This window comes from Camellia sinensis, chromosome 13 (assembly GCF_055761805.1).
Source record: "Camellia sinensis isolate YWXY chromosome 13, ASM5576180v1, whole genome shotgun sequence".
NCBI classification, from domain to species: Eukaryota; Viridiplantae; Streptophyta; class Magnoliopsida; order Ericales; family Theaceae; genus Camellia; species Camellia sinensis.
The window spans coordinates 119,874,777-119,946,865 of NC_138973.1; the positions used below are offsets into that span (position 1 = coordinate 119,874,777).

A 72,089-nucleotide genomic window follows, 5' to 3' on the forward strand; every position below is an offset into this window, starting at 1 on the left:
ACGACAATACCAGCAGAGAAGTGATGAGGACTGTTAAAATTCAAACCAAGGTTGGTCCAGGACAACACAGCATTGAATTTCATATCTTGGACGTTCCCGCAACCTTTAACCTACTTTTGGGGCGACCGTGGTTGCACCAGGTCAAAGCAGTCTCTTCCACTCTACATCAGATGCTAAAGTACCCTCACGGGAAAAGGGTAGCGATCGTTTTTGGGAATTCATCAATCCATCCGCCGCCGAAAGTGTCCACACCTGTCTTGGAGATCGAGCACGGCACGGAGGATGTGTTTTTATCGGGGTTCGCTTTGGCCGAGGCTCAAGTGGTGCAGAATGTCATGGCTGTGAATGAGGGTATGTACGTCAGTGCTCAATCTATCTACCTCATGAACAAGCTACAACATATCCCCGGGATGGGATTAGGAAGAAGCGGCCAGAAGGGCGTCGCGGTATCGGCCGAAGTGCCACACAACCCTCACACCTTTGGACTGGGTTATCTGCCCACCAAAGAGGATTGGGTGAGGAAAGGGAAAGAAATGGCCGGAAGGGCCAGAGCAAAGAAGGCTGGGAAGCCATTTGAGTTAATGCATAGGCCCATCTGGGGTACCCTAAACGGACGCTTCGTCCGGGAGGGGGAAGACTTTCCATTCTGTGGCTTCCCAGAACCATGGCTGAACGCGGAGAAGAAGCGCGTGCCTGGTTTCGAAATCTTCTTCGATTTATAATTACCTGGGGATGACGTTGCCAAAGCGCAGACAGACCCACCAACTGAGGTTGAGCAGTGTAGAGCAGTGGATCCTGAGAGCACAGAGCTTGAAATGGGGGTAGCACTGGCGAGTCTACTTTTAGATCCTCCGATCGACCAAGAGTGCTTAGGGGATAACTCTTCGGTTTCTATGATTGGGGATGAAATAGCTGCGAGCTTTCCAGCGCCGATCTTGGATGCATCTATCGCACCTTCTCTCATCTGGCAATATGAAGAAGGCTTTTTATCTAGCAGCTCCGGGTCAGGTAGTGAGCCGGAATCTGATTCCACCGAATCTTGTGTGTCGGAATCAGATTCCAGCTCGACTGAGTCTGAGTCCGGTATTCCTGGGGGTGATAACCCGGATGCCACAGTCCTGTCTAGGTCGTCATTTTCATTTTCTTTTGAGTCTGTTGTAACAGAGGAATCTGACGGCTTGGAAATATTTAATGAGAATGATGTGGATGTGGTTTTTGAGTATTTTTCTGTGCCTTTGATTTATTGCTTAAATCAGGATTTTCAAAATTTTGATGAAAACGAGGGAGAAATTCCCCCAGTTTTGCAACGGTTAATTGATCAAGAGCAGGAAAGATTCGTTAAACCTTTAATGGATGAAATCACTACTGTGAATGTTGGTACTGAGAAGGACCCGCGGCTGGTCCAGATCGGGTCCACGTTGTCTTCGGAGGAGCGCGAGCACTTAGTCGCTTTATTAAAAGATTTCAAAGAGGTTTTCGCGTGGTCCTACGAAGACATGCCTGGAATCGATCCTGAGATTGTACAGCACCGGATCCCTCTTGATCCCGAGGCCCGCCCTGTCAAACAGAAACTCAGAAAGGATCCGCCCGGACTGGGCCCTCAAGATTAAGGAAGAAGTCACCAAGCAAATTGACGCAGGGTTCCTGCTGGTATCTGAATACCCAACTTGGTTGGCCAACATTGTTCCGGTGCCAAAGAAGGATGGCAGAATTCGGGTCTGTGTAGACTTCAGAGATTTAAACAGGGCCAGTCCGAAGGACGACTTTCCCTTGCCACACATCGATGAATTGGTGGATTTCACGGCAGGACACGCCTTGCTTTCGTTTATGGATGGTTTCTCAGGCTATAATCAGATAGTAATGGCACCCGAACACCGGGAGAAGACTGCGTTCACTACCCTGTGGGGTACATATTGTTATAGAGTGATGCCATTAGGGTTGAAAAATGCTGGAGCTACTTATCAACGGGCAGCAACTACAATATTGCATGATATGATCCATAAAGAGGTCGAGGTGTATGTGGACGACATGATTGTCAAGTCCAAAGAAAGAGAAGGCCACTACACTGCCTTACAAAAATTCTTTCAAAGGATCAGAGAGTTTTGGCTGCGATTGAATCCCCAGAAGTGCACGTTTGGTGTTACAGCAGGGAAGATGCTAGGGTTTCTGATTACACAAAGGGGCATCGAGGTCGACCCTTCCAAAATCAAGGCCATCTTAGAAATGCCACCACCGAGGACTGAAAAGGAGGTGCGAGGCTTTCTGGGTAAAGTGCAATTCATAAGACGGTTTATTTCTAAATTAACCTTGACTTGTGAACCACTTTTTGGTCTCCTGAAGAAAGGAAAGAAATTCCAATGGGACGACCGATGTCAAGCAGCTTTTGAGCAGATCAAAGAATATCTACAGAATCCGCCCGTGTTGTCACCACCAGAGCCGGGGAGACCGTTGATATTGTACCTTTCGGTAACTGAGACTACCATGGGCTGCATGCTCGCACAGGAGTCAGAAGACAAAGTGGAAAGAGCCGTCTACTATCTGAGCAAAAAGATGCTGGATTACGAGACCCGCTATACACCGCTGGAGAAGGCTTGTTTGGCCTTGGTATGGGCTACCAGGAAGCTGCGGCACTACCTGTTAGCTCACTCTGTAATGTTGGTTTCGCGTTTGGATCCCATCAAATATCTTTTCGAGAAACCAGCACTTACGGGTAGGCTAGCTCGTTGGCTGCTGTTGCTCTCCGAATTTGATTTGAAGTATGTAACACGCAAGTCAGTAAAAGGGAGAGCGGTTGAGGGGGATGAAGCGGTTGAGTACCTATTCCTAGATGAAGCCATTCTGCACATCGAAGATGAAGCTTGGACGATGTACTTTGACGGAGCGTCAAACCAGTATGGGTATGGGATAGGGGTGTTGCTGATAGCGCCTGACGATTCCCATATCCCTTTAGCATTCAAGCTCCAGTTCAAAGTCTCGAACAATGAGGCAGAGTATGAGGCATGTATTGCTGGCCTGGAAGCAGCCCTAGAACTAGGGGCAAGACGGTTGGACGTCATTGGGGACTCAAACCTAGTTGTATCTCAAGCAAAAGGAGATTGGAAAGTCAAGGAGGAAAGGATGATAATTTACCACCAAACCTTGGATTTGTTAATTCCTCGGTTTGAGAAGCTAAATTTCACCCACCTCGTAAGGGAGAACAATAGGTTCGCAGATTCACTAGCAACTCTATCTTCTATGATAGACATCCCGTCCGGAGTCCGGATGCGTCCAGTCATTATTGATCAAAAGTTTGCGCCAGCATATGAGTCGATTTCCGCCATAGATGAGGTTCAAGACGGCAACCCCTGGTATTACGACATCTGGAACTTCTTGGAAAAGGAGACGTATCCACTAGGGGCAAATGCCAAGGATAAGAGGGCCATCAGAAGAATGGCTGCTCAGTTCATTATCTGCGGGGGTAAGCTGTACAAAAGGGGTCATCTGGGAATGCATAAGCTCTGTGTAGAAGCTGAAGAGTCGAAACGCCTGATGGAGGCCATCTATGGAGGGGAGTGCGGTGCACACATGAATGGAGTAATGCTGGCCAGAAAGATCCTCAGACAGGGCTACTACTGGTCAACCATGGAGGAGGATTGTATTAGTTTTGTTCGGCGATGCCACAAGTGTCAAATTCATGCAAACCGCATGAACATCCCGCCGTCAAAGCTCTACAACATGACTTCGCCATGGCCTTTTTCAGTTTGGGGAATTGATGTGATCGGAGCTGTTACCCCGAAGGGGTCAAACGGGCATGAGTTTATCCTGGTAGCGATAGATTATTTCACAAAGTGGGTCGAGGCCCAATCATACGCGGTGTTGAAGGCGTCGCACGTCGCAAAGTTCATCAAAAACAACATCATCTGTCGCTACGGGGTGCCAAACGAGATAATTTCAGATAATGGTTCCCACTTCAAGAAAGAAGTGATAGACTTGTTGGAAAAATACAATGTGGCTTTCCATAAGTCATCTACATACCGGCCGCAGACCAACGGAGCGGTCGAGGCCGCCAACAAGAATATCAAACATATACTGCAGAAGATGGTGGGAACCTATCAGGATTGGCCAGACAAGCTGCCATTTGCTCTGTGGGGCTACAGGACTTCAATCAGAACTTCTACTGGAGCAACTCCATATTCATTGGTCTATGGAATGGAGGCTGTTCTACCCATCGAGATTGAGGTTCCGTCATTACGAGTATTGGCTGAATGCCAAATAGCCGAAGCAGATTGGCAGCAAAGCAGATTCGAAGAACTCATGCTCTTTGATAAAAGAAGACTGAAAGCACTATACCACATCCAAGGCTATCAACGCAGAATTGCCCGGGCTTTCAACAAGAAGGTTAAGTCCAGGAATCTGAAAGAAGGAGATTTGGTACTCAAAGACAACCGAGCTCCCATCCACGACCCAAAGGGCAAGTTCAAACCCAATTGGACTGGTCCTTACATCATCAAAGCTATCTGGTCAGGTGGAGCTGTGGTTCTGATGGATCTAGATGGCTTGGAGTTCTCACAACCGATCAATATGGACAAGTTGAAGAAATATTACCCTTGAGAGGCTCGCTAGGCTGAAAACCCGAAAGGGCGACCTAGGCAAAAGTCAGAGCACAAAAAATTAGAAAATATAAAAACTAAGCTCGCAAGGTTGAAAACCCGCAAAGGGCGGCCTTGGCAAAAGTTAGAGCGCAAAAGGAGAGTGAAAATACTCGAGTGAACCTCGGCCTGAACTACGTAAGGCTTGATTCCCGTCTTTGGGATACGTAGGCAACTTCACCTTGAAGTTCAGCCATAAAATTTCCCCCGATCAACTCTGTCCATTTTGATCATCTCAGTCATCTTTATCCATCAGCATTTATCGCGATCTCCGGTACAGTGCTGTTCAGACTAGGGGCAACTTTCCGTTGCCGCGACGGTGCAAAGTTACTCAGACTAGGGGCAACTTTCCATTGCCATGCAGTGCCGCATTGTTCCTCGGACTAGGGGCAACTTTTCAGTTGCAGGGATCTGGGGTTGTGCATCTCAATGACAGATCTTCGGCGTGTCCAGTTCTGATCCACATCGAAAATAGTTTTGAAAAGTTTTAATAAAAGTTGACTTAGTTCAAATTAATCTTTTTACGACTAAGACCATTTTTGGACCAAAGCGGAAAATTTTCAGTACCATAACCTTCAATTTCATTGATTTCAAAACAGAGTTCTCCTGCTCTTGCATTACAATCAAGGTTGCTTTTTAGTACGTTCATAAAGAAAACTTGGAAATGCTAAATAAGCAATAAATTTGGGTCACAGTTGAATCAAGTATCTCTGCGTCCCCTCCCAGAGCTGGACGAAGCATCTGATGCCAAGCTAGGCCCAACCTGTGCCTCCTGGTTGAGCCAATCCAAGCACTCATCGGACAAAGTGCAACTGAAAGTGGAAGCAGGGGCCAGGAGCTCTCTAGTCCTCCATGCTGTGGCATATCGGGCAAGCTGTGCACCCCGGACCGGGAAAGCAGCTGGGTACTCAATCCCCTCCGGTGGGCAGGTCTGATCATGACCGAACTGGCGCAGGAACCGGAACGAAAAATAGATTACGCAGTGGGTTAGACCAATCAATTGGATCCCAATCAGCCGGGACATACTATAGCTCATTGCCGGGAGGTTGAGCCAAGGACAACGCCAAGCAATGCCGTCTGCGGACAAATTGCATATCCAATCGAACCACCACCTTTCGTCAAGAGCATTGACTAGGCGCTGCCGAAAGAAGTAGCCTCGAGCTGAATAGGCCGGGCAAGAGTCCACAACCTGCAACTTGTCCATTAACCATACCTGGGGGAGGGATGGAAAATGAGAGAATAAAGAACAGAGAGATGTACGATGAGAGAAAAGTAAGACAAGGGTTTTGTGAGAAAAACAGAGCCTGAGGGTCGAGTGATGTGAGCAAATATATATGTAAGGTTGGGTGGGAAACATTACCTGCAGCAGCAGTGGACTCCCAGCAAACCTAGTCGCCTCCCGGCGATAGACAGAATCTAAACCCATCAGCGTCTCGGCTAAGGTCATAGCGACACAGCTCTTTCCCTCTCTCAAGCCTTAGGCGACTTCAATCAGGCGAATGCTAGCCCCGCCGAAGCCCGAGGAAAGCAGAAAGTGAGACAACAAACACAAGTAGAGGGCGTGCTGCCGGAAACCCTGCCAATAATGGTTGCTGCGGTCACCGGCGTCGGAAAAATGATGGATCAAGCCGAGGATGTCCAGTTCCCCACTGCAGATCAGAGATCGAGCGTCATGCGCCGTGAGCCCACACATCCGCCCTAAAGCCTGAGCATGGCCAAAACGGAGCTGGGGCAAGATCACTTCAGAGCATTCAGACTCCATCAAAACCTGAAAATCTTCGAAAGTGGGACACATCTCTTGGCTGCCAAAGCTAAAAACGTGCGTCACTGGGTTCCAGAACCTTGCCGCGGCATGGAGAAAAGGGAGCTGTAGCGAGGTACGGCTCAGCGTGAATAGTGCATTCAAGCCGAAACCCCGGAAGTTCAGCTTTTCCGGGCCATCTAGAGAATAGATCTAAGATGTGAGATTTTCCGCGAGAAACGCCTCCATCTTTGTGTAAAACTAAGATGAAATGAATGTTCCCAAAGTTGAGGCATTTATAGAGGGAAAAACACTATTCACGGGGACACGTGTCAAAAACCAGGTGGCTGCAGGAATAAGTGGCCGGCCGGCCACCTTTTCTGGCTGGCCGGCCATTTACTTTTTACAAAACTGGCCAGCCGGCTCCCTCTCTCCACAAAATTGGCCGGCCGGCTCCCAAAGGTGGCCGGCAATGCTGTAGTGTATCCCCTTGGCCCTGTTTTACCCTTTGAGGGAAAGTTTCAAGCATCTCCATGCAACGGGAGAGTCAAAGGCCTTCATTTCCCTCTGTTTCGGATGCGTTCCGGTGCCCAGATCGTCCGAAGTACACTCTGTTGTTGCCGAGTTTTGTTTATCGAGTTGTTGTTTTGATTATCGAGTTGTTGTTTTGCTTATCGAATTGTTTGTCGAGCGGACGTGTTTCGTATTTTTGAGTCATTGCGCTCTGTTTAAGCAATCTTTGTTTAAGTCTTGTTTATTTGCGTTGTCAACATTATTGCATTTTGTTTATTGAGTTGTAAGCTTCCTAAGGTTCTGATATATCTTAGTAAGTTGAGTTGCTTAGTTTGTTGCGTCGGTTCACTACCTGACTTGGTGATTACACAATGCACATTACCATTCTATTTCATTTTTGTGCAAAATAAAATGATGCGATACGATGCTAAAAGTTTAAAATGCAAACACCTTTTCAAAAGCTGTTTCATTCCATCATGTTTTACAACGAACAAAGGTACAAGTTTTACGAAAAATAAAACTACCTAACAATGTGCAAAGTGCTACAAACTACTAGCAAAAAGAAAAATAAAGCAGGAAACAGCAGCATCAATGTCCTCGGGAGCGGGAATGAGAAGCACTCCTCATCCTCTTCTGCGGGACAACCTCTACACCATCATCATCATCTGAGTCGGAGCTGTCATCCTCAGGATCCCCCTCAGCCTCACCTCTGTTCCCCGAACCAAGACCGGAACCCCCCTCCTCAGCAGATGTCTCTGACTGACGGTCGGTAGCCTCCTCCTCCTCCTCAACATCCTCCTCCTCCTCATCAGGCTCCGCCTCTACAACGTGAGCCCTGCGTCTGTGGACAGGCCCTCCTCGAGCTCCTCGAAAAGGCCTAGATGGCCCGGCTCCTCGGAAAGGCCGGGATGGCCCAGCCCCCTGGAAAGGCCCGGATGACCCAACTTCGTGAAATGGCCCAGATGTCCCAGCTCCCCAAGGAGGCCCAGGTGGCCTGGCCTGCGGCTGACCGGACCATGAAGGTATCTGAAAACAAAAAGTTCAATTCAAATACATCAGTCCAAATATATACATCAGATGCAGATACAAGCAAAGACTACGTGAAGTGGGTGCATGTAAATACAGTGTACAAGTGGGGTGTGTGTCAGATGTGCTCTACACAAGTAGTCTATCGACGCAGTAGAAATCAGCATGTCATCAGAAGTATGATAAATGCCAAAAAACTGAAGGGTACCTGAATGCCCGCGATAGACAACTGTGCCTCCCTCCGTAGGACCATGCCCTCGAGTGTGGCCACCAGTCCAACCACCTCCTCCACGTACCCTCGCGATGGCTGCAAATATGAGCTCATAATCATCAGTGAATGAAAGAGTGTCTAAACGTCTGAATGATGAATGAAAAACAGTGGAGCATACCAGCGGTGAGTCAGGATCAATGGCGTATCGATCACTGGGCATCGGAGGCTCTAGCGGGATCGGAGTCGGAGAGATAGCCCCATACTGCCACGCCATCAACTCAATTGGCATATCTGGCCATCCAGGATGAGGATAAGTCGGAGGAGTCGGAGGAACCGATGTACCCCTACCTCTAGATGTACCAGCCCTACTAGTAGAAGGGGCGTCTGCAGCCCGAGCCCGGGCCTGGCCCGAGGATGACATGCCAGCAGGCCTCGTCATCGGGGTACGAGCTCCCATCAATGGAGGCATCAAATATGTATGGTGGTAAGTGCCGTAATCCCCCTCCTCGAGATATAATAAAGCATCGCTACCCAGCATAGCGCCGACTACCTCCGAGAAAGAGAGCCTGTCAGCAATCTGCATACTGACTGGGGGTGCTGAGGGAGGATCCTGAGAAAGATACCCCCATACCTGACGCAGAAAGCGTTCCCCCAGAAACCATGCTCTACCAACAGGTCCTTCGAGCAGGAACATGTACTGGGAGGTGCCCGATCCTCCGGGATACTGAAATCGGAGACCATCGCCCAAGGGTGCCCATGGCTGCCATGTGATCTGCGGATAACAAATACATAAGTCAATCAGAAATCGGGAATACACAGAGCAAATCGAAGATGAAAATGAAAAGAACTGAAAGTTCTGAAGTACCTCCGATGGGCGCACAGTGTCAAAATACTGTCGCAGATAAATAAGAGTCTCTCGGGGTCTCGGCCGATGCGGGCCCTCGAATACCAATGAATATGGGGTCATGGGAGGCCCTGCCACCTCCAACTCTGGGGCTAATGCTGGGAAGTATACATAGACCCATAGCTGAGAAAAGCAGTGCAGAATGTAAGTACAAAGTGCTGAGAACAGAATACAGACTGTAGAGTGCGCTGTGTGTGTGCAATGTACAAGTAATGAAGAGAAGAAATGTAAATCAAGGGGACAGAAAAGTACCTCCCAGGCTCGCCAGTAACCGCCAAGTAAGTCTCCCCGCCCGCGGGAAGTGGCGCTCATATAAAAGTAAAGGGTAGCCAGGCCGGCGCCACCCCAGTCATATCGACTGACCTGTGATAGGTCAACCAGAGCGCTCAACAGGTATAGCCCGACCGTGTTCCCTCTATCGGCGAACAGGGTAGTCCCGAAGAGGAACATAAGGAAACCACGAGCGTACTGCTCCGTCTCCTCAGGAGTCTCGGGCACCATCTCTGCCCGTCGGAAGTGGGAAGAGAACCAAGTATATCGGACTCTCCCAGAAACCCTGTCAACAGTCGGGCGAGCCCCCAACAGATATGTCCAAGCGGCCTCCCACTCGCCCATGTCCTCGTCATAGGGGATGGGCCAACCTCCTATGTCCAGGCCGGTTAACACAGCGAAGTCTAGAGGGGTCATAGTCATGTCCCCGGTAGCAGAGAAATGAAAGGAGTTGGTGGTGTCCCACCATCTCTCTACCAATGCCGCCATCAGAGTCCTCCTGGCAGAACAACGTGACAACCCAACGCAGAAGGCCCCGAACCCTGCCAAGTCTACTAAATCTCGGACACCCTCCGGGAGCTCAGCGTACCAGTCCCGCGTGGCGGTGGAACCATACCCCCGTACACTACGAGAACCAACCTGCATTCAGAATGAATACATGTGTCAATAATGGAAAGTTTAGGCTGCGTGCCAATGAAGTGAAATAGGCTGCGTGCCGATGAAATGAAATGGGTTGTGTACCGATGAAGTGAAATAAGCTACATGCAAATTCTAATCTGGGCCACGTGTTCAGGAAATTTAAGTTTGGGCTGCGTGTTCAACTTTCAATCAGTGTGGGCTGCGTGTTCACTATTCTAATCTGGGCTGCGTGTTAAGAAAATTTGAAGTTTGGGCTGCGTGTTCAACTTTCAATCAATGTGGGCTGCGTGTTCAACTTTCAATCAGTGTGGGCTGCGTGTTCACTATTCTAATCTGGGCTGCGTGTTCAGAAAATTTGAAGTTTGGGCTGCGTGTTCAACTTTCAATCAGTGTAGGCTGCGTGTTCACTATTCTAATCTGGGCTGCGTGTTCAGGAAATTTAAGTTCGGGCTGCGTGTTCAACTTTCAATCAGTGTGGGCTGCGTGTTCAGAAAATTTGAAGTTTGGGCTGCGTGTTCACTATTCTAATCTGGGCTGCGTGTTCAGGAAATTTAAGTTCGGGCTACGTGTTCAACTTTCAATCAGTGTGGGCTGCGTGTTCACTATTCTAATCTGGGCTGCGTGTTCAGAAAATTTGAAGTTTGGGCTGTGTGTTCAACTTTCAATCAGTGTGGGCTGCGTGTTCACTATTCTAATCTGGGCTGCGTGTTCAGAAAATTTGAAGTTTGGGCTGCGTGTTCAACTTTCAATCAGTGTGGGCTGCGTGTTCACTATTCTAATCTGGGCTACGTGTTCAGAAAATTTGAAGTTTGGGCTGCGTGTTCAACTTTCAATTAGTGTGGGCTGCGTGTTCACTATTCTAATCTGGGCTACGTGTTCAGGAAATTTAAGTTTGGGCTGCGTGTTCAACTTTCAATTAGTGTGGGCTGCGTGTTCACTATTCTAATCTGGGCTGCGTGTTCAGAAAATTTGAAGTTTGGGCTGCGTGTTCACTATTCTAATCTGGGCTGCGTGTTCAGAAAATTTGAAGTTTAGGCTGCGTGTTCAACTTTCAATCAGTGTGGGCTGCGTGTTCACTATTCTAATCTGGGCTGTGTGTTCAGAAAATTTAAAGTGTAGGCTGTGTGTTCACTTTCGAATTCGGGCTGTGTGTTCGACAAATCAGTGTTTGAGCCGTGTGTCCACCTCTTAACTAATGTGTACTGTGCGTTCGCAATTAATTAATGAGCCGAGTGTTCAGAAATTCGAGTGTTTAAACTACATGTTCAGGATGCAAGCAAAGTACTATGTCATAAGCTAAACTGTGTATTCAAGCATGGCAAAGGCGCGAAATGTACGAAAAATGCAGAAAATGAAGTAAATACCTCTCGGGCCTCATAGGAGAGGTGATGCTCTGGCTCTCGGAGAAGCAGATCCCCGGGTGCTCGCTCATCAAAATCAGTGAAATGACGGAAGACGGCACGAGGAAGGACATGTGCTGGCGGATTGTACCTCCCGGGAATAAAAGGGCGGACCCTCGGGGGTAGAGTCATGGGATCAAAATCGTCTCCGGCACCTGGAAAGCCTCCGCCGTGGGGAGAATTACCCGCCATTTTCAAAGAATCTGCAAAAGGAGCAAAAATGAGCGAAAATAAGCCAAAATTGGAAAAAGTCAACAAAAGTCAACTCTCGGGAAATGAAAAAGTCAACAAAAGTCAACTCCTGAGAAAATCTTCCAAATATTGAGACAAACTTACCTCAAGTGGCGAAAATGAGAAAAGAAGCTCCGAAACCGAAATTTAATCGTTTCAAAGTGTTTGAAACTGAATATTTTTGCGAAAACAACTTGCGTGGGGCGTTGGAAAACGCGTATGGAACTCAGATCTGGAGAAGAAAGTGGTGTAGGAGGCAAGAGAAGAGAGGATCTCGGCTGTATTTATAGGCTCCAACTCTTGGGATAAAGGGGCATAAAGAAAGGAGGTGAAAGGTCCAAAATACCCTCGGATTTGGTCATATAGCCGGCCGGCCACCTTTTCCCGCCGGCCGGCCATTTCCTTTTTGGAAAACCGGTCGGCCAGCCATCCACTTTTTGTAAAACCAGCCGGCCACCTCCCCCTTCCCATAAAATTGGCCGGCCATGTCCCTCACAGGCTCACCTAGCTCCCTGCAAATTTTTAGGAAGATCGGAGTTCCCGGGACCTGAAAAAGTTTAAGAAAAGTACACTTCCGGTCGCGAAATTGCTCCGCCGGAACTTCAGCTTCAAGATCTGACATGTGTCTCATCATCATTCATCAAAATCAAAGTGTATCCTTTTTTGAATGAGTTGTAGCCTTTCCAGGAAGTGGATCAGAAGCTGTGATTGAGTCGCCTTCGCCGAAACACGCATTTCCGTACTCGTTATTTCATGACGAACGAGCACCCTGATTTAGGCTCGCTTTGCACTATCATGCACATAACTTGCATTCTCATGCGCATACTTGCATTATTATGCACATTCCTTGATGTTGGCATACCTCTATGCTTGAGCATGCGTTGTCACGCATGTTCCACTCTTGCATTGCGATGCATTCACTCACCGGCGCTGCGTGTGTCAAACTTTCAGAATCACATTAAATATATGTTATTAGCATATTGTGCTTGTTGAATTTCTCTCTCTTTTGCAGGCACGATATTGTATGTACGGTTCAATTGAGGCTGGTGCGACCAGACGAATCGCGCAGGTATCGTATCTTCTCCGTATGAGACGTGGCGGGGATTGAATAATCCTCCGCATTCTTAACTGCATGAAATGTAGTTGTTGCTTTGCATTCTTGCTTAAAACTGTTGCATCTATTTGCGAATACTTGCTTCATTACAGCTTGCTGCATTTGCATGATCATTGAGTTATGTTGGGCTTTTTGCATATGACTTTGCATTTTGCCCCCCCCTGCCTGCGGGTCTGCCTGTGGGCACATCTCTGTTTACTTTGTACGTTTGTCTAAGTCTTCGGCTTTGTCAAAAATGGGTCGTCTCTGGGCTTTGACATTCACTCCCGTCACTTGTGACTTCCGAGTTCTGTCAAAGAGGGGCAACTGTAGACACCCCATTTTTGACCGACCTTAGGACTCAGATGTCACCGATTGAGTGCTTGGTGATGTTGCATAATGTGCTCGTTCAGAAGTTTCAGAGTTGCGGCCGTGAGCCCTGCCTCCGGACTTCCGAACCCTTTTTTGTGCCTTGCCTCGGTTCGCGAACCAGGCTCGGTTTTCTTTGTTTCTTTTCCTGAGGGGAGGGAGAGGTCCCGTAAACCATCTCTCAGTGGCCGTGGGCTACATTTGGTGGCCGTAGGCCATTTTGCCCATTTCGGAGTCCGGTTCCCGGTTTTCGGAGCCGTCAGGCCGTGTGCCTCGGTTCGGGACCGCCTAACCATCTCCGTTTGTTCTGATTTTTGGCATACTTCCTTTCTACTCCCTTTTGGGGGACACTGGGGTCTGAGAAACCCACTTCGTGGCCGAATGCCACTTTCGGTACTTAACAGCCTATTTTCGGGACCCCGAACTGCGCGTTTTGGCCCTCGAACATTCGTTTTGCAACGGTTTTCGTTCATTTTTGGCAGGTACCTCTGTTTTATCACTGGGAAGGTCACTGAAGGGTGGGAGGCCAGTAATTGTTGCAGCAACCAGTTATATATCCTCCGACGCCTTCCGACGCCCGTTTTTCACACTTCCGGGCTAATGTTGAACACCTTCGGCCCACATTCTTGAACTTTGAACCACATACTTGTGATGTACACACATGGGAGGACCCTAAAAGTTGGTGGCCGGCCAGTAATTCCACCTGACCCTTTTGAACCTCTCCTTCCGGGCTAATGTTGAACACCTTGGGCCCACTTTCTTGAACTTTGAACCACATACTTGTGATGTACACACATGGGAGGACCCTAAAAGTTGGTGGCCGGCCAGTAATTCCACCTGACCCTTTTGAACCCCTCTTTCCGAGCTAATGTTGAACACCCTTAAGCCACTTTCTTGGACTTTTAACCACAGGGTTGTACTGTACACACATGGGAGGACACCATCATGTGGTGGCCGGCCACTAAAACAGCTTGACCCTTTTGACCCCTAGCCGGCCGGCTAGGGGATGTGGCCGGCCGGCCACCTGCAACAAAAATACTTGGCCGGCCATGATCCTCACACTGTTCACTTTACAGCTGTATAGCTTTATCCCCCAGAAAATATCTATATCCGGGGGATATTTTGTGGGGGAAAGCTTGCCTCCTTTTCCCCCATCTTTTGCCCCTCTTTTTTGGTCCATATAACAAAAGGCCAGCACTTGTATTAGAGGTTAGAAAAAATTGCTTCCAAGTCTTGCATTGCTTCCCCTCTCCTTCTCTCATTTCTACCCTAAAACATTCAAGTTCCACACTTCATTCCTTCATCACCACCAAGCACCACCATCACCACTTCATTTCCAGCAACAAGGAGGGCTTCTCAAAGGCTAAAGGTGCTGCAACTTGGTCCAAGAAGCAACAAAAGACTTGTCTCCAAGGGTGAGTTGCCATTTCCCCTTTTTTTGAGCTTTTCTTTGCAACATTTCTTATCCATCTATGCTTTTTGCTTTGAGCTCCGGCCATAACTGAAAGTGGCCTTATTTTAAGCTCATTTTCATGTCTCATTAAGGGCTCAGCCCTGTTTGAGCCCTCCATCTTGCACTTGCTTCATTATCCCTCTAAAATGTCATTTTCTTGCATGATATTTTTAGCTTGTGTGTGATTTGTTTTGGAGGATGTTTTAAACTGATAATAGGCTTATTTTGAGCCCCTCTTCAACATTGAAGAAGGGCTCAAAACTTTTTGGGACCTCCATGCTATACTTGCCTTTATACTCCCTTTTTGGTCCCATTTTTGCATGCTTTGGAAGCCTATTGTGCTTTGGTTTTTGGCCATTTTACAGCACTGAAAATAGTCTCATTTTGGTCCATTCTTCATGTTTCATTTAGGCCTTTCATGGTTTGGGACCTCCATATGCCACTTCATGTTATATCTCTCTTTTGGTCCCCATTCTTGCATGTTTTGTTAGCCTATCATGCTTTTGTTTTTGGTCTTTTTACAGGCCTAGAAATAGTCTTATTTTGGCCCATTTTTCATGTTTCATTAAGAGTCTTTGGCTGTTTGTGGAATATTTTGCATACCTCATGTTATAGCCTCTTTTGAGCCTTATTTTGCATTGCATTTCTAGCATGTTTGTATACTGTTTTGGAGTTTTTACAGTTCTGTAAATATGCTTATTTTTGGTCCCTCTTCAGTGTTGTAGAAGGGAATTTTTCAGTTTGGGCTTTGCATATACCACTTGCCTCTTTGGCCACCTTTTGGCCCTTTTTCTTGCATGGGAATGCAGCCATACCTGTGTTTGTTTTTGGGGTTTTTACAGTTCTGGAAAACATCATATTTTGGGCCCCTCTTCAACTTTGTTGAAGGGCCCTAACCTGTTTGAGGACAGCAGCTATGAGTTGCTTCTTAATCCCATGTTTAGGGCCATTTCTTGCCTGCTAGTTTTGCCCTATCTTTGCTTGCTGTTTGGCCATGTTTTGAACTGGAAAAATGCTTATCTTGGGATTGCCTTGCTTTTGTATTTTCACTGCATGTGCCAATTATGCATGTTTGGTATAGCTATAGGCCATTTCGGGTGCCTAATTTTGCATTTCGGGAGAGATTCCATGCATCGGGTGTGTTTTCACCTCATTTCGGGGCTGTTTTCCCCCACATTTCATTGCTGAAAATCCATTAACATGTTTGCATATCATTTTCCATGCATTTGCATTGCATATGCCATTGCCTCGGTTTGCATGCCCGTGTGCACGCATTTCGAGGCACTTCATTTTCATTCACCGGCCTCTTATGTGAGTATGGCTGAGGCTCTCTCATGTTAGTATAAGTCCATGTTGCATTCTATATGCCATTTCCATGCCATTGCATTGCATATGCCATTGCCTCGGTTTGCGTGCCCGTGTGCACGCATTTCGAGGCACTTCATTTTCACCCATCGGCCTCTTATGTGAGTGTGGCTGAGGCTCTCTCATGTTGGTACAAGCCCATATCATATTTCCATGTCATTTGCATCGCATTCTGCCATTGCCTCGGTTTGCGTGCCCGTGTGCACGCATTTCGAGGCATCTCATTTTTACAGCATAGTGCATACTAGGTTGTATCTTAGATCGCATTCTGTCATTTTCTCAGTTTGCGTGCCCGTGTGTACGCATTTTGAGGCATCTCATTTTTACAACATAGTGCATACTAGGTTGTATCTTAGATCGCATTCTGTCATTTTCTCGGTTTACGTGCCCGTGTGCACGCATTTCGAGGCATCTCATTTTTACAACATAGTGCATACTAGATTGTATCTTAGATCGCATTCTGTCATTTTCTCATTTTGCGTGTCCGTGTGCACGCATTTCGAGGCATGTCGTTCCATAGCATTGTGTATGTTAGGATTGTATCTTAGTTGCATTTCATGCATGTCATGCATATTGCATCGTGTTCGGAATAAGAGTTAGCCCGGGCACGGGAAACGAGGTGCATTTCGTACTCCGAGTGACGGAATGTATCTCAATTCCCCAGTCACCGACACTCCGGATCATCCATGATGGAGTTAGGTCTTGTTGTGTTTTCATGTGCATCCATTCTATATTGAGTTGCAATTCGACTCCTCAGCCATCATGCCTCGGTATGCGTGATTGGTGGCACGAGGATCGAGATATGCATATATTTGTGAAAATACATTGCTATGCCCCTTTCCTGCTCTCTGTTGCAGCAAAATGAAGAATCAGCAACTTTTTGGAGTTTGGCGCGCATTTCAAGAAAATGTGTAAACAGAGGCTAATTGGGGCATCCCAGTGGATTTCCGCGCAAGGCAGCCCAGACATACATCATTCATCAGAAGCAAGGCAGTCCCTGGCTTGCACGCCAGTCTTACAGCTTTCTTAGTTAATTTGTTAATTAATTAGGAATTTGTACATTATTCGGACTGTAATATTTGGACTGTAATATTCTTTTATTTGGGACTGTATTATTTATTCAGACCCTCTGTGCGAGGGCATAATTGTAATAAGTGTGCGTGAGTGTGATGTATGTCTTCCAACCCCACGTCTTTCTTCCCTTTTATTTATCCGCTTATGATGGTTAGATTAGGGCATATTTCAATTAGCATACAGTATGAAAGCATGTTTGCATCATTCATCTGTTTTGCATGCACCGGGCTTGGCGCATCATACTAACTGCATTGTATTTCAATTCCCAAGTTGAATACATGATAGCTGTAGCATTTCATATGTCATGTTTAGAATAGCCGAGCCTGCTATAGTTTGCATTCTTGCATGTGTTGCATTAGGCAATTCTGTATACTTAGGATCGTGCATGATTTCTAACGTAGTTTATGTTTTGGCTTGGAGTACCCGGTAAGTTCTATGCTTTAGCATCCTTGCATGCGTGTGAGTGGCTGCCATGAATAGCATGCTTACCATGAGGCTATATGCTTATGTGATATAACTACCTGGATGCCTGTGGGTGAAGGTTGGGTTACTTAAATTGGAATAAATCATCAAATGTTTTAAGCCTACCTGCGGGTAGCAAGCCATTTTCAAAAAGCGAACATGAAATGTTTTGTTCCAATTCAGGCGATCCAGTCTATACTTGTATGCTGTGCGCATCACATAGTAACCTAGGCTAATAACCGGAATAAGAACATACAACGTTTTCAAAAATAGATATAATGGTTAGTAGAGGCCGGTCTATGACCGGGCGAGCGGGGGTGCTCACGAAGTGACCTTCCCCAATCGTACCCAAGTTCCCGAGCCGAGGCAACTTTGGTGATGACGGACACGTGGCCTTTGGCAACGAGTCAGGGTTTCCTAAATTTCCCAAAATAAAATATTTAGGTGGCGACTCTGTATCTGGCAAAGCAGTCCATGTTTGACACTTCTTTCAAAAATCTGTTTTCTCAAAACGATTTGCCGGATTTGGACTCTTTGGTTCAGACTTAGAACCGTGACGACAAGTCGAGTCCGAGCTGTAGCGAGATCCCCCGCGGGCTTGTTACAAACATCAAAATCCTTTGGTCCAGATTTTCAGACATACTTGTTAGAAAATGAACCTCAAAGCTTTAAGGCAGCAATGACAATCCCTGAAGCACCTTTGTGGAAAGAGGCTATTAATAATGAAATTGAATCCATTATGCAAAATCATACTTGGGAATTGGTGGATCTTCCACCAGGTTCTAAAGCTCTTGGATATAAGTAGATATTCAAGAGAAAAAATGAAAGCAGATGGTTCAATAGACAAGTATAAAGCAAGACTTGTAGTAAAAGGTTACAGACAAAAGGAAGGTTTGGACTATTTTGACACATATTCCCCTGTGACAAGAATAACATCCATTCGCATGCTTATTTCTATAGCAGCGTTGTTTGATTTAGAAATGCATCAAATGGATGTTTGGACAGCTTTTTTAAACGGTGCTCTAAATGAAGAGATCTATATGGAGCAACCCGAAGGGTTTGTAGTGTCGGGGCAAGAAAAGAAAGTTTGTCGGCTTGTAAAATCTCTTTATGGATTAAAACAAGCACCTAAGCAATCGCATGAAAAATTTGATCATGCAATGCTTACTAATGAGTTTAAGATAAACAAATGTGATAAATGCGTCTATGTTAAAAATACTGACCGAGGATATGTCATGGTTTGTCTTTATGTGGATGACTTGCTTATCATTAGAAGCAGCCAAAACATGATCAAATCAACTAAGCAAATGCTTAACAAAAGATTTGATATGAAAGATATGGGGGTCGCAGATGTTATATTAGAAATTAATAAAACATCTGATGGATATGCATTATCTCAATCACATTATATTGAGAAATTCTTGGTAAATTTATCAAGGATGATATGAATTTAGTTAGAACACCTGTAGATGTCAATTTTTATTTATCAAAAAATAAAGGTGATACAGTGTCTCAGTTAAAATGCTCCCAAATCATTGGGAGCCTAATGCACCTAATGAATTGTACTCATCCTAATATAGCTTATGTAAATTGAGTAGGTACACTAGCAATCCCGGAGAAGACCATTGGAAAGCGATACTTCGGGTTCTTAGATATCTAAGATTTACTCGTGATCATGGTTTGAACTTTACTCGATATCCAGCAGTACTCAAAGGTTATTGTGATGCCAATTGGATATCGGATACTAAAGATTCAAAATCCACTAGTGGATATGTCTTTACTCTAGGAGGCGTTGCTGTTTCTTGGAAGTCCACGAAGCAAACTTGCATCGCACGATCCACAATGGAATCCGAGTTCATTGCTTTAGACAAAGCAGGAGAAGAAGCAGAATGACTTCGTCACTTCTTAGAAGACATTCCAATGTGGCCAAAACCTGTGCCAGTTATTTGCATTCATTGTGATAGTTAATCTGCAATAGGCAGGGCACAGAATCATATGTATAACGGTAAGTCACGACATATTCGTCATCGACATAATACCGTAAGGCAATTGTTGTCAAATGGAATAATCTCAATAGATTATATAAAATCTAAAAAGAATATTGCGGATCCGTTAACAAAAGGTTTGACAAAAGAGTTAGTGTATAGTTCATCGAAGGGGATGAGATTAAAGCCTATTACATAAGAGTCGTCATAATGGTAACCCTACTTATATGACTGGAGATCCCAAGAACTAAGTTCAAATGGACAACTAAGTTATGTATGGCTCGCCAGAAATCACCAAGGGATTAAAATTCCTTACCCATTCCTATGGTGAGAGTGATATCTGTAACATTTGTTGTATGCAGAGGTAGAAGGATAAGCTTTCCTTTTAATGATTACTTATATCTTGATTGAGGCATAAAATCAAGATGAGTATAAAGATATATTCACAATAAGAATCACTTATATGAGTGTCGAATTGGGGCCGGTTCTATGAGAACGCAAAAGGCTAAATTCTCTAGAAACACTCATGAAAACCAGGTGCGTTTAAGGTCAAAATGAACACAACAGTGAGAACCACGATGTGTTAGAAGATATTTTGTGTGAAATCTATTGTCTTGGCTTACACAAACGGCTAAACAATTGAAGGCATCGCGTCCATTGGTTAGCCAGTAAGTCCGATAGGTTATCACTAGGGAAGTTTCAAGGCTGAAAGCTACCTATCCTGATGCAAGATATTTTCGACTTATACTCTTTCGATAAAGTCTGCATATTGTTGCATTCTGTTTTCATCAAATTTCATTCATGTGGGGGATTGTCGGAAATGGTTATAAAATTCTGGGTAAAACCAGAATTTTTTCCTAAGTTTGGTCTATTTTTTAGGTGGGCCTCGAGCATCAATTTTTGCGGGTCAAAGTGGTAACGCGTTCTATGCCGCGTTGTGATTCACGTGGTATATTTGGTTGCTCAAAACCATTACCAAGTGAATGGGGAATTGAAGCTAAAGTATGTTCCATGAAAATGGAGGTTTAGTGGAAAATCCTTAAAGGTTTGAATAAGGCTTGTCCCACATTGATTTGGTGGGAAGTTTTGAATGGGTTTATAAGGCATGGGTTTGGTACTTGGGGTGTGCCCTAAGGGGTACCCAAGTGTTTTAGAGAGGGAGGTTATGGACAAAATGGGTTAGACCCATTGGACCCAAAAATCACCACATGCGCGTGCGCGCTGCAGCCGCCGTCCGTCCGGTCGGGCGGGCTGGGCCTGGGCTTGGGGCGTGGGTGCATGGTGTGTGGTTGGATTGGGCTTATTCGGCCCAATACCTATCTTTTTGGGCCAAAAACATTTTAATTAAATTTTATTTTTTGTAAAATAAAATCCAGAATTCAAATTAAACCGGAAATAAACTAGTCTGGTTTTTTCTGTACACCCAAACAAGGCCCTTCCCCTTTTTATCTATTTGAATTTTGAACCAACATATTTAAATCTGTTAAAATCAAAACCAAACAGGTTTCATACCTGTTCAAACAAGTTTGCACCTATTCAATTCAAAACCTGCAGCCACCATTACATCTATAAATAGACTAGCCCCCCATTTGGATTACAACTCCAATTTTTGTACTCCACCTTCTGCTACAAATCTCTGCATTTTGCTGCATTTAATTTCTGAAAGAAAGAGTGTAAACACTTAGTGTGTTCGTTAGGCAAACAATTTGTAGTGCTGCTATTGTTTGTAGTTGATCATTTCATCCTGAGAGATAGACGTCCACATTCTGAAAGCACCGTGGAGAGCACGAATCTGTCTTAAGGACACAGTGTCAAACACTAGACTTGATCAGAATTATTATTCGAACAATTAATCAAGTAAGTTGTTTAATTTATTTTTTGTTTCATTTGTTTATTTAAATCAGATTTTAATTTTGTTTTTGTAATAAAATAAAATCTGTTTTTATTAATTAATTTATTTATTTCTAGTTTGATTTTTATAATCAGACAAATTCTTTGATTTCCTTTATTTCTTTATATTCTTGTTATTTTTTAGTACACAATAGAATTTAATCTATTTAAATACAGTAAAAATTATCTTAAAGTAACAACACAAGAATACTATTTTGTTTATTATATATAAAAGTAAATTTAAAAAAAAAAAATTGAAACACATGAACGGAAGCGGGTAGTTGCTGTCACAACACAGCGCTGTAACGACACAAGAACACTATTTTGTTTATTTTATATATAAAAAAAAAAAATTAAAAATTTGAAACACATGAACGCATTAAGCCGCGGTCTTATTTTAGGTGAAGTGTAGAACAACACTTTTAAGTTGACTTCAGGAAAATAAGGGAGAACCTATAACAAAAACACAAAAATAAAAAATAATAATTGAAACACCCCACCGTGATCTGTTGAGTTCAATTGTAGTGAATGGATTTAGGTGAAAAAAATAGAAGCAAAATTCACATTTGCTACAAGAAATAGTAGGTTTAATTAGTTGGAAAAAAATCAAGTAAAAAACTGTATAGAAACTGAATTTTATAATATTTTTATTTGCCTCAAAATTATTTTTTTGTAAAAATAAATCTTAGGATAAATTCCACTGATAGTTCTTTTATTTTGTTTGTTGTGTCATTTTAGTTTGTGTCATTTTAGTTTATGTAATTTTAATTAATTCTATATTTTTGACTTTGTCCCAATTTGATTCAATTCATTACAATTGTTAATTTTTTTTAAAATAAAAAATACGCATATGAGCGACATGTATCACGTAAGGGCAAATTTATAAAAACTTTATCAATTTACAGAGTTAATATCAACTAACTTAGTAATTATTTTTCATCCAAAATCCTAACGTCATTATCAATTAAACTAAATTGACATAAAAATTCAAAAATTTAAGGGTCAAAGTTGAGTCAATTGAAAGTATAGGGACAAATACGATACAAGGGACAAAATTTAAGGACTACCCAATGTAATTTACTATAAATTTTAAAAGAAAACCAATGTTGAAATATAAGTCACTTGAAATAAATGGTACATCAATTATACAACCTATAACAGCCGTAAAATATAAAAAGTACATGTAGCTAACATATATATAAGTGTAACAACTAAATTAAATCAAAATAAAAACTAAGAAATAAAATGGAATTCAAACTGTGAACCAACCAACAAATTCAATGTTCAGTATCATTTTAAATCTAATTCCTTCCCATACCAAATCATTCAAAATTCAAATTCCAAAATCATTAAAATAAGTAAAAATTAATATGATGAAGCCCAATATTTATAAAAAGTAAAAAATTACAAAAATGATAAGCCAATAGTTACATATTAATCAAATGACATCTCTTTCAATTTGTAAGAATGGTTGTGAATTGCTAAATAAATTAAAAAATTTATCCTTGACAAAATCACCACGGGAGTTTGCACTGTTAGATTAACTGAATTTTCTTTAAAAAAAAACTATAAGAAAATGTATTAGATTAAAATTTATTGACTATTTTTTAAAAAATTTAAATATATTAAATATCTGAGAAATTGGTGCACTACATCATAAATTTCAATTATTTATTTATATTTTGTTTATAACTACTCATTTTTTTTAAAGTCAACGTAATCCGAAAAAATTGGTGCACTACATCATCTATATTTAGCCTCCGTTTGGGAAGTGGGTTGGCTTTTTAGCTTTTTGGCGTTTTTGACTATTTTAGCCTGGGCTAAAAAGCTTGGTTTGGGAAGGGTTTTTTGGCTTTTTGGCTTTTTTGACTTTTTTTGTGAGAGAAGAATGTAATGATTATAGGTTGGATGTGATGTTTTGTTTGTTATGACTAAAATAGCCTATTTTATTTTTTGTGACTAAAATAACTAAAAAAGCCTGAAAAAGCCCTTGCCAAACACAGACTTAGTTGTATTTTGTTTATAGCTAATCCTTGTTTTAAGCGGGTAGTACTGTCACAGCATAGTACTGTAACAACACAAGAACACTATTTTGTTTATTATATATAAAATTAAATATTAAAAAAAAAATGAAACACATGAACGCATTAAGCCGCGGCCTTATTTTATATAGGTTGACTATAAAGTTTCAGTTAATCCAACAGTGCAGACTCCCATGGTGATTTCGTCACGCATAAATTTTTTAATTTATTTAGCAATTCACAACCATCCTTACAAAATTGAAAGAGATGTCATTTGATTAATATGTAACTATTTCCTTATCATTACTGTAATTTTTTACTTTTTATAAATAATGGGCTTCATCATATTATTTTTTACTTTTTTTTAATGATTTTGGAATTTGAATTTTGAATGATGTGGTATGGGAAGGAATTAGATTTAAAATGATATTGAACATTGAATTTGTTGGTTTGTTGACAATTTGAATTCCACTTTATTTCTTATTTTTTATTTTGATTTAATTTGTTGTTACACTTATATATATGCTAGCCACATGTACTTTTTATATTTTATGGCTGTTACAGGTTGTATAATTGATGTACCATTTATTTCAAGTGGCTTGTATTTCAACACTAGTCTTCATTTAAAATTTAGAATAAATTACATCGTTAGTCCTTAAATTTTGTCGATTGTATCGTATTTGTAGGAACCCACATTTTATGTTCTCATCATGTTCATGAGCATCTGTGTGATTATGACTTGTTAAGTTGCATGTGTGTGTGTTGTGATTAGTTTCGCTTGAGTTAATGTGATCCATGCCTTGTTTTGAAGCCTTGTGTGGTCTAAGTGTAGTATGCTTGTCTTGCTCCTTCCTTGATGTGAAACTTAGGTCACGCCTTGCCTGAGTTATACTAGCCGACGTTATTCCGAGCCGAGGTCATCCTTAGTCTAGTAGTAGTATCTTGGAACCCCTTGTTGACCTACGTCCTTGCCTTGACCACATTAGCCGAGATGTTACCTTGCACCCAAGTGATCTCGTCCTGGAGTGGTATGACCTAGGCCGAGGTGTGGCGCATCTAGGCCAAGATGTGGCACAGCTTAGTCAAGTGTTGTCCTTCCTAGCCGAGGTCATTGTCACCTTAGTTGCCGAAGTCTTTTGCTAGCCGATGTCATTCCTTGCCGGAGTGCCATTCCGTGTGGCGTGTTAGATACGCCTTGTTGTTAGCCGATGTCATTGCCCCGTCAGAGAGCCCATACCGCTTTGCTTGTTGAACACCCTTCCATCATGCTTTGTCTGGTCTGTCAGCCACCTTTTCAGGATGAACCCAACCAGTCGCCGCCACGTGTCTCAGCAGAGGGTTAACCCCAGAACCGGGTATAGAAAACTATTATTTGGTATCATAAACTTGCCTTGTAGAGAGAGAAGCTCTAGGAGGAAGAAAGAGTTTTAGAGTGAGGAAGTAGATCTTCAAGCTTGATTCCTAGAGATCGAACCGTTAGATCCGTGTTCTAAGGTTAGATTCTTGATCTGCTCATGATGTTCTCTATGTCCATGTTATTGCATTGCATGATCGGATATGATTTGTAAGCCATGCATCGTTTTGAAGCTCGATTTTAGAAAGAGAAAATGACATTCATGTGTTCTTCAAGAAAAGTCATGTTTTGATCCGAAAGCTTTTTGCCTAGACTCATGTTTTGTGTTTGTTCTTGCATGATTTTCAACTATGGGTACCCAGGTCCATGTTTTCAAACTCGTAACATGAAAATCCTAGATTTGTGATGTCAGATTATGATTGAGCATTCATATTTTTCATGTTTTCACACCCATGTTCTTCATGTTCATCAGCAGAGGGGAACCCAGAGTTTCCCGACCTCTTTTCCTTGCATGTGGCCCTCGGGAACACACCTCGGCGAGGAGGTGTGGAACCTCGGCCTAGACCTGGTTGGTGCCCAGCATGTTTTCCGAAAACATTTGTGTACATACGAAACTTGTTGAAGGTGCATTCAATAGGCTTTGCCATGTGTTTGTAGGATTTGGGCTTGTCTCGACCCCGACGTTTGAAGAAACTATGTGAGTGGTATTTTTAATAAAGCTATGTTACACTTGTTTTCGTAAATCTCGTCTTGCCTTGTTTTGAAAAGTACTTGATCTAGCATGAATGACTATCCCTACTTGTATATTAAACACTATCTTGTTTTGATGACATTTCTTGAAAGTCCTTAGCTGCAGGGAACTATAATGCAACTGCACTCTTGTCTTGAAAGTCCTTAGCTGCAGGGGACTATAATGCAACTGCACTCTTGTCTTGAAAGTCCTTAGCTGCAGGGGACTATAATGCAACTGCACTCTTGTCTTGAAAGTCCTTAGCTGCAGGGGACTATAATGCAACTGCACTCTTGTCTTGAAAGTCCTTAGCTGCAGGGGACTATAATGCAACTGCACTCTTGTCTTGAAAGTCCTTAGCTGCAGGGGACTATAATGCAACTGCACTCTTGTCTTGGGAATGTCATCACCCTCTTGTATTAAGTAGATGTAATAACATCCAAAGAACTTGAAAGACCGGCAATGAACTCGATTTTCCCTTGATTGTAAAGTATGCTATGTATTGTTTTGAAAGAAATCTTGGATATCAATCATGCAAAACCTTTATTTCTGATATCATTCACTGAGTATCCAAGCTCACCCTCTCTATATATATGTAGGTGATGAACAAGAAGGCATTGAGGCCTAGACGTGATTGCCGATGTGTTTTGGGTGCTTTGCCGACATGTTTTGGATTAGCATTCTTGTACCATCTTGAAGATCATGCTTCTCGGCTTATTTTTCATTTGTACTTGTATATGTCGGCTTGAGAAGCCTTTTGGTCAAGATGTGTTTTGTATTTCATTTCCTTCTTGTATTTATGTTGTAAGACTTTATAAAGGTGTATGTCAATTCATTGGACTTATGCACGGCTCTCATGGAATATTTAGATTCTGTATATATACATATCGCTTCCGCACTTGTAAGCCCCATATTTTATACTCTGATTGTGTGTGAATTTTGTAAGTCGGCCTTCGGTAATCTCGGATTACTGGCCATCACGGCACCAAACTACTAGGGGCGGTTTGGGGGCGTGACAGTATTGCTCCCTATACTTTCAATTGACTCAACTTTGACCCTAAAATTTTTATGTCAATTTGGTTTAATTGATAATGACATTAAGATTTTGGATGAAAAATAGTTACTAAGTTAGTTGACATTAACTCAGTAAATTGATAAAGTTTTTATGAATTTGCCCTTACTTGATACATGTCGCTCATATGCGTATTTTTTATTAAAAAAAAATTAACAATTATAATGAATTGAATCAAATTGGGACAAAGTAAAAAATATAGAATTAATTAAAATTACATAAACTAAAATGACACAAAAAACAAAATATAAGAACTATCGGTACAATTTATCCTAAAATTTATTTTTACAAAAAAATGATTTTGAGGCAAATAAAAATATAAAATTCATTTTCTATACAGTTTTTTACTTATTTTTTCCAACTAATTAAACCTACTATTTCTTATAGCAAATGTGAATTTTACTTCTATTTTTTTCACCTAAATCCATTCACTACAATTAAACTCAACAGAAAATGGTGGGGGTGTTTCAATTATTATTTTTTATTTTTGTGTTTTTGTTATAGGTTCTCCCTTATTTTCCTGAAGTCAACTTAAAAGTGTCGTTCTACACTCTTTCACCTAAAATAAGACAGCGGCTTAATGCGTTCATGTGTTTCAATTATTTTTTTTAAAATTTATTTTTATATATAATAAACAAAATAGTGTTCTTGTTTTGTTACAGCACTATGCTGTGACAGCACCTACCCGCTTCCGCTTGTTTTAAGCAGGTTGGTGCTGTCACATCATAGTGTTGTAACAACACAATAAAACTATTTTGTTTATTATATATAAAAATAAATTTAAAAAAAAAAATGAAACACATGAACGCGTTAAGCCGCAGTCTTATTTTATATAAGTTGACTTTAAAATTTCATTTGGCATTGGTTACGGTAGTCAATTTTTTTGTCTCGGGACATTTTTTGTCTCGTTTGGTTTTTGTTTTTAAACTTTTTTAATTTTTGTGAGAAAAAAAGTGATATAATTATGCTTTAGATGTGATATTTTATTTTATTAGCTTATATAACATATTTTATCTTTTTGTCATTTTTTTAGTCACAAAATATTTACCAAACGAGGGCTAAAAAAACAGCGATTAGCTATAAACAAAATATAACTAAATAAAGATGATGCAGTTCACTAATTTTTCAGATTATGTTGACTTTAAAAAAAAATAAGTAGTTATAAACAAAATATAAATAAATAATTAAAATTTATGATGTAGTGCACCAATTTCTTGGATATTTAATATATTTAATTTTTTTTTAAAAAAAATAGTCAATAAATTTTATTCTAATACAATTTCTTATATATTTTTTTAAAGAAAATTCAGTTAATCCATCAGTGTAAACTCCCATGGAGGTTTCGTCAAGGATAAAATTTTTAATTTATTTAGCAATTCACAACCATCCTTACAAAATTGAAAGAGATGTCATTTGATTAATATGTAGCTATTGCCTTATTATTATTGTTGTACGAGCACAGAAATAATTTTTTCGTATAATCCTGTTGATCAAGTTTGCACTCCTGCAAACGTCGTCGCTTTACTACCTGAAAACACAAATGTGAACTAACCGGCGGGTGTGTGCCGAAAACCCCTTCGATGCCTAAGTCAGCAAATAGACAAATAGACAAAAACTCTGTATATTCGAAAATCAAAGTTGTGATACTTGTACACAGGTTCTGTTGTGAGCTTTTATAGTTTTTGCCTGGCACAATCCTAGTAGGACTCTCATTCATCAATGTAGAGTTCTCCTAGGAATCACACTCCTAAAAGATAATGCTTATTCTTCAACAACGTCCTCACTGCTTAAACCAAGTGAGATAGTTTTATTACGGTTTGAATAACAGTATGACTGAGCTAACACTGGCCCTTTAACATACTCAATCTGGTGCTGTCATATACAACGCCTAGCTCGGTCCCTGTCCACTTATACCTCGGTTTGACTGTTTAGACCGAACTAACCGCAACAGCCTTTGACCGAGCTAACAAGGGTGAGGTCCAATTTAGCGAAGTCAAAACACCTCGGCCCATAGCTCGGCCCAAACTTCTCCTGGCCCAAGCTCGTTAGTGTTTGGACCGAGCTACAACAGGGCCTATCTCGGTTCAACATGCAGCCCAACTTCTAAAAAAGCCTCTTCCTCAACTCGGCCCAATTTATTTATAAATTATCCTCTCAATTGTAATTTTTTACTTTTTAGAAATATTGGGCATCATCATATTATTTTTTACAGATTATAATGATTTTTGAATATGAATTTTGAATGATTTGGTATGCGAAGGAATTAGATTTAAAATAATATTGAACATTGAATTTGTTGGTTGGTTCATAGTTTGAATTCAACTTTATTTTTTTTTTATTTTGATTTAATTTAGTTGTTACACTTATGTATATGATAGCTACATGTACTTTTTATATTACATGGTTGTTACAGGTTGTATAATCAGAAGCGGGTTGGAGTTGTCACAGCATAGTGCTGTAACAATAGAAGAACACTATTTTGTTTATTCTACATAAAAATAAATTTAAAAATAAAATAAAAAATCGAAACACATGAACGCATTAAGCCGCGGTCTTTTTTTAGGTGAACGATAGTTGACTTTAAAGTTTCGTTTGGCATTGGTTAGGATAGTCAATTTTTTTTTGTGTTGGGACATTTTTAGTGTCGTTTGGTTTGTTTTTAGACTTTTTAAATTTTTGTGAGAAAAAAAAATGTAATGATTATAGTTTAGATATGACATTTTATCTTATTAGCTTATATAACTTATTTTATCTTTTTGGCCTTTTTTAGTCCCAAAATATTTACCAAACAAGGGCTAAAATGATAAGGATTAGCTATAAACAAAATATAACTAAATAAAGATGATGTAGTGCACCAATTTTTCAGATTACGTGGACTTTAAGAAAAAAATAAGGAGTAGTTATAAACAAAATATAAATAAATAAATGAAATTTATGATGTAGTGCACCAATTTCTCAAATATTTAATATATTTAATTTTTTTTAAAAAAACAGTCAATAAATTTTATTCTAATACATTTTCTTATATATATTTTTTTAAAGAAAATTCAGTTAATCCAATAGTGCAAACTCCCATGGAGGTTTGGTCAAGGATAAATTTTTTAATTTATTTAGCAATGCACAACCATCCTTAAAAAATTGAAAGGGATGTCATTTGATTAATATGTAGTTATTGCCCTATTATTATTGTAATTTTTTACTTTTTAGAAATATTGGGCGTCATCATATTATTTTTTTACTTATTTTAATGATTTTGGAATTTGAATTTTGAATGATTTGGTATGGGAAGGAATTAGATTTAAAATGATACTGAACGTTGAATTTGTTGGTTGGTTCACAGTTTGAATTCAACTTTATTTTTTTTTATTTTGATTTAATTTAGTTGTTACACTTATATATATGATAGCTACATGTACTTTTTATATTATATGGTTGTTACAGGCAATGTTTTCAAAATCGAACCGGTGAGCGAACCGGAAAAAGGACCGGGTGGATGGGTCACCGGTTCAACCGTCAGGTCAAAGCGGTCGAACCGTGACGTCATAATTAATATTATATAATTAAAAAATATAACTATAAATTATAAATAAATAAAAATATATATAAATAATCAAATAAAAATAAAAATTGTTGCATAGTATTTATTAATAATATTTAATAAAGTCATAATTGATAAAAAAAAAGTCACTTATTTTAAAAAAATTAAATTTTTTAAACATTCCATCCAAATAAATTGATTGAATGCTAGATTTAATTTTGGAAGGAAATGAAAATTTCAACTCTCCCTCTAATCAATATGTTTCAAATAATTTGATTGAATCCCACATAGAATTTTATACATTCTCTTTGAAAAATCTTTTCCTATAAATAGGAATAGACTTTCATAATCTTCTTAAGCTTTCAATGAGACTCTTTCTTGTGAGAGGAGACTCTTGAAATAATAATTTTTACTCAAAATTTTGAAATATATTTATATATATATATATAAATATATAAGAAAGAAAGAAAAAAAAAAAAGAGACCGGTCTGACCCTCCCGACCCGGTCTGGTTCTGCCGGTTCGGCCACTGGGTCACCGATTTTCCCCGGTTTTGGCCCCACTTCGGGTTTAGGGGGTTGACCGGAACAAGGCTTGGTTCCCGGTCCGACCGGCTGGTCCGGTTCGTGTTTGAAAACATTGGTTGCAGGTTGTATAATTGAAGTACCATTTATTTCAAGTGGCTTATATTTCAACACTGGTTTTCTTTTAAAATTTAGAGTAAATTACATCGGTAGTCCTTAAATTTTGTCCCATGTATCGTATTGGTTCCTATACTTTCAATTGACTTAAAATTTTATGTCAATTTGGTTTAATTGATTATGACGTTAGGATTTTGGATGAAAAATAGTTACTAAGTTAGTTGATGTTAACTCAGTAAATTGATAAAGTTTTTATAAATTTGGCCTTACGTTATACATGTTCGCTCATATGCGTATTTTTTATAAAAAAAAAAAAATTAACAATTATAATGAATTGAATCAAATTGGGACAAAGTCAAAAATACAATTAAAATTACATAAACTAATTTGATACAAAAAACAAAATATAAGAACTATCGGTACAATTTATCTTAAAATTTATTTTTACCAAAAAATGATGTTGAGGCAAATGAAAATATTATAAAATTCAATTTCTATAAAAAAAATTTACTTATTTTTTCCAACTAATTAAACCTATAATTTCTTATAGCAAATGTGAATTTTACTTCTATTTTTTTCACCTAAATCCATTCACTACAATTGAATTCAACAGAAAACGGTAAATGTTTCAATTATTATTTTTTATTTTTGTGTTTTTGTTATAGGTTCTCCCTTATTTTCCTGAAGTCAACTTAAAAGTGTTGCTCTACACTCTCCCCCCTAAGCAACACCGTGGCGTGTTTTAACTAGTTTTTTATTTATTTATTATTTATTTTTAATATAATAATCAAAACGGTGCTGCTGTGCTGTGACAGCACCTACCCTGCTTCCCTCTTCTCCCAGCTCCTTCCTCCTCTGCAGCAAATAGCCACCTTCTACCACACACATCCGACAATGACCACTGCCCCGACAACCCGTGCCAAACAATACAACCACAACCATCAAAAACAAAGACAAAATCACAATCAAAATTCATCAACAAAAGCAAATTAAGATCAATATGAAAACTCCACAAAAAGAAAATAATAATGATAATAATAATAATAATAATAATAACAACGATAATTAAAAAACATATCAAATCCAATTTCAAAACTCACGAATCAAAATCCAAATCAAAAGTCAAGATTCATTGCTAAGAAACTGGAATTGATAAGCCAAAAGAAAACCAGAATTAAAGAAATATAAACAATAAAAAATCGAGTACAAAGATCTCAGTTTCTTTTCCTTTCATTCAAAGCAAAACAAATGGTTTCTAAACTTTCTCTCAGCAAAAATTCACAGTTACAAATCAATTATAAACCCGTCATCACCAAACTCACCACCTCTTACAACATCCACCCAATTTTTTTTTATTCGTGTTGAACTATTTTAATATCTTTTATTTATTTATTTATATATTTTTGTTTATAAATCTGCTTTTGTTTTGTTCATGAATCTCATCTTGTTCATGGTTCATGAATGGAGATTCATTACTTTAGTGACCTTTTGTCTTGTTTATGAATGAAGATTAATTGGAATTCATGAACTTGGTGGTGAGTTAATATTTGGATACACTCTCTCTTTTCTCTAAATTCATGGTCATTATTATTTTTTAATGTATTTTGTAATGTCCCAGTGGTTTATAAATAGTTCATTTCATCTATTCTTTTTTACACCAACGCATCAACTATTTTCTATACAAGAGAGATTACTAGCAAAGAATGTTATTTTTCTTGGTGGAGCTTTGGGTTCACCATCTTGTGCAAAGTTGGCTTGAACCATACGATAAGTGGTTGGGTTGTTGTATCCTGGAGGGGACAAGTCACAGTTTTGTGACTGCTGCATCGGTATTTGGGTTCTTCCTACCGCAATGGACTTGATTTCCTTAAAGAAAACGAGATATCTGTGCCTGAGTCTGATCTATTTGTATATCTTTTTTTTTGCATTATTTATCAATAAAATATATATATATATATATATTTTTTGGTATTTTCACCAACAATTCTTTTTTATTTTCAAAATAACAATCAATTCCAAAATCAAGATAATACTTGAGTCAAAATTGCAAAGGACTTTACATTTGCGGCAATGATTGGTGGCCACAAATTCTGTGGCTCAAATGGCCCGAAAATGCCAAAACGACGTCGTTTTGGTATTTTTCGGGCCATTTGAGCCACAGAATTTGTGGCCACCAAACATTTTCCTTACACTTGTTGCAGATTCATCGCAACCCTTCCCTCCCCTCATCGCATCCGACCCGTCCTTTTCCCCCTATCGCAAAACCTCCCCTTGTCTCCCCCATCCCTTCCCATCCGTCACAACCCTTTAAAACCCTCTCCTCCCTCCGTTGCATCTCCATTCTCTCCGTGTAAATCTGGTTATTATTTGAGTGAGTTAACTCACTCAGTTATGAGAGATGGAAAAATTTAGGCCGCCTTTGGTTTTGTTTTGGTAGTGTGATTCCAATAAAGAAATTTTAATTTTTTTAAAAAAATTTATAACTAAATACATAATTTAAAAATATATCAAATTTAATTTCAAATTATTTTTAAACTTCAAAATCAAACACATAATTCAAAACTCTTTTCAAAATTTTAAATTAAACTATTTTCAAAACTCTATTTTATAAATAAATAAAAACTTTTAAAAAAAATTTTATTTTGTTTTTTAAAATTATTTTTAGAATTATCATTTGAGTATTGAGTGGTGTTTTGAGCTTGAAAAGAAAAAAATTATTTGGTTATGAATTTTAAAAAGAGTTTTGAGTTATATTTTGAAATATTTTGGATTTATTTTTTTAGGGTAAATATTTTATATTTTAAGTATTTATTTATTTATTTTAATGTGCATTGTATTTCATACTTTTGTGTGCTGTATTTTTTTAAATATTTTAAATATATTTTTTACATATTAAAAAAATTATTTTTTTATTTTAAATATGTAATTTTTATTTTTTTATTTTAAAAATTTTATTTTAATTTATAAATATATTTTTAAATACTTAATTTTTTAATTATGCGTTTGATTGCAATTTGAGTATGAAATTTTGAAAACATGTCGGAACAAAATCCTACTAGAAAGTGTTACATGCAACAACATAATAGTTTGAGATGGTTTACGTACGTCTTGAAGTTCAGGAGAGTAAAGTACAAATATGTGATAGTTTTAGGAGATTTGTGATTTATCCTTTTTGTTAAATTTTCTTTTTTTCTCCTTTGGTACATCTGTTCTCAACAAATTCATGTAAACCAGGATCCTAGAAATACTAGCAATTGTGCCCCTTTGACTGTTTGATCACTGTCCACCATCCCCATACGGCATCTTCCGCGGATACTATATGTATTTTTTGACACATGGATTTATAATTATATATAGAATACTAAATTATTTTTTTCGATCAGTATTATTATTATTTTTTTGGATGGATTGATCGGTATGTTAAGAATACCTTTTTGATAAAAAGAAATAATGGTCACATGGAAGTTGCAAAATTGGAACTCATGAATTGTCGCTCGGTTATGCCAACTTAGAATGTCTCATGTAAAGATGAAGTTTCTTTTATTTCGATGTAATTTTTATTCTTGAGTTAATAGAATCTTTATTTGTCTAAAAATAAAATAAATAAACAAACAAATAAATAAATAAATAGAGGAAACAAAGTGGTTGGGCATTTGAAAAATTGCCAAGATAGCTAGCACAAGCAGGATGAGCCAGAAGAGCGCCTTCCATTGGGTTTTTGTGTTTTTATACATTTTGAGTCAAAAATTGCGTACACTCCAGACTTCATATTTGTGGACCTTGAATTAATTGGCAATGATTGTGACTGAGCTGGCAAATTGTGGTTCTAAGATGACTGACAACTAGGGAAGACGACCATAAAATTATTTTCGAAGTCTTCGTTGGAAGGTAGAGAATACAAGAAAGAAATCCAACAACAGCAGTATAATTATATTAGAAAGCATTTGAGTTAACACTTTGGAGTCCTAAATGTCATTGCCATAGTCACAATTTCAGGGATGGCTAGCATGAGGAGGAGGCCAGACTGCTGTTTGTTCATTATTCTTACTTGCTTGGTCGTCTCTTTGATCTTTTCCGTTCACGCTTCGCTTCTTGGAGATACACTTACAGTTGGCCAGGTTATGAAAGACTGGGATTTCTTGGAGTCTTCAAACAAGCTCTTTCAGTTGCTGTTCTTTAGCCCAGAGTCATCCAATAACTTGCGTTACTTGGGAATTCAATTTATGAATTTCAGTGACTGGACCAACGGTGGAGCTCAGGATAAGATGGTTTGGGTTGCCAACCGTGGCAAACCGTTAAGAGGAACTTTAAACATCAGTCATGATGGGAACCTGATGCTTACAGACTATAATGGCACCTTCATCACCATAAATGCTGAAGAACAAGCTGTTCCGAGCAATGACACAAGTGCAACTCTACTTGATACGGGTAATTTAGTTTTGACAGCAGGAAAACACATCGTGTGGCAAAGTTTTGATTACCCATCTGATACGTGGCTACCAGGCATGAAATTGGGGTCGTTTAAATCGAGTAGAGGCCAGCCACAACACCGTTTTCTCACTTCACAAGTCAGTCCACAAGTTCCAACTCTGGGGGCATTTACTTTAGGCGTTGATCCAAACAACACAAAGCAGCTTGTGGTCTGGCAAAGGGGAGTTCTTTACTGGCGCAGTGGGATGTGGAATGGGTATAACTTTAGCTACTTTCCAAATGATTATGATGAATTCAATTTCAGCTATTTCTCGAATGAGAGCCAGAGCTATTTCACTTTTACCAGGGCTGATAACGATTTTCCATCTTGGATTGATATAGACTCATCTGGGAACATTCGCATATTTAAAACAGTAGACAATAATGGTGATTGGTCGTCAGGTGTAACATATTACTGTGATGATAGCCAATTACTAGAATACAATTTGGGGTGTGTATCCCCTAATCCATCCAACTGTACTGCTGGAGATGTGTTCATCAAGAAAAGCGGATTAATAAATTCATGGGTTACAACTAACAATGTCAGCCAGGGTATCAGTGATTGCAAGGAGATATGTAGACAAGATTGTTCTTGTACTGCTTATGCTTCTGCACTATCTGATGGGTCTGGGTGCCAATTTTTTTATGGTGAATACTCTGACTCTCCGGATTATATTTTTTACATACGAAACGTCTCCATGGCAAATATAGGTAATCCTTGCATTTTTTATTGATTTATTTATTTTTCAATTTGAGATGTATTGTTAGTGATCAGAAGAGCATTTTACTGATTGATCACCCTTTAATAATTTTGTTTTTTTTTTTAATCTCCCTTGAACCACAGCTACTCCACTTGTTGCACCTTCGTATCCTGTGACATATATGGCCCCTCACAATCCAAACAATTTGTTCCCCAACGATCACAATAATACTGCCCTAGTTAATTTGAGGAAAAAGCGATTGTGGTTCACTATTAGTGCTGCAATGTCTCTGGTGATTTTTATTCTAGTCTCCTCATTGTCCTATTTCTGGTGGAGAAATGGCCATTCTAGACGTACGTATATATTTACCATTTAAGACTAGATATACAATTTCAGTGTTACTCTCCAAGTAAAATTTTTCCCTTTGTACTAACCAGGAAATAATAGAAGTGAAGACAGGACGAGCTTGGGAACACAGTCATTCATGTCTGAAATGAAAACTGAAGCAACAATTATGGAAAAAATCAACAATGGGAAAAAGGATCATGAGTTACCATTGTTCTCTCTTTCTAGCATAGAAATTGCTACAGATTATTTTTCTGATGCAAATAAGATTGGGCAAGGTGGTTTTGGGCCTGTTTATAAGGTAGCGTATGATTTCCATTTCTGGCCATGAAATCTATACATTTAACAACACATATTACGATAGTTAAAGCCCAAATAAATTTGACCTTCATGCACATACATGCCACATCATTGAAGGTTTTTGAAGACGATCATCAATAATCTTTTGCCATTGAATAACGCATTTTATGTTGTTTGAATCTATTTATTTTTGTTAGAATGGAATATTTTAATATGTATTTCATATTTTATTTCTATTTAAATTTAAAGACAAATTACGACGATAGCCCCTATGCTTAACCCCTTGTATCATTTTACTTCATGTACTTTTTCAATTGGCTCGATTGTGACTCTAAATTTATGATTTTTTTCTTAATTTGATCCAATTGATTATAATTCTTAACATTTTTTTAATGAAAAATAAGTACATAAGTGTCACGTGTCATATTTTTAAGGGTAAAATTATAAAATTACTCAACTTAATCAGTTAATCTCAACCAATTTAGTGACAATTTTCCTTAAAAAACACTAAGGATATTATTAATTAGACCAAATTGAAGCAAAATCTAAAATTAATGGTCAAAATTGAGTCAATTGAATGTGCAGGGACCAAAGTGACACAAGGGTTAAATAATAGAGATCATGGATGTAATTTTCTCTAAATTTAAATATCTCATTCTAAATTTGTGTACTTTAGGGTAAATTTTTTAATGGGCAAGAGATTGCTGTGAAAAGACTTTCACAACACATGTTACGATAGTTAAAGCTCAAATAAATTTGACCTTCATGCACATACATGCCGCATTACAATTGAAGGTTTTTGAAGACGATCATCAATAATCTTTTGCCATTGAATAATGCACTTTATGTTGTTTGAATCTATTTATTTTTGTTAGAAAGGAATATTTTAATATGTATTTCATATTTTATTTCTATTTAAATTTAAGGACAAATTACGACGGTAGTCTCTATACTTAACCTCTTGTATCATTTTAGTTCATGTACTTTCAATTGGTTTGATTATGACCATGAATAAATGATTTTTTCTTAATTTGATCCAATTGATTACAACTCTTAACATTTTTTTTAATGAAAAATAAGCACTTAAGTGTCACATGTCATATTTTTAAGGATAAAATTATAAAATTAGTCAACTTAGTCAGTTAATCCCAACCAATTTAATAATGATTTTTCTTAAAAAAACACTAAGGATATTATTAACTAGACCAAATTAAAACAAAATCTAAAATTAATAATCAAAATTGAGCCAATTAAAAGTGTAGGGACTAAAATGAGACAATTAAATAATAGGGATCATGGGTGTAATTTTCTTCAAATTTAAATATCTCATACTAAATATGTGTACTTCAGGGTAAATTATTTAATGGGCAAGAGATTGCTGTGAAAAGACTTTCTAGAAGCTCTGGACAAGGATTGGAGGAGTTCAAGAATGAGGTTACATTGATCTCGAGACTTCAACATCGTAATCTTGTTAGAATTTTGGGTTGTTGCGCTCAAGGAGATGAGAGGATATTAGTATATGAATACTTACCAAACAAAAGTTTAGACACATTTCTTTTTGGTTTGTTACTTCGTTACCTTTAGCTAATCTATTGCTCTTTTGGTCTCTTTCTTCGTTGCCAATGTGATGATGTCTATCTATTTATCAAGTGCAAATTTTGGAACAGATGAAATAGGACGAGCTTTGCTAGACTGGAAAATTCGTGTCAGTATCATTGAGGGAATTGCTCAGGGACTTCAATACCTTCACAAATACTCTAGAGTAAGAATCATTCACAGAGATTTGAAGACTAGCAACATTTTACTGGACAATAATATGAACCCAAAAATATCAGACTTTGGCATTGCAAGAATTTTTGGAGACAATGAATCTCGAGCAAACACAAACAGAATTGTTGGAACATAGTAAGTTTGGTATCTCTTTTAAATATGTACGAATGAAAATTTGTTCCACAGACATGAAAATGACATTAGATTTTTCTGACAATATAATTTCACGATTGATGAAAACAGTGGTTACATGTCCCCCGAGTATGCTTTGGACGGTCTCTTTTCTGTAAAGTCAGATGTTTTTAGCTTTGGGATAATGATGTTAGAGATTATTAGCGGAAAGAAGAACACAGGTTTCTATCAACCAGATCGTGCTCAGAACTTGCTAGGATATGTAAGTAATTGTAATTTGGTCTACTTGAACATATTTAATTTTTATTTTTCTGGAGAAGTGACCTTGTGGAATATTGTTTATGAACCATTTTAGGCATGGGATCTATGGAAAGAAGGAAGGGGCTTGGAGATAATAGATCACTTATTTGTTGAAACATGTTCAACAAGTGAGGTTATGCACTACATTCAAGTTAGTTTCTTGTGCGTTCAAGAAAATGCAGCAGATAGACCAACTATTTCAGATGTTGTGTCTATGCTTAGCAATGAACTAATAGCAATACCTGCTCCTAAGCAACCTGCTTTTTCTACAATTGTGGGTGTGAAATACGCCAATACACTTGAAATTCCAAAACTTTGCTCAATAAATGATGTTACAATTTCAGAAGTGGAGGGTCGATGACATTTATGCATGTAGAATGACACAAAATTGCCTATTAAACAAATTTATTGTAAACCTTAACAAACAATGTTTTCATTATGTTTTATTGACCAACTGCTAATTGATACTATTATACGTGTTTTTTGTTGTTGTTGTTGTTGTTGTTGTTTTGTTTATGCTATATGTACGAACTAGTTTGGATTCATCAACATGGAATTTGACTCTTTTTCTTTGCTGGATAGATGAATCTATAGTTCAAAATATCATGTTGGGAATTATAGACTAATTAAAGATATGAGATTTCCACAAACTTCCTCATATTGTCATAAACTTTCTTTGTGTTGATTTGTTCATATGATTATCCAAAGATGTTTAAATCTTTTATACGATGGAATTTCTCATACCAACTAGTTGACAAGTGTATTTTCCTTAGGAGTTGCAATTGGAAAAGTAGCCTCCGTTTAAGTGATAATTATACATTTGTTTAATAGGTTTGAGTTATAAGAAAGAGGCATGTGATGTGAAGATCTTCTCTTTTTTTTTTTGATCGGCAAAGAAAAGGCTTTATTGTTGAGAAACATACAAAGTATGATAAAGCACAACAATAAAGAGGAGCTTGGAGCTAGTTAAAGCTCCAACCTCCTAGTTGGTGAGAAACCAACAAATAGAACCAAAGAAAAGGAAAACCAGGAAGCATTCCACTACCAAACAGCAACCAGTTGAACCAATTAGTAGCACAAAACACAATGAACACATTAGCAGAACACAATAGCAGCACAGAACACATTCACAGACCTCAGAACACATTCACAGAGCGCAGCACAGTACAGAGCTCAGAACATAAACACAAACCAGCCCAGAGATCAGTAGCAGCACAAAACACAGAACACATTAGCAATACAGAGCTCAGAACACATTAGTAGCACATTAAAGCAGCACAAACCAGCCTAGAGAAAAATCAGTAGCAACAACAAAATTGTAAAGCCCAGTTGTAAAGTCAAGAACAACCTCTGATTTGTCTCCAATTGAAAGTTAAATCATCAACTGAGTAGGGAAGGTCTCTAATAGATGCTTTCAGCCAAAGAGCTGCTCTGATTTTGATAGTTTCACTCAAACCAGAGAAGTTGGGTTGAGCCTCTCCAAAAACACATTTGTTCTTGAGTTTCCAAAGTGACCAAAGAACAATAAAGGGGATAGCTCTCCAAATTAACCTATCAATGTTCTTGAAATTGACAGCTATCCACCATTAGGGGAGATCATCCACTGAACCTTGTATGCACCAAGAAAGCCCCCAATCATTAATTATAGAAGACCAAATCAACCAAGAAAATGGGCAAAGGAGTAAGATATGGACATCAGATTCAGGTTCAGAGCAACAAAATGGGCAAATGATGGAGACAACAGCATCTAAAATTCCAATTCTGTGCATAAATTCTGCTGACTTGATTCTGTTTTTCCAGGCCAATCAACTGAAAAATGAAACCTTAGGAGGGACAGCCCTATTCCAAATATGCTTATAGATTCTAAAATGAGGGCTAAGAATAGAGCTACTAAAAGAGTAGAGAGAAGATACAGAGAACACACCTAGACTTGCAGACGCACTAGCCCAGATAAAACAATCAGCCATGCCAAGTGTCAGAGAAGGAGCTGAGGATAGGAGTCCAAGTAAGCTAGCTTTTTCATCCAATTCCCAAGTAAAAAGCACTCTTCTAAGAGGAAAATTCCAATTGTTTGGGCTGGTTTTCCTTGCAATGAATTGGTGGAGAGAGCCTTCTTTATCAGTTGAAAGATTAAAGAGGAGGGGAAAGGTAGTCTTAAGACTAGAGTTGCCACACCATTTGCGATGCCAAAATTTAATTCTGTTTCCATCTCCCACTTTAATTTGGCAGTTATCTATATAGGAATTGTAAATATTTGTGCTATGATTCCCAATAGATAAGATGTCCTTCCAAACTCTAGAATGTTTGTAAGAGAACTTCAAAGGTGGATGCCAACTAACCTCATCAATTTTGTATTTGCTGCATACAGCTCTCCTACGAAGTGAATTGATTTGAGTTCCAAATTTCCACCACCATTTGAGCAGTAGACAAGCATTTACATCTCTGATTCTTCTGATGCCCAAACCCCCTTGGTCAATGCTCTTTGTTACCTCCCTCCATTTCACTAAGTGAACTTTCCTTTTAAGGTCATTTCCGCCCCATAAAAAAGCTACTTCAATCTTCTCAAATTCTCTCACCACACCTTCTGGCATCTTAAATAAAGAAAGGAAGTATACTGGTAAACTAGATAAGGTAGACTTGATTAGAGTTAGTCTACCTGCAAAAGACAACAATTTTCTCTCCCACCATGAAAGTTTGGATATGATCTTGTGAAGCATAGGCTTCCAAGTAGATTTTTTACCAGGGTTGACACCTAGAGGTAGTCCCAGAAATTTCAGAGGAAGGCTGTGAACTTGACAGTTAAGTAGTTTTGCAAAGGAGAGCATTAGAGCATCAGTCACACCAACACCACACACCACACTTTTGTGATAATTAATTCTAAGACCATATAGTACTTCAAAGCATCTAAGAATTCTTTTGACAAGCATCATCTGATCCCAATCTGCTTCAGAAAAGAGAATTGAGTCATCTGCAAATTGTAGATGAGACAAAAGAACATCTTTAGACCCAACAAGTACACCTCTAAGAATGCCAAGATTAATTGCTCTGACTAAAAGAATGTTTAGCCCTTCAGACACTATATTGAACAGGAAAGGTGAGAGCGGATCACCCTACCTAAGACCTCTTTGTGGTGAGAATTCCTTAGTTGGTGCACCATTCACAAGAATGGATATTCAGACTGTAGACACACAAGTTTTCATCCAAGAAATCCATTTGTTCCCAAGCCCAAAGTTGGACAGCAGAGAAAATAGGAATTCCCAATTTACAGAATCAAAAGCTTTTTCAAAATCTAGCTTTAATATCAGACCTTTCTTGCTGGTCTTCTTCCATCCATCCACCACTTCATTGGCGATGAGCACCCCATCAAGGATGTTCCTCCCACCTATGAAAGCAGTTTGAATTTCACCAATAATTGAGGATAGAGCTGGCTAATAGTTTCACCAAAATTTTGTAGAGGGAGCTTACAAGGCTAATAGGTCTGTAATCAGATAGGCCGGAGGGATTTTCCAACTTGGGAATTAGACTAATAAAAGTACTATTAATGCCATAGGTCAGTTTGCTGTTTGTGTGGAAGTTTGCAAAAAATTGCATGATCTCAGGCTTCATAAACTTCCAAAATTTCTGATAGCACAGCAGATTAAACCCATCGGGGCCTGGAGCTTTGTTATTATTACAATCCTTAATTGTAGCCAATACCTTAGCTTCACTGAATTCTGAGACAAGGTGATGGGACAACAAGTTGGGTCTTGAATGACGAAATTTTTTTTGTCTCCAAAGAGCTAATTTTGTCACTATAGATATTTGTGAGGAAATATTTTCGTTACCGGTTTCGTCATTGAATGTTTGTCACTAAAAACCACCGTGACGAAAAATAATTTTGTCACCAATGAAATTACTTCAGTGACGAAATTTTTTGTCACCAATAAAACAACATTTTGTCACCAAAAATTCTCATTTTCGTCACCAAATAGTTATTCAGTACCATATTTATGACTTTAGTTGACGAATAAATTTGTCACGCATGTTGATCATTGATCAAGAAATAATTTTGTCACAACAAGATGTAAAGGTGACGAAATTTTTCGTCTTCAAAGTCATAATTTTTTGTCACCAATAAAAAAGTCTTTTGTCGCCAAAAATTCTCATTTTCGTCACCAAATAGTTGTTCAGTACCATATTTATAACTTTAGTTGACAAATAAATTTATCACGCATGTTGATCATTGATGAGGAAATAATTTCGTCATAATAAGATGTAAAGGTGACGAAATTTTTCGTCTTCAAAAGTCATACATGGGTGATGAAATATATTTTGTCACAAATATATATATACATGACAAAATTTTTAGTCACCAAACAACAAAATAAATAAAAACTTTCATCTATAAACTGTAGTAAATTTTGTCAAAAAAAAAGTTTATTAGTGACGAATAATCACTTTGTCATAATAACAAGTACAAATGACGAAACAATTCGTCATTGAACTTGTTCCATATTTTATATTCAATTTAAATTATTATTTCACAAATTTCTCTGCTCATATCCCAATAACCTTTTAATTGTATTAAGAAATCCACTAGCTATTATACACCACTCCACACAAAAATTCACTAAACTATTATATTATAAATCAAAATGTATCCATCAAACAACTTTAATAATAATTCATTATGTATAACAAAAAAATTATCAAAGCAAATCCCAAAATGAACTAACGTGGAGTCCACAAAAAAAATCAACACTCAATCTTGATTTGCAACTACAACTAAGTATCAGTTTAGGAAATAAATAAATAATTCAACACTTGATCTTGATTTACAAATATGCTTTCAAATGTCATAAAAAACCAATCTGCAAAGAAAATAAATAAGAAAGACATTCATATATTATTAATTACATCTAAAATCATATTTAAATAATTTTAATTTATAAACCAATTTAATAGAAATGCATATAACAATCCAAAACTTCAAAGAGTTGAAGTGATCCTTAATGATAAGCAACACAGATAACAGAAGATGACAAAAGATTGCAAGAATACCATGTATCACTAGCACTAATGCCAACAAGAACCAAAGAGAATCACATGACGTGTTCACAAACTAATCAATCCATAGTTTTTATAGGAGTTACCATTTTCATTTAAATCTAAATATGTTCCTATTTTATTTTTAACTTCAACGAGGTAAAAGGTCAAAACACACATGCAAGCAAACATAAAAACAAAAACAAATACACACGATATTGAAATAAAAACACAATTAGACCTCCAAATAGTTTGGGTTAATTATATTTTATATGGTTTTGTCCAAAAACACTTTACCTCCTTCATGTTTAAAAATATACACATAACCCTCTTGAAATTTGGAGTAAAGTGCAAACGTTGCAAATTCTGGTTAAGTTAACCATGCGTTAACACACTAAATTGAGCGTGTGTTAAGAAATATATATAATGATACTTTTGCCCCTTTTTCAATTTGCCTTTTTCTATTCTTTTCTTCTTCATTCCCTCTCCCTCCTCCTTCTTTCTATAGCAGCAGACCCACTCGCCATTCCCCTTCTCACTTCCTCCTATATTTCACATGCCACCACCAACCAATAGCCTCATGGGCCACAATGGCTATCAACCACCTCTAAAACAAAACCCAGTATCCATTTCCTCAAACACCTAGGTTGGGTGACTTTGCAAGACACAGTCCACCAGGACACCACCATGCATGGCCAAACCCAACCCTAACACCTAGTGGACAAGCACATTTCACCCTCTCATTTTTCTCTCCCTTGCAGGGAAGTAAAATTTTAAACTCATCTCCCTCTAACAACCTGAAAACAGAAAGTTCTAAACACAAGTTCTAAAGGCAACGAATCACCTTTTAAGTTCTGAACTATGAAAACTCCAAGAAAAGAAAAACAATGAAAATGAAAATGGGGTAGAAAATTTTGGGAAAAATGCTATATAGTTGAGTACGAGACTGAGGAGAGACATTGCCATTTTTTAAGATAGCTAAACTGAGAACAATTAAGATGTTATTAATGAAATCATTAAACCAATGATGTGTATTGATCAATCACTCTAGCCAAACTTTATGTTAGGAACAAAAGCAATTACTAACAATTAACAATACACTACTTAAATTAGTACTGAGAAAAAAAATCACTGTAAATAAATTAATCCCTCACGGCAAGAGGAGCTGTGTAGGCGTCATATGAGAGGAGGGAGAGGAATGATATGAGACAGACCATGGGACAAGAAAGGGAAGAATGGGAAGAAAAAAAAAAGGAAAGAGTCTCATCAAACACTTTATTGTTGACCTTGAACTATGTTTTCTGAAGAATTAAACAAAAATCAAGTTAGGTTTTCTTCAGTCAGAGTCTACAAGTCAACAGTTAACATTTAACATATGTTGTGATCTAATGTTCCCCATGACAACAAAACAATGTGCAATAAGTATATGCATTCAATAATCCAACACTCTATTGTCCATTTGGAGGTATTGACATCAACTTAAATAACCAAAATGTCCAGAAGGACCCAATTGACATCAACTTAAATAACTACAATGTCCAGAAGGACATCAACAGACCAATGTGCAATAAGTATATGCTAAGTGATTTCTATTAATATGAAACAGGACTAGACCATAGTAGGTATACTAAGCGATTTCTATTAATATGATCTATCTTCCACATACACAGAAAAACAATGTTCAATGCTCAGATGCCAATGGGAAGATAAGATCCATGACAATCTAGTTTCTTGTATTTTGCATCCTATAATTTTGGTTATTTATTTTTTTAAAAGAAAAAGACTAACTGGATTCTTGTGCTTGCTTACTTGCTTTGTTTACCTTGTGATTTGCATGATATCTCTAATTTGCATGGGTTATATCAACAAAATCCAAAATTTGATCCAGGTTATGGTACTCCTCAGGCTATACATACACTTCTTGCTTCCATGGAAAGATCTCCTATTACCCTCACCTCAAATAATCCTCATGATGCACAAAGGGGTCAATGTCACATGTAAAGTTTTATTCAAGCTGCAAGTAGCAATTGTTTACTCCTCATATTTATCAACCTCAATATTTTGCTGAACAAATATAAATAGATCCTCTGGAAGATGTGATACAAATGTTGATGAATAAGGAAATCTTTTAGCCAAATCTACTAGTGTAATAGATACCTTAGTTCCAACTTTATATGTAATTTTTTCATGAAAATGAAGACCTGGCAGAATGTTTGCATCCCTTTGCATTGCTTTTCTTTCAACCTCCATGTGAACCTGATATAAACCCCAGAGCAACCACAATAATTTTAATGAAGCAAGAAAATGTAAACATGGAACAGATAAGAGTGCTTTTAACCAAGAAGCAGCATACGAGGAAGATGAGGAGGAAATTTTTTTGATTTAATAAGATGTAATTTAACCAATTTAAGGAATATGTAGGTTATCGGTCATCAACCATTTCAATCATCTAATCTATGCTCAAAGGAGAAAAACAACAAATAGGAAAATCCAGTCACATCAAAAGCCTTCAATAGAAAAATACCCGCTCTCTTATTGTAGCTAACAACCCGTCATTCCATTGCTCACCATCTAAACAAATTTCTGCAAAATAAATAACTTTTTATTAAAGAAGCAATATATCACACTTAATCATATGCAATGGGTGCTCAAAAAAATCAAAATTAAAAATCAAAGAAAGAGTGAGAGTTTGCACGAGCTACACTAGTTAAACGGTAATGCAACAACTAGACCGCCAAATCTGTTTATTCATCCGCGTGAAGTGTCCTCTAAATACCATACTTTAAAAACCAGCATAGCTCATGCACTACAGGCATCAAGCACACTCCAAAAAAAGGTGACCACAGCTATGCATAAGACAGAAAATCTGACAGACAGGAAGTTGTTTCTTATTAAAACAAGCATTCAACATTATAGTAAAGCAGTACTAAAAAAATAAGTTTAAATCAAAAAGTAAAACCTGGAGCACTTGAGCATCATATCTCTGAGCTGCTGCATCTTGCTCAGCAAATCTGTGAGCATCTTCTGTTACCCTTTGTTCTTGCTCTACCCTCATCAAAACCTATCAGATAAGTCATAATCAATATATTGTTAGAAATCTTTATCACATAAGAGAGAACAAGAACCAATTTTTTACATATTTAATTGTCAAACATAAAGCAATGCAAAACCTGAAGCATGGCATTTTCTTGTTCTTGCTTATCAACAAGGGCATGTCGAAGCTCAGCAACCTCTCGCTTCAATTGTTCAACCTGAAGCTCATAAGCAAATAGTTAATACGAAAAATATTTTATTTAACATTTTAAACTAGGTAGAAGAATAAATAAGAACTCAACCACTAAACAAGCATCTTGCTTACAAATTTTTTAATAACTACATCAAACAATTTTAGTAGATTTCGAGTAGAAAAAGGTGAAAAACTTAGTAGGAATTTCCCACCTCTCTCTCTTTCCTCTTTGATTCAAAAACCACAAAATATGATCAGGAAAAAGAAATCAAAATACACCACAAAGAAGGTAAGGAATTTTGGCTGAATTCAATGAGTTATGGGAAAATAATTAAACAAATTCAGAAAACTCACAGTGGAATGGAAATGCAGGGCTAGGCACAAGCTCATAGAGGAGTCGTGATCAACATGGAATCATTCAGTGGAATGGAAATGCAGGTTTACATTGGAAAACATCCTTATGTAGATGTCTATGGTGGCAAATTGTGGATTAATATCCTGCATGAAAGCCTGAAACATGGGTTAGCACCGAAGTCTTGGACAGATTACCTACATCTCACAGTTGGCGGTACTTTGTCAAATGCAGGGATTAGTGGGCAGGCATTCCGTCATGGTCTTCAGATCAGTAATGTCCACCAGTTGGAAGCAGTTACAGGTTTGTACCCAAAAAATAAATAAATAAATAAAATTGTAACAGGACAGCATCACATGTTCATAGATTGCATGGGCCTGCTTGGTGCAATTTATTAACTCTTTTAATTTTGGGAATCTGTGCCACAGTGCCTGGTGCAATCCATCAAAAAGTTGAGGAAATGATGTTTTTAACTTCTGCTTATTGATTATCAACTTTCAATATAAAAAAATAGGGATAATTACACTAAGATGCCCTTAACTATTTGGAGAAATCAGCTTACCCCTCATCTATGAACATGTACATTTTGATCCCTTCAACTATAAAATGTATCACTTTCACCCCCTCTAGACCACCTTTTAGAAGGAGCAATTTAACGATTTTTATAGTTAAGAGGTCAATATGTAAGAGTTCATAGATGATGAGGATTAAGATGATATTCACTAATAGTTTAGGGGATCTTGGAATAATTAACCATAAAAAATACTGCACCAAACAGGCTCATTACGCAATTTGAGAACTAGATCAACATATGACACATGTAAGATTAAGATGGAAAAACCATACAACAACTTCAACTTTAACTTTGTTCCACCTGTTTTCCATTCATTAAAAACTGGACTAGGAAGTTTCCAGTTTTCCTCATCATATTGTCCGAGAATCAGACCTTGTTTACATAAAAGATACATAACCATTGGTCACTGAACAGCAGTTCATCACATTCTTAGAATTTGTAGTTGCATTCAAAATTTACTGAAATTGTGTAGGAAAATGGGAGGTAGTAAATTGTTCAGAGAAGCAGAATGCAAACCTCTTTCATGGTGTCCTTGGAGGACTTGACCAGTTTGGCATAATCACACGAGCAAGAATTTCTCTAGAACTAGCACCAAAAATGGTAAAAACACACATATTTGTAAACTTCAAAATAAGCTCAAGTATAGTACAATTTACCAGTTTCATAACACCATGCCATTCCGAACAGGTAAAATGGAAAAGAGTTTTGTACTCAGCCTTCTCCTCATTCATCAGAGACCAGGAGCATTTGATATCTGCAGAGAACACGTTCAATTACATTGAAGGATTTGTGATAATAAACAGGACAGGTCTCCTGAATAATTGGAGATCATCATTCAATCCGCAAGACCCAGTTCAAGCCAACCAATTTCAATCAAATGGAAGAACACTTTACTGTCTTGAATTGGCCAAAAACATCAACCTAGAAAAAGATGATATAATATACCAGGTGAGGCATGTCATGACCCACCAATCCTTCACTATAGTTAGTAAAGAAGCAAATAAACGCAATGGCTCTAATACCTGCTGTAGACACCCCATTTTTGACCGTCCTCAAGACTTGGATGTCACCGTTTGAACGCTCGGTGATCATCCATGTTCGTGTTCATTTTGAGTTCTCGGAGGCCTCGGCCGTGTGCCTTGCCTCAGGATCTCTTAACTTGCATGTTCTGTGCTTGGTTTTGCACCAAGGGCTTGTGTCTTGTGCTTCTGAGGGTGGGAAAAGGGTTGTTAGCCATCCCTGAAACCCACCGGCCGTGGCATGAAGCCACCGGCCTTGGTTTTTCTGCTACCGACCAAATGTTTGGTCGGTCGGCACTTATGCTAGGTGTATCGGCCTTTTCGTGTGGTCAGCCGACCATTAATTTGGCTGATTGACTCCTTTTCTGGCCGGCACCTCCTTTTCGTCGTTTTTAGGCATTGTGCATGCCAGCTGTGCCAGCTGGAGTGCACAGACCTGTCCTCCATAGTGTATGGAGGAATTTGCACTCTTTGCACCCTTTTGGTCTAGCTTCTTGGGGAAGCTTGGACCTTTATCTTAGCTTCCTCAAGAAGCTTGGACACCAGTCTCAGCTTCCTAAAGAAGCCTTGGCCCCTTTGCCTTAGCTTCTTTAAGAAGCCTTGACCCCTTTTGTTAGTTTCTCTTGGAAGCTTAGGCCTTTGCCTTGTCTATATAAGAGAGCCTTCCTTCTCCTTGGAGGAGGTTCAGCAAAATTAGAGTTATATAGCATATATACACCACTCTCTCTCTATATCTCCCTCTCTTTCTTCATTTGTGTGTGTTAGAGGGCTTAAAAGGATGTTTTGTTCTTAGTTTTGCACTAAGACACCTAGTATTACACCATACTTCGGTTTTGGAGGTGTTGAGAGTTTGTTCTTGGAGTTTTGAGTTGGTTTTGATCAGAAAAAGGAGGCTGGACTTGCTATTCTTGAAGTGTTCTTCAAGGGTAAATACTATTGCTTTATATTCCCCAATCTTGCACTTGCTTTTAACCTACTTTGCATACTGTTTTGAGCTTTGTGTATAACTGATAAAAACTCTAATTTTTCATGCTTAAGATGTTTCATTAAGGTCACTTTGGTGTTGGGGGTCGACCTTTCCCTCTTTGGCCTTGTTTGGCCTTTTTTGTTGAGCCTTTGAAACTTTCATGTATTGGCCTTCTCACCACTGAAACCCAGAGGATTTTCAATGGTGAAGAAGAGGTTTTGAGGTCTTGCAGAGGGGAGGGAGACCCCTCTCCCTTTGTGTCTCATTTGTTTGTGTTTTTGGCTCATAAGGGTAGCATGCATCCTTAGCTTTGTTTGGTCTTGTTTCAGGGGTTATTTGGAGTTTATTTATCATGTTTTACCTCTGTTCTATGCTGGTTTATTGACCCCTTGCATGCATAATATACTTGCCTTGTATTCCCCCATCTTGCCTAGAAATGCATCTTGCCTTTAGACCTCCATACTTGCATGTTCTAGCTTGACTTCATGAAGCTTTTGGTCATATTTCATCATGCTTAAGGTCTGTTGGGTGCTGATTTGATCATGTTTGGTATAGCCTCTTTGCATATTGGCTTGTGAGCCTTGAGTGTGTGAGTCATTAGCTTGCATTACCTAGGCCATTTCAGTGATTTGGAATCACTTATTATGCCATTTCAGTCCATGTTTTGTGCTTACATGCTTGCATTTGCTACCCTTTCAATGCCTTGAAGAGATGTGACCTTTTGCTCCATGTTAGGGCCTTGGTGTGTGCCTATGTGTTTGAGGCTTTGGGCTGCCATATCAGTGTGTTTTGGGGTGCATTTTGATGTATTAAAACTCTGTTTTTGGTTGTCTAGTCCATGCCATGTTTGGTTGGGGTGGGTGTAGCGTAATGCTTCCTTTCGTGGCTTTGAATGCCTTTTGTTTTGGGCCCATTTCTTGGCATGTTTTGATCATGTTCCATGCATGTTCTAGTCTTATTTTGGAATACCCTAGGACTGTTTTTAGTCATTTTGGTCCTTTGGGGTTTGGTTGTCATAGCTATGGTTTGAACCCCCTTGTTGGCCTCAAGTTTGGGGCCCCATTGCATGCCTTACTTGCATGTTTTGTTTGAGTCGGCATCACTCCTCATGAGATTTCAGAGTTTATCATAATGCCATATCCTCATATTCATCTCATTTCACTCATGCTTGAAGGTTGTGCATCGTGGTCTAAGTAACGGACCAATTAGTAAGCTTGTTTACTTTGCATTTTTGTCGCCTTCACCCATCATTTTGGCCACTGTTTTGGGATGGGCTGAGGTCTACCCTTTGTGGTTTAAGTCTGCCATTGCATGTTTTGACATGTCGCACTACTTTGGTTTCATGCTTGCATTGTCTCATCTTCGCACATTTGCATGTTGTTTAGCTAGTTGCATTCCATATCCTAGCTTGCATGATAGGTTGCATTGCATTGTATCTTGCATGTTTGGCACATTGCACTTGGCATATTTGTTACCTTAGCCTCATGTTGCATGCTTGAGACACGTTGCATACTTGAGTCACATTGCATACTTGCATTACATTTTGCTTGGTTTGGGGTGTCGAACCAAGCATGAGGAATGAGGGGCGTTTGTACTCAAAGTGACGTAACGCGCCTCAATCCTCGGTCGCCGATGTCCTTGATCTCAACATGATAGGGCGTGTAGCACTCATGTGTTTTATTTGCATTCATTCACATTGAAATGCACACTTGACTTCTTGGACCATCACGCATCGAAATGCGCGATTGGTGGTCCGAGGGTCGAGTACCAAACTCCCTTGAGCCTATAGCATGATAGGGAGAGTGGCCATGCACACATTGCTTTGAAAATTCCATACCATGCACTGTCTGTCCTCTACTGCTGTCAAAACAGGGCTCTGCAGGAAGAAATGGCCGGCCGACCACTCTTGGTGCCAACTGACCATCAGTGTCCAGCCGGTGGTTCAATATTTGGTCGATAAATCTACTCCCATGGCCGGTGGATTTGAATTATGGCCGGTGGTATTCCACAACACTCAGGGAGTGATTCAGAAGGATTCTGGAAACTTTCATAAATTCCAGAGGAGCAGGGCAGTGTAAACAGAGGCAACTGTGGCATGGTACCGGGTTTCCAGCCGAGGCGAACCGAGCATGCATCATCCCATCATTTCGAGGTGGGGTTGCGGCCACTTTCCTGCTGTATTTAATTTTTTTTAGTTAATTAGAAGCTTTGTAATATTTAATTAGCTAGAGTAGTTAATTATTTGTTTAAATTGTATTATTCTTTTGGTCCCTCCAAGCGAGGGCGAATGTGTAATAAGTGTGGGTGTGTGTGTGCATGTCTTCCAACCCCCACTTCTTTCTCCCTTTTACTTACCTGCTTTTGATGGTTAGTACTAGGGCATATTTAATTTAGCATACCTTATGCTATGCATGCGTGCTTTCATTCATCAGTATTACATGCACCGGGCTCGGCGCATCATACTAACTGCATTGTATTTCAATTCCAAGTTGAATACGTGTTAGTTGTAGCATCGTCATATGCCATCTTAGAATAGCTGAGCCTATTGTGGTTGCATCTTGCATGTGTTGCATTAGCCATCTTAAACATGAACTAGGATCATGCATATGATTATTAACTAGTTTCTGTGTTGGCTTGGAATACTCGGCAAGTGTTTATGCTTATGGATGTGCGCGGTGCGGGTCGGTGCGGTTTGAGAGAAAAATAGAAACCATATGGTGGGTGGCGGATTGATAAAAGTGTCACTAGAATTTCCCATTTTTCTTATCAAAAACCGACGGTTTGGTTCGCAAATAATGGCGGATTTGCCTTGGCGGTTCGGGCAGATTGGCGGTTTATAAAAAATATAATTCAAATTACAAAACTTAAATCAAAGAGTAAAAAAAAGACGAGAGATATCGTGATGTTAAGCATCTTGCGAAGCTTTCTTCTGATGCAGCAAGTGTAGCAACAACATGATAATATCAACGAATATGCCATCAGTTCATTACAAGCATCTGTGGAAGTTACAATGATCAAATACAATACATAAAATTAATATCATTCAGGATTTACAATATATTGAAAATGTTTACTGTTGAAAAGTATTTAGATTGAAAAGTGAGTTAATGCAAGTTTGCAATATGGCCAGAAAAAAAAAAAAAAGATTGAAAAGTGAATTGAAATCCAACTTTATTTTGGATTACTGACATCTTGAATCCCCCTCGAGCAGTAATGTAATACTATATTCTAAGGTATAGAACAACAAGCAAACTTAAGTAAAAAAGAATTTTTAGAATTTTATAAAACATGATTTAATAGCGGAGCGGGTCGGTGCGGTTTGGAAGAAAAATAGAAACCGGCGGATTGATAAAAGTATCACTAGAATTTGCCATTTTTCTTACCAAAAACCGGCGGTTCGATTGACAAATAATAATGAATTTGCCTTAGCGGTGCGGCTTGGTGCGGTTTTGACGATTTCGGCGGTTTCGGCGGTATTATGCACACCCCTATTTATGCTTTAGCATCCTTGCATGTGTGTGAGTGACTGTCATGATAGCATGCTTACCATGAGGCTATTTGCTTATGTGATATAACTGCTTGAATGCCTGTGGGTGAAGGTTGGATTATCTGAATTGGAATAATGCATTGACTGTGAATTTTAAGCCCACTTGAGAGTGGCAAACCATCATGTTTTCTAAGCCCACCCGAGGGTGGCAAATCCACGTCTTAGCCTACTTGCGGGTAGCACCATCAAACTATTTTCAAATAAACAAACATGAAATGTTTTGTTCCAATTCAGGCGATCCAATCTATAGTTGTATGCTGTGTGCATCACGTAGTAAATCTAGGCTAATAATCGGAATAAGAGCACATAATGTTTTCAAAACTCGATATCATGCTTAGTAGTGGCCGATCTTTGATCGGGCGAGCAGGGGTGCTCACGAAGTGACCTTCCCTAATCGTACCCAAGTTCCCGAGCCGAGGCAACTTTGGTGATGACGGACACGTGGCCTTAGGCAAACGAGCCAGGATTTCCTAAATTCCCCAAAATAAAATATTTAGGTGGCGACTCTGTATCTGGCAAAGCAGTCCATGTTTGGCACTTCTTTCTAAAAATCTGTTTTCTCAAAAGGATTTGCCGGATTTGGACTCTTTGGTTCAGATTTAGAACCGTGACAATCTTGAGTCCGAACTGTAGCACGAGGCCCACGGGCGCGTCTACACCTGCTTGCTTGCTTGGTGCAGGAAATTGAGAACTTATCCCAACTAAGCTATATCTCATCAACACTTTTCGTATTAGAAGCTTCATATGTAGAATTCTTGGATAGAGTTCATGTGTCCGAGATCAAAAGGCTCGTGGGAAGTTCCACACCCATGGCTCAATCTTTTCGTTCCTAGAAGCAAAATACACAATTTTGCTGAAGAAGTTTTTGGCAACATTCTAACAGATACAAGCAATGGAGGTTATAGGGTAATAAACTATCCTGGCCAATTAGATTTATAGGGTAATAAACTATCCTGGCAACATTCTATTAGAAAGAAAAAAACATTGAACAATTAGAGTTATAGGGTAATAAACTATCCTGGCCATAAAATCTAGAAATAATACATGTATATATACATATGTTTTATATAAGCACATGTTCTTTAGAAAGAATAAAGTGAAGGCAACACATCTATAGAAAGAGGTCCAAAAACAAAATACCTTCAAGCTTCCAGCTATGCAATCGAGGTTATCATCTGGATGTAAGTAGATGCAAATAATAATTACAAATCTTTATGCCAACAGTTTAAATATAATTGTCATAGCCCTACAGCTCTCTAAACAAGTTCATCTACTTCCAAAAATAGAAAATATATATATATATATATATATATAGAGAGAGAGAGAGAGAGAGAGAGAGTACAAACCAATAAACCAACTTCAATAAAACATACCAAAATACCCCACACCCTATGAGAAGCAGCAGAGTCCACACCCTGTGGATCATCAATGAATAGTTCCAGAGATTTTCAGCTACAACAAAAATGTATCTCGGAACATTGTTTGTGACAACACAAACACCATAAAACAATAAAAACTACAAAGAATGCTAACAACCAAGGCACTAACTCTCCACCAGGTACAACTTGCAAAATCAATTTCAGTATATAAACAAAAAGATAATTTCTGATCTAAAATGAATCATCTAATTGTCTCAAATCAATTAGGATGTAATAAATAATTTTAGACCCAACCACACTAAATAACTAATTCACTAGGATGTAACAATCATCCTAGGACACAACCACACTGAATAATTAACTAAGTTGTATAAAAAACACACCCACACAGGATAAAATCTGTCTTCTTGTTCAAAGAAGAGAATGCAACCAAAGCAAAATTCAACTCTCTCTCTCACTCTCTCACTCTCTCTCGGTTTTCTTCCTCAAATCTTCATCATTTTCTTTCATTTTCGTTTCATTGTACTCACAAGATCAATGTCTTTCACTTTCTTAACTCAAAAATAAAGTAAACCCAAATATATTTAGGAAATTTCTGTTCAAATAAAATAGCAAATTTTTTTATTCTATAATTTCCCCCCCCCCCAAATCTTTGTTCAATATAAGGAGATGGAGCACAAATCACCAGAATTGAATCCCTATTTTATAAATCTAATCCCTAAGCAGAGCATTGATGGCTAACAATTAACTACCAAGAAAAACCCAAAAAATACATATAAACTTGAAAACCCAAATGACAAATCAAAGCTTTTAAATCGCTCAATAAATAAAACAATTCCAAATTTATTACCAAATCAACAATAAAGCCAGATTATAAGCTAAAAAAAATGTGCAGATTGAAATCCATAAAATTTTTGAAACAACTCAATTAAATCGATGCACTACAAGGAAAAAATAGAGAAAAAAGAACCTGGGTTTGATGTAGAAAGTGGAGCCCTATTTATACAGGAAAGGCCGACGGTAGTGTAGTCGTTGAAGGTGGAGTAGCGAGGGAAAGAGCTATGGCGGAGAGGTATTACGTGTGTGTTTTGAGAGAGAGAGAGAGAGAGAGAGAGAGAGAGAGAGAGAGAGAGTTGATAAACAGAGAAAGGGCAAAAAAATTAATACCCTATTTTGAGAGAGAGAGAGAGAGAGAGAGAGAGAGAAAAGGATAAAAAAAAAATTAACTTGTTTGGTTCCAGTTTTTAGAAATTAGTTTTCAGAAAATTTTATTTATTTATTTTTCATATTTTAATATTTTTAATGAATTTTTTTAATATTTTAAGTTTTTTTTTTAATTTTTAGACACACCTAATATAAATATACTTAAAAAGTATAATATATGTGAAAAAAATATTTAAAAAATACACTAAATATCAAAAAATATAAAATATATATGAAAATTCATTACATTTTTCATATTTTTGGGTATTTATTAATTTTTTAAAATATTTTTTCACAAATATTTTACTATTTAGATACATCTAAATAAAGTGTATCTAAAAAAGTAAAAAAATTACTTAAAATTTAAAAAATATTAACTAAAAACTAAAAAATACGAAAAACAAAACACATCGTTTTTAGAAAACTGAAACCAAACACACTGATATTTTTTTTTTTTTTTTTTTTTTATTGCTGCTCAATACATTAAAATTTTTCTACCAAAATTGGTGACAACATTATTTTCTCACCAAAAGATCTCAAAAATATTTGGTGATGAAACTTATTTTTTTTTCTCACCTAAAAGTAAGTATTTACTGACGGAAATAAATTTTGTCACCTATTATTTTTATATTTTTATTATACGTGACAAAATTTATAATTCCTCATGGATTATTCTTATTTAGTGACGAAATTTGTTTTCTTCACTAATTTTCGTTACCATACCAATACAGAGAATAAGAGAAAGAGACACCAGAAAAGAGCAAAGAGAAATCACGTACTAAATCAGCGAGCGAAGAAGATGTGGCGGTTACCGGCAAGGCTACTAGTGGTGGCGACGATCGGCAAGGCTAATAGAGGCGACAGTGGCAATCGGCGTGCTGGAGGAGCAAGAGGTAAGACAAATTAATACCCTATTTTGAGAGAGAGAGAGAGAGAGAGAGAGAGAGAGAGAGAGATAGGGATGATATACAGAAAAGGGGTAAAAAAAATTAATACCCTATGTTTTTTTTAATTGCCGCTCAATATATCAAAAATTTCCCACCAAAATTGGTGACAATATTATTTCCTCACCAAAAGATATCAAAAATATTAAAACGTTTTGGTGACGAAAATATATTCCTCACAAATAAATTTATAATTACTGACAAATTTTTTTCTCACCAAAAGTCCCAAAATTTTGGCGCCAGGAAAAAAAAAAAAAAAGTAGCGGGAAAATTTTTGGTGACGAAACTTAATTTTTCCTCACTTAAAATGAAGTATTTATTGACGAAAATAAATTTTATCACCTATCATTTTCATTTTTTTATTATAGGTGACAAAATTTATAAATTCCTCACGAATTATTTTTATTTAGTGACGAATCTTATTTTCTTCACTAGTTTTCGTCACCATAGGTTACTTTTGTTGTAGTGATAGTTTGCTGAATGGTCTTGAATAACCCTCCCAAGACAGGTCTTTTGACCCAATCCTTAGCAAACTGATTCTTGAAGTGTTGATTGACCTCTAATTTAACCCTGCTAGGATCCTCATAAGACACTTCATTAACTAAAATGGAGCTAATCATGTTCCTACTCTGTTTGTTATTGGCAAAAATATGGAAAAACCTAGTATTCTTGTCCGCATTCAGAGTCTGGTTCAATCTGGATTTTCGATGCCAAAGCTACTCCACCATTCTGTGCAGTTTCCACATTTCTCCTCTGACCACCCTTCTTCTTGTCTTTTCAGAATCAACCAAAGATCTTTCTTCTGCCAAGATGTCTAATGCATGCAATTCCTCCTTTGAAGCCTTGAGTTTGGATGAGACATTACTAAGCGCCTCAATATTCCATTTTTTTAATTCTATCTTTAGTTGCTTTAGTTTTTGAACAAGTATGAATTCGGCCCAACCTGTAACAGAAGTGTTGTTCCAGATGTTAATAAAGAACTTGGAAAAGCTTGGGTGTAGAGTCCAAGCATTTAGAAATCTAAAAGGTCCAGGGCCCTAATCTCTTTCATCTTCCATCAACAACAGAGGGCAGTGATCAGAAACTAATATAGGCATCCCTCATAACTTCATTCTAAAGCTAATCAACCATTCAGGGCTGAGTAGTACTCTATCAATGCGGCTCAATTTATCAGATTCCTAGGCATTACACCAAGTGTATTTCCTTCCATAGAGGGGTAAGTCATTGAGCTCACATTTCTCAATAAACTCATTAAAATGTTTCATTCGCATGTCCCTCCTGGAGCAGCCTACCCTCTCACCTATATGCCTAATTTCATTGAAGTCACCACCCAGCACCAAGGAGTAGGAAAATGGTCCTTAAGCTTGAGGATGCCGGCCATAAAGTTAATCTAGCACTGATGTTATTAGGTTCATATATGTTGATCAAAACACAATCGAAAGAATTATACAAAGAGCCAGAAAGTAAGATGTACCTCCTATTGCAGCAGCAACCAGAGAGTTGGAACACAGCAGGATGCCAGATGCATAGAAGTCCACCAGTAGAGTCTGCAGGATCCACAGACATGAATTCCATATTTCTGCACCCCCAGAGCCTTCTAACAGCATTTTTAGAATCCACAGCTCTCTTGGTCTCTTGAATGAAAACAATATCAACATGCTTGTCCTTTAGAAGGCTTTTGATTATACTCTTCTTCTTAGTTTTACCCAAACCCCTAATGTTCCATGATAGTAGCTTCATAGATAAACAAAAATAATACACTCAAGTCTCCCATCTGCAGTATCTTATTGTTGAGCCTTCCTCTCATTAAAGATTCTGTCCTTATCCTTAAGCTCTAGGTCAATTAGCTTACTCAACACAACATCTTCTTCTCCATTGTAGTTGATACCTAATGACTTCCCCAAGTGTATAGTGGCTTTGGCCTCTTCAAGGAGATAATTGTTCAAAGATGAGCCACTATCAGATAGATCAAACTGAGCAAAAGCAGATGCTGCTGGTCTGAAAATTACAGACTGTGAGGAGTGCTTGTGAGCTGCTACAGTTATGTAACCATGGAATCTAGAAAAACTAGTAAATCCCTCCAAATGAGACTTCTTTTTTTCCTTTTTTCTTCTCAGTAAGCAGTGATTTTGGATTAGGAACAAGAGGCTTAACTTGGGCCGAATGATTGAGGTTCAGGACACTTTTCCAAGTAGGTCCTATCTTAGATAGAGGCACAACTGATTACGAATGGGCTAAAATGCCATTGCTGGTAGGATTAAAATTATCAAACTCAATGGACTTAATTGAAGGACAACTAGCTAGGAACTTACTTGGTGAATGAGCCAAATTAACTTCCAAGTTGATGCCAGACCCAATGCTAAATTAACTTCCAAATTGATGCCAGGCCCAAATCCATCACTAAATTCATTAAATCTGCTGATATATCCAGATGAAAAAGCTTGTTGAACACGCCTTAGCTTGCCATCCTTGTTTTTTGAATTTTGCTCTGACCCTTCCATCAAAGTCCAATCTACGCATGCTTCATTTTCTTTGTTGGAGCCTCCTTCACAAGGTGTCTCCTCAACAATAGTGCCTACTTCCTCATCTATGTGACTACCAAGGGGCTCCTTCCTTTGTTCTACCTCATTTGTGTAAGCCAGGTCAGCACCAAACAAGGCTCTCTTTTCTACCACATCATCACCATAAATCTTCTCTCTGACAGCTGCCTCTGGAGTGTTTCTATCCTCATCACTGTAGCAGGTTTCAGTGAAGCTGGAGACCTCCATGCCGAAGAGCTTCAAACTACCAAAATCGGTTTGATGATCTTCACAAACAAGAATGGGATGAGAATTTCCCTTACACTCCAGAATAATAATTTTGTTGATGAGTGTAGACACCCCATTTTTGACAGTCCTCAAGACTTGGACGTCATCGTTTGAACACTCGATGATTACCCATGTTTGTGTTCGTCCTGAGTTCTCGGAGGTCTCGGCCACTGTAGACGTCCCCGAACGCCCCGGGAGGATGGGTCCCGTTCTGTTCGTATTGGGCTCACTACAGTTCGGACTCTCGAATTGTCACGGTTCTTAATCTGAACCAAAGGGTCCAAATCCGGCAAATCGTTTTGAGAAAAACAGATTTTTAGAAAAGAAGTGCCAAACATGGACTGCTTTGCCAGATACAGAGTCGCCACCTGAATATTTTATTTTGGGAAATTTAGGAAACCCTGACTCGGCGCCAAAGGCCACGTGTCCGTCATCACCAAAGTTGCCTCGGCTCGGGAACTTGGGTACGATTGGGGAAGGTCAGCTATGAGCACCCCCTCTCGCCCGATCCGAAGATCGGCCTCTACTAACCATGATATCCGATTTTGAAAACGTTATGTGTTCTTATTCCAGTTAATTAGCTAGAATTACTATGTGATGCGCACAACACAAAAATATAGACTAGATCGCCTAATTTGGAACGAAGCATTGCATATCCGTTTGTTTGAAAAACAATTTGAAATTTGCTACTCGCAGGTAGGCTAAAGCAGGGATTTCAACGAGTTGTTCCAACTCAAACAATCCAACCTTCACCCACAGGCATTCAAGCAGTTTATATCACATAAGCATCTAGCCACATGGTAAGCATGCTGTCATGTTGATATTCACACTCATGCGAGATGCTAAAGCATAAAAATACTTACAATGTACTCCGAGCCAAGACAAGAACATGTTAGCAATCAATGCATGATCCAAGTCTATGTTAAGTGGCTAATGCAACGCATACAGAATGCAATCTAGAATAGGCTCGCCTAATCTAAGGATGAAATGTGAAAATGCACTAATAGCATGTATTCAAGTTGGATTTGAAATACTTTATACAGTTAGCATGATGCGTCGAGCCTGGTGCATGCAAGACTAACGAATGATGCACGCATGCATAGCATAAGGTATGCTAAAGTAAACATGTCCTAATACTAACCATCAAAAGCAGGTAAGCAAAAGGGAGAAAGAAGTGGAGGTTGGAAGACATGCACACACGCACCCACACATATTACAAATTTGCCCTCGCTCGGAGGGACCGAAAGAATAATACAAATTAATTAACCTACAAGCTAATTAAATATTACAGGCCAATTAGTTAATTAACAAATGAACTAATCTAATAAAAGCAGTAAACAGCCTCGGGAAGAGGGCCCAATGCAATGCGCGCTCGGCTCCTCTCGGAAAGCCATTGCCATGCACAAGTTGCCTCTGCTTTGACTGTTATCCTTCTCTGAAGATTGCACAAATCTCAGGGTTGCTTCCCTGAATGCTATGGAACACCACCGGCTGAGGGAATTGGTCACCGGTCAAGGGGAATGGTCACCGGCCACTAATTAAGCTATCGGCTATTGATGGATGGCCGGTCGGCACTGGAGATGGCCGGCCGGCCAAAGCTTCCTGCAAAATTTGTTTTTGACAGCAGCAGAGGGAAAAACATAGCATGGCAATGCATTTCAAGCAATGTATGCAGCAAACACACCCCTTATCATATTCATCACTCAAAGGGATATGATTCTCGATTCTCGGACCACCAATCGCGCATTTCCATGCATGATGGCCCAAGGAACCAAGTATGCATTTTGATATGGAATGCAATGCACATAATCAAGCAAAGGGGGCTCCACCTCCATCACAATCAATTCAAGAGGTTAAGCATGCGTGCCAATGCAATGCATCCTAGGTATGGAGGCTAGTATGCAACATGGCAATGCAATGTGTAATGTAGGTTAGGCACACAACCTAAGTAAAGAAGCATGTAAGGCATGAAGCAATGCAACCTACAAGTATGCAAGACACAATATGGATGTTCAAGCATGCAAGCAAGCATGTGACTTCATTCAATCATGCAACAACACACTAGTATGCAACAACACACAAGGTGAGCATGCAACAACATGCAAAGGGGTGGACTTAAACTAATTTAGGCAGCCTTTAAACAAGCCTAAAACAGTGGCCAATGCTATGGAAATGAGGGCCTACACACACACACACATGTACATATTGATGGGCCAACACTTAAGCATCAAACAAGCAATCTTTAAGCATACTTAAAAGAGCCTAAACATGGACAATTAGCATGCAATGTAAACTCTGGAAATCATGTTAATAATGGTGCCAAACCAATTTAAACAAGACAAACATGGCATGCAATTGGTCCAAGTATTTGAGGCGAGTCAAGGAGACTTAAACCATGGCTAAGTCAACCTAGCCTCTCAAGGCCAAGAGGACTTAAAACAGGTTCAAGGTAGACCTAGACAATGCTAAAGGAACACCTAGATGACATCTAAGTGGCTTAAACATGCAAGCATACAAAGGAGCACATTCATGGAGCATGAGGCAACAACCTTTTAAAGCAACAAAGGAGTATCAAATGCAAGTATACAAGCATGTTATAAGGACTGAAATAACATGGTAAGTGGTTCCAAACCACTGAAATAGTGCAAATAATGCATGCTACACACTCACACACCTAAGGCTAACAAGCCAAAATGCAAGGTGGCTATACTAAGCATGCTATGGTCGACCAAAACAACCAAGAACAGAACTTAAGCATGCTAAAACAAACATAAAAGCTTCACAAAGCTTGGCCAAAATCATGCTAGAACAAGGATCAAAACCTAAAGCATGTTAAGGCCAAAACATGGCATTACAAGGCATGTATGCTAAACAAGCATGGTGAACCTAAACCAACTTAACACAATGCTATATCATGGCAATATAAGCACAAAAATTAGTTAAGGCATGATCAACATGAACCTAAACTAGATGCTCCCTCAAGAGGCAAAAATGACCATTTTCAAGGACGAACAAGGAGAGGGGGTGGCCCTCTCCTTCTTAGGACCTCAAGGCACCATCCTCACCACTGAAATCCCTCAAGATTTTAGTGGTGAGGAGGCCCAAACACAATGGTCCCGGAGCTCACCAAAATGGCACAAAAAAAGGGGTCAAATAGGCCCTAAGAGGGGTCAAACAACCTTAAGGCTCAAAACACCCTTGACCAACTATTTAAAGGACTGAAAAATAGAACTTTTATATGTTATATGCTAAGCTCAAAAATAGTTGCAAGATAGGTAAAAAAGCTATGAAAAAAGGGGGGATTTAAAGGTAAAGTCCTTACCCTTGAAGACCTCTTTCAAGAACAGCAATCCAGCTGCTTCTTTGGCTCCAAACTAGTCTAAAAACTTCAAGAACAACCTCTTAGTATCTCAGTAGCTAAAGGAAGGTGTAATGGTGGGTGTTTGTGCACAAAAGTATGACAAAACACACACAAATGCAAGAGAGAGGGAGATATAGATATAGGATAGATACACAACTCAAACCCTAAAACCAGAGCTCTCTATCAAAATCTTGTCTAACCTAAAAGAGGGAGAAGAGGCCTCCTCTTTTAGAAGGTTCAATCTTGCAAGCTTACAAGACAAGCTAGCCAAGAGGGAGATCCCTTCATACACGTGTATGGAGGGGAACAAAGTGTATGCCAGCTAGCATAAATTATCTACAAAAGCAGATGCACAGTGGTCGGCCGGCCAAAAATGCAATTTGGCCAAAAAAGATGGCCAGTCGACCATCTATAGTGTCGGACAGCCAAACATTTGGCCGGTGGCAATGAAACACAGCCGATGGCCTCAATCCATGGCCGGTGATGTGTGGGGATGGCCAATAAGCCATTCCCTGCCCTCCACAACAAAAACACAAGTGTTTGGTGCAAAACCAAACACAAAACAGTCGAGTTGAGAGGTCTTGAGGCAAGGCGCGTAGCCGAGACCTCCGGGAACTCAAGACAAACACAAACAAGGATGATGACCGGGTGTTCAAGCGGTGACGTCCAAGTCTTGAGGACGGTCAAAAATGGGGTGTCCACAGGCACGCGCCTTGACTCAAGACCTCTCGACTTGCATGTTTTGTGTTTGGTTTTGCACCAAACACTTGTTGTTTTGCTTCTAAGGGCAGGGAATAGCTTGTTGGCCATCCCCACACCTCACCGGCCATGGCTTGAGGCCATCGGCCCTGTTTTGTTGCTACCAGCCATTGGTTATGGCCGGTCGGCACTCCTTATGGTTGGCCGACCATTGTTTTGGTCAAATTGTCATTTTTGGCTGGCCGAAAACTGTGCATCTGCTTTTGGCAGATATTTTATGCCAGTTGTGATAGCTGGCATCCACAATGCACCCTCTCCATACACGTGTATGGAGGGATTTCCCTCTTGCTTAGCTTGTTTTGTAAGCTTTGCAAGAGTGAACCTCTATAAAGGGAGGGCTTCTCCTCCCTCCTCAAGGGTTAGAGGTTGAGCTCCAAAGGTCTGGATTAGGGTTAGAAATAGTGTATCTATCTATCTCTATATCTCCCTCTCTTTTTGCCTTTGTGTGTGTTTAAGTGTGTTTTGTTCTTACTTTTGTGCATAAACACCTAGTATCACACCTTACATTGGTTGCTGAAGTGCCAAAGGGTTGTTGTTAAGTTTTTTTGAGTGGATTTAAGCTTGGAAAGGCTGCTGGAGCTCCATTCTTGAAGAGGTCTACAAGGGTAAGAATCTTACCCCTTTATTCCCCATTCTTGCACGAGCTTTTAACCTATCTTGCATCTATTTTTGAGCTTAGTGTATAACATATAAAAGTTCTGATTTTGTTAGTTTTAGAACTTTGTTGAAGGTCTCTTTGAGGTTTGGGGTTGTTTCCCCCCCTCCAAGGCCTCGTTAGGCCTTGTTTGAGGCCATCTATTTTGGCCCTTTCTTTGAGCTTTGCATGACCTCTCTACCACTGAAATCCAGAGGATTTTTAGTGGTGGAGAGGTGGTTTTGAGGTCCTAAATGGGAGAGGGTCATCCCCTCTCCATATTGCCTTTGATGCTCACACAAATGGCTTGTGTTGTAGCTTATATGCTTAGCTTTGTTTAGCTTCTTTTCAATGCATATTTGTGCTTATTTTGTCATGATATAGCACTGTTTTAAGTTGGTTTAGACACAGCATGCATGCTTTGCATACTTGTCTTGTAATGCTATGAAATTGCCTTAACATGCTTTGTGCTTTGAGCCTTGTTTCTAGCATGATTTTGGCTTAGCTTTGTGAAGCTTTTATGCATGTTTTAATGTGCTTGAGGTCTGATTTTGGTTATTTGGATCGTTCATGACTTGCTTTGTATAGCTACCATGTAATCTCCCTTGTAAGCCCTGAGTGTTGGCCCCTCTAGCATGCTCTCCTTGCATCATTTCAGTGGTTTGGAACCACTTACCATGTCATTTCAGTCCATATAGCATGCTTGTATACTTGCATTTGTGGCTCCTTTGATGCTTCGAAAGGTTGATGTCTTATGCTCCATGTTTGGACCTTTGTGCATGCCTTTAGACTTAGGCCTTTTAGATGCCATCTAGGTGGGTTTTGGGGCTCATTTTAGCATGACATATCTCTGTTTTTGTTCACTTAATTCATACCATGTTTGGTTGCATTAAATGTGGTGTAATGCCTCTTTAGTGGCCTTGTATGCCTCATGCATTTGCTCCTTTTGTTTTAGCTTGTTGGCTTTGGTCATCGCATGTGTTAAGCTTACTTTGCCATGCTTTAGGACTGTCTCGGGTCATATTTTCCATATGCCCTATGTTTTGCATGGTTTTGATTCAAGTCCTCTTGCTATTTTTGGGCTTTAAGCTTCATTGCATGCCATGTTTAGTTTGTTTATGTGATTTGGCATCACTCTTAGCGCTATTTCAGAGCTTGCAACATTGTCACATTTGCATGCTTTTTCATCCTCTTTTAAGTGTGCTTAAAAGTCCCCTCTTTATGCTTAAGTGTTGGTCCATTTGCATGCATGTTTGCATGTGCATTTGTCCCTCATTCTTGAGCACTTTGGCCACTGTTTTGGGCTTATTTGAGAGCAACCCAAATTAGTCTAAGTCCATCTTTTGTATGTTGCTCAAATGTTGTTACATTGCTTCATGCCTGCATGCTTAGGTTGCATTTGGCATGCATGCCTTGCCTCTTGAATCACCATGATTGAGGTTGGGTTCATTGTGTGTTTATGTGCATTACATTTGACATCAAAATGCACAACTCGACTCCTTGGACCATCACGCATTAATGCGTGATTGGTGGTCCGAGGGTCGAACACCATACCCCTTTGAGTCATAAACATGATAAGGGGTGTGGTGGTGCAAACATTGTTTTGAAATGCATTGCCATGCCTTGTCTGGTCCTCTGCTGCTGTCAAAACAGGATTCTGCAGGCATGTATGGCCGACAGACCACATTGAGTGCCGGCCGACCACAAAACTCTGGCCGAGAGCCATACCAATGGTCGATGACCACTTTCCCATGGCCGGTGACCATTCCTTATGGCCGGTGGCACCCCACAGTGTTCAGAGAGTGCTCCTCGGGACTTGTGAAATTTTCAAAGGCATAAAACAGTGAAAACAGAGGCAGCTTATGCATGGTGGTGGATTTTCGAGCGGAGTCGAGCGCGCATGCATTGGACCCTCTTCCCGAGGCCGTTTTATCGCTTTATTAGCTTAGTTAATTTGCTTAACTAGTTAATTGGTTTGCAACTATTTAATTAGCTTGTTTGTTGATTAAATTGTATTATTCTTTCGGTCCCTCCGAGCGAGGGCGAATTTGTAATAAGTGTGCGTGCGTGTGATGCATGTCTTCCAATCCCCACTTCTTTTTCCCTTTTACTTACCTGCTTTTGATGGTTAGTATTAGGGCATATTTAATTTAGCATCCTTATGCTATGCATGCGTGCATCCATTCATTTGTATTGCATGCACCGGGCTCGGCGCATCATACTAATTGCATGGTATTTCAAATCTAACTTGAATACATGTTATCTGTGCATTTCACATGCCATCCATAGATTAGCCGAGCCTATTCTAGTCACATTCTGTATGTGATGCATTAGCCATTTTAACATGAACTAGGATCATTCATGATTGCTAACTAGTTTCTTGTTTTGGCTCGGAGTACACTGTAAGTGTTTTTATGCTTTGGCATCTTGCATGTATGTGAGTGTTAACATGACAGCATGCTTGCCATGAGGCTAAATGCTTAGTTGATTTACGGCCTGAATGCCTATGGGTGAAGGTTGGATTGTTTGAATTGGAATAATTCATCGAAATCTGTATTTTAGCCTACTTGCGAGTAGCAAACCTCGAATCATTTCCAAACAATGGATATGTGATGCTTTGTTCCAAATGAGGCAATCTAGTCTATACTTTTGTGTTGTGCGCGTCACATAGTAATTCTAGGCTAATAACTGTAGACGCGCCCGCGAGGGACCCCGCTACAGTTCGGACTCGATTTGTGTCACGGTTCTTAATCTGAACCAAAGAGTCCAAATCCGGCAAGTCGTTTTGAGAAAACAGATTTTTGAAAGAAGTGTCAAACATGGACTGCTTTGCCAGATACAGAGTCACCACCTAAATATTTTATTTTGGGGGAATTTAGGAAACCCTGACTCGGTGCCAAAGGCCACGTGTCCGTCATCACCAAAGTTGCCTCGGCTCGGGAACTTGGGTACGATTGGGGAAGGTCAGCTATGAGCACCCCCTCTCGCCCGATCCGAAGATCGGCCTCTACTAACCATGATATCCAATTTTGAAAACGTTATGTGTTCTTATTCCGGTTATTAGCCTAGAATTACTATGTTATGCGCACAGCAAACAAGTATAGACCAAATCGCCTAAATTGGAATAAAACATAGCATGTTTGTTTTGAAAATGGTTTGCTACTCGCAAGTAGGCTAAAATGCAGGTTTTGCCACCCTCGAGTGGGCTTTTAGAAAAGATGGTTTTGCCACTATCTAGTGGGCTTAAAACTCACAGTTTTAATGCGTTATCCTAATTTAGGTAATTTAACCTCCATCCACAGGCATTCAAGCAGTTATATCACATAAGCAGCTAGCCTCATGGTAATCATGCTGTTATGGCAACACTCACACGCATGCGGTATGCTAAAGCATAAATGCTTACCGAGTACTCAGAGCCAAAACAAAAACTAGTTAATAATCATATGCATGATCCTAGTTCATGTTAAGATGGCTAATGCAACACATGCAAGATGCAACTAAGGTAGGCTCGGCTAATCTACAATGACATGTGAAATGCTTCAACTAACACGTATTCAATTTGGAATTGAAATACAAATGCAGTTAGAATGATGCGCTGAGCCCGGTGCATGCAAGGAAAATGTATGAATGCACGCATGCATAGCATAAGGTATGCTAATTTAAATATGACCTAATACTAACCATCAAAAGCAGGTAAGTAAAAGGGAGAAAGAAGTGGGGGTTGGAAGACATGCACACACGCACCCACACTTATTACAAATTCGCCCTCGCTCGGAGGGACCAAAAGAATAATACAAACCGAATAAGTAATTAACTACTCTAGCTAATTAAATATTACAAACCCTTAATTAATTAAACAAATTAACTAAGCTACTGAAGCAGTAAAGGCCTCGGGAAGAGGGATGAATGCAATGCATGCTCGGCTCTGCTCGGAAGTCCACTGCCATGCACAAGTTGCCTCTGTTTTCCCTGCTTTACTTCTCTGAAAATGGCACAATTTTCAAGGTTGCTTCTCTGAGTGTTTTGGAGCACCACCGGCTAAGGGGGAACACCACCGGCCAAGGGAGATGACCACCGGCTGCTTCCAAGTACATCGGCCACCGATCCACGGCCGGTCGGCATTATACAGTGCCGGTCGGCAAAAACTTCCTGCAGAACCTGTTTTGACAGCAGCAGAGGGCAAAACAAGGCATGGCAATGCATTTCAAACAAATGTGTGCACCAACACATCCCCAATCATGTTTATGACTCAAAGGGACTTGGTTCTCGGTTCTCGGACCACCAATCGCGCATTTCAATGCGTGATGGCCCAAGAAACCAAGTGTGCATTTTCAATGTGGAATGAAATGCACATAAACAAACAATGAGCTCAACCTCTATCATACTCAAGTCAAGAGGCCAAGCATGCATGCCAATGCAATGCACCCTAGGCATGTGAGCTAGTATGCAACATGGCAATGCAAACAAGCAAGCAATGAACAAGCATGCAAGCTAGTGGACATGCAAGACGTGATGCAATCAAAGCATGCAAAGTATAAGACATGTAACAACATGTAAAGAGTGGACTTAAACTAATTTGGGCAGCCCTATACTAAGCCCAAAACAGTGGCCATAATGATGCAAGTGAGGTAACAAAATACATGGAATACATGCACAATGCATTAACCAAGCTTAAGGCACAAAAATGCAACTCTACCAAAGCATGGCAAAGAGGGAATATGGCATACAATGGTGTATGTTCCAGATCTGAAATGGCATGCCAAATGACTCCAAAATGACTCAAAAGCATGCAAACACTCATGTAATGCATTGTTAAGGACTCAAGCACTAAAGCTAGTGAAATGCAATACACTATAAACATGCAAAGCGATGCTCGAATGATGAGACCAGCCTCGAACAGTCCCTATGTAGCCCAAAATAATGCTAAAACATGTATGAAATGTAGCCAAAATAATCTAGCATGCTTGGCCAAAAACAACATGCAACATAGGCTAGCAAACATGGTTTACATGGCAAGTGTGTGAAGCATATGGAATCTCACCAAACCATCAAAAATCAGTGAATAAAACATACGAAAATAGGCTCAAATAACCACTGATATGCAACCATGGCATGCAAAAATGATGAGTTACTTTAGAGGGCCATGCAGGGAGTTATTAAGCACATGCAAGATAGACATTTAGCAAGACCAAATCAACTCTGAAAATGAGTTCTAAGGGTCCTAAAACCCACTGAAAAATGCCTGAACCGAGCTCAAGAAGTGTGCAAAAATAGGCCCCTTTGTAAGGCCAAAAATGCAAGTAATGAAGACAATAAGGAGAGGGGATGGCCCTCTCCTTCTTAGGACCTCAAACCACTATCCTCACCACTGAAATCCCTCAAGATTTCAGTGGTGAGGAGGCCCAAACAGGGTGGTCCCGAAGCTCACCAAAAATAGCACAAAATGGGGCCAAACAAGGCCTAAGAGGGGGTAAACGACCCCAAACACAAAAGTTTCCTTAATGAAGTATCTTAAACACAAAAAAACAGAACTTTTTTATGTTATACACAAAGCTCAAAACAGAAAGCAAGACAGGCTAAAAACTTGTGCAAAAACGGGGGATAAAAGAGGGTAAAGTGTGCTCACCCTTGTAGCTTAGCAAAACAGCCCCTTTTTTGGACCAAAACCAACTCCTTTAGCCTCTGAAAATGGCCTCCAAGATCCTTAGAGTGGTGGTGGAGGTGTTAGGATAGGATGTGGTGTGTAATGGAGCAAGAACAATGGAGTTTGGAGCTTGGGATGTAGAGATATGGAGGGAAGTATATGGTTTTTGTCGTAGACAAATTCCTCCAACCCCTTGAATGGAAAGATAGGCTCTTTATTTATAGAGAAGATGGAGGCTTGAAGCTTCTAAGAGAAGCTAAGCCAAAAAGGGTCAAGGGGGTCAAGGGGGTCAAGCTTCTCTTAGAAGCTTGGAGCAAAAGGGCCAAGCTTCTTGGAGAAGCTAGGCAAAGGGGTCAAGCTTCCTGGAGAAGCTAGACAAGGGTTCAAGCTTCTCTAAGAAGCTTGGAGCAAAGGGTTCAAGCTTCTTGGAGAAGCTAGAATAAGGGTGCAAATGGTACAAGCTTCTCTTGGAAGCTTAGAAGGGTTCAAGCTTCTTGGAGAAGCTTGGAGCAAAGGGTTCAAGCTTCTTGGAGAAGCTAGAACCAAGGTTCAAAAGGTTCAAGCTTCCTCAAGAAGCTAAAACCAAGGGTTCAAAAGGTTCAAGCTTCCGCAAGAAGCTAAAACTAAGGGTTCAAAAGGGTCAAGCTTCCTCAAGAAGCTAAAAAAGGTCAAGCTTCTAGGAGAAGCTAAAAAGGGTCAAGCTTCCTGGAGAAGCTAAAAAGGTTCAAGCTTCCTCAAGAAGCTAAAAAGGTTCAAAAGGGTCAAGCTCCCTGAAAAAAAGGTCTCGGCCAGGAGAAGTGGCCGATTGATCAAAAACAGTGGTCGGCCGACCAAACACAATGCCGACCGGCAAAATACATTGCCGATGGCATAAAATCACTGGCCGGTGGCCTCAAGCCGTGGCCGGTGATGTGTGGGGATGCCTCACAAGGCATTCCCTGCCCCTCCAAGGCAAAACACAAGTGTTTGGTGCAAGACCAGACACAACACAGTCGAGTCGAGAGATCCCGAGGCAAGGCGCGCAACCGAGACCTCCGGGAACTCAAGACGAACACAAACAAGGGTAATCACCAAGTGTTCCAATGGTGACGTCCAAGTCTTGAGGACGGTCAAAAATGGGGTGTCTACAGTTGCCTCTCTTTGACAGAACTCGAAAGTCATAATAATGATGGGAGTGAGTGTCAAAGCCCAGAGACGACCCATTTTTGACAAGGCCGAAGACTTAGACAAACATGCAAGACAATAAAGATATGCGCCCGAAGGCAGGGGCAAAATGCAACTGAAAATGCAAGAAGCCGAACATAACTTATGATCATGCAAAGAAAGCTGTAATGAAGCATATACAATGCAACAGTTTTAAGCAAGTAAAAACCAAGCTACATTACAATGCAGAAAGGATGTAAGAGAATTATGCAATTCTCACGAACATGTGCGATAGATACACAAAAAGTGAACAAAGTGTGATAGATACACTAAGTGGACAAGCATGTGTGATAGATACACATAGTGAAGAGAGTGTGATGGATATGCTTACACGAATAAAGTGTGATTGATACACTAAGCGAAGCAAAGTGTGATAGATACACAAAGCGAAACAAGTGTGATGGATACACTGAGCAAATATGTGATAGATACACTAAGCAACCGTGTGTGGTGGATGCACAAAGGGAGCGTGTGATGGATACACAAAGTGAACGTGTGATAGATACACAAAGTGAGCATAGTGTGATAGATACATAAAAGGTGAAGCGAGTGTGATGGATACACTATATGAAGCAAAGTGTGAGCGTGTGATAGATACACAAAAGGTGTGCACAAAGTGTGATAGATGCACTAAGTAAACAAGTGTGATGGATACACAAAAGGTGAACACAAAGTGTGATAGACGCACCAAGTGAACAAGGTATGATAGATACACAAAGTGAGAGTGTGTGATTGATACAGAAAGCGAACGTGTGTGATTGATACACAAAGCGAGCATGTGATAGATACACTATATGAAGCAAAATGTGATACATACA

The 72,089-nt window shown here is 39.1% G+C and overlaps 3 protein-coding genes and 1 pseudogene across 3 annotated transcripts; 3 read left to right on the forward strand and 1 right to left on the reverse strand.

Moving 5' to 3' along the window:
* Positions 1 to 34,256: 34,256 nt before the first annotated feature.
* On the forward strand, positions 34,257 to 36,546 carry LOC145806408 (G-type lectin S-receptor-like serine/threonine-protein kinase At1g67520). Its single transcript, XM_082903281.1, has 2 exons — positions 34,257 to 35,790; positions 35,924 to 36,546. Exons 1-2 carry the CDS (start codon positions 34,608 to 34,610, stop codon positions 36,154 to 36,156), a joined length of 1,416 nt encoding a protein of 471 aa, XP_082759407.1. The 5' UTR covers positions 34,257 to 34,607; the 3' UTR covers positions 36,157 to 36,546.
* LOC114303401 (G-type lectin S-receptor-like serine/threonine-protein kinase At4g03230) lies at positions 36,274 to 39,111 on the forward strand. The gene is made up of 5 exons (XM_028248540.2): positions 36,274 to 36,426; positions 37,776 to 37,986; positions 38,093 to 38,330; positions 38,439 to 38,589; positions 38,683 to 39,111. The coding sequence occupies exons 1-5, from the start codon at positions 36,274 to 36,276 to the stop codon at positions 38,986 to 38,988; spliced, it is 1,059 nt and encodes a 352-aa protein (XP_028104341.2). The 3' UTR covers positions 38,989 to 39,111.
* A 1,321-nt stretch (positions 39,112 to 40,432) lies between these two features.
* LOC114320537 (uncharacterized) lies at positions 40,433 to 47,001 on the reverse strand. The gene is made up of 6 exons (XM_082900845.1): positions 46,996 to 47,001; positions 46,823 to 46,903; positions 46,612 to 46,713; positions 45,854 to 45,908; positions 41,935 to 42,009; positions 40,433 to 41,676 (listed from the first exon to the last, which is right to left on the reverse strand). The coding sequence occupies exons 1-6, from the start codon at positions 46,999 to 47,001 to the stop codon at positions 40,433 to 40,435; spliced, it is 1,563 nt and encodes a 520-aa protein (XP_082756971.1).
* A 237-nt stretch (positions 47,002 to 47,238) lies between these two features.
* Positions 47,239 to 54,509, forward strand: LOC114303399 (cytokinin dehydrogenase 6-like; annotated as a pseudogene).
* The last annotated feature ends 17,580 nt before the right edge of the window (positions 54,510 to 72,089 follow it).

Excerpts from the sequence above, each read along its gene's own strand:
- LOC114303401 (XM_028248540.2), top strand. The coding sequence starts at position 36,274 with ATGAAAACTGAAGCAACAATTATGGAAAAAATCAACAATGGGAAAAAG. Across the intron at positions 36,427-37,775 it reads GTTTTGGGCCTGTTTATAAG|GGTAAATTATTTAATGGGCA; the intron begins GTAGCGTATGAT and ends TGTGTACTTCAG. Across the intron at positions 37,987-38,092 it reads TTTAGACACATTTCTTTTTG|ATGAAATAGGACGAGCTTTG; the intron begins GTTTGTTACTTC and ends ATTTTGGAACAG.
- LOC145806408 (XM_082903281.1), top strand. The coding sequence starts at position 34,608 with ATGGCTAGCATGAGGAGGAGGCCAGACTGCTGTTTGTTCATTATTCTT. Across the intron at positions 35,791-35,923 it reads CGTCTCCATGGCAAATATAG|CTACTCCACTTGTTGCACCT; the intron begins GTAATCCTTGCA and ends CTTGAACCACAG.
- LOC114320537 (XM_082900845.1), bottom strand. Across the intron at positions 46,714-46,822 it reads AAGAAAATGCCATGCTTCAG|GTTTTGATGAGGGTAGAGCA; the intron begins GTTTTGCATTGC and ends CTTATCTGATAG. Across the intron at positions 41,677-41,934 it reads GAAGAAGACCAGCAAGAAAG|TCAGAGCAATTAATCTTGGC; the intron begins GTCTGATATTAA and ends ACATTCTTTTAG.